The sequence below is a fragment of the Triticum urartu genome, chromosome 5A (assembly GCF_056163025.1).
Source record: "Triticum urartu cultivar PI428250 chromosome 5A, HENAU_Tu73, whole genome shotgun sequence".
Lineage (NCBI taxonomy): Eukaryota > Viridiplantae > Streptophyta > Magnoliopsida > Poales > Poaceae > Triticum > Triticum urartu.
In genome coordinates, this window is record NC_141877.1 from 470,356,521 (window position 1) to 470,428,609 (window position 72,089).

Below are 72,089 nucleotides of genomic sequence, written 5' to 3' on the forward strand. Positions count from 1 at the left end.
GTGATGTAATATCACTTTAGTTGGTTGACCAACTTTGATTGTAATAAGGGTGAAAACCCAAATCTGAAATTCTTGTATAACTCCATCATGTACTGATGGCGTATAATAAGTCACACCGGGTGATGATAAACACCAGATGATCAAAACTGGCGACAAGTAGTCAAAGCTAGGCCGGGTTAACGAACTCCGGTTTGATAATAAGGTCTGTCAATGTGTAGTTGAAAACCAAGCCGGTTTAAGGAACATCGGGCTAATAAGATGACTGATAAGTCATACCAGGTCAAAGAAACCGGTTTAACATAAAATTTATCAAAAAGAAAAGTGACAAACGCAAATAAAACCGTGTAGTCGAGGCTTTTCAAGGGCTGCCAGGCCCAAATTCGAGGCTTTTCATTGGCTGCCAGGCCGCTGAGTTGAACCATTTAGCAAAGCCTTTTAAGATGGACCTCGAGCTAATCAATCACCGTTTTAACTTTGACAAGTTTAGGGTCTCAATGAGAGTAATAGTCAAACGTTCGAAGGGTCATGCCAGGATTACCTGGATAGGAGTGTCTTACTTGATGAAGGCAGGTTAACCCGGGGTTTTAGGTAAATATACCAGGCTTCCAAGCCGTGGGTCGATACCCAGCTACAAGGGTCCTTTCAAACTCCTTGGTATTTGACACAAGGAGCCCCCAAGTAACGTGATGAGCTGTGCTCATTGGGTGCCTATGTTTGAGCTGTGCATAGCATCCAGACTCTCTTTGGCCCCTTGGGTGTGAAGCTCCCAAGCTATGTTGTGGCGTGATAGCCGGTTTAATAGGCAGTACTCCGCTTTGTCAGCTGAAGCCCCCATGTAACTCAAAGGATATATGCGAAAAAACAGCAGAGGCCCTGCTTAGAGCAAGGATGCTGGTTTATTTATTGATCATAATATATACATTGTCGAAATATGTACATAAGAAGAGCCTATGGCTCAAGTGTAGTAAGGCCGGAGGAGAGCTATGTTCCACGGCCGCCGGGTCTCCTCCTCAGAGTTGCGTGAGTTGTCTCGAATGTCAATGAGGTAGTATGATCCGTTGTGCAAATTTTTGCTGACCACAAAGGGCCCTTCCCAAGGTGGGGATAACTTGTGCATGTCGGTCTGATCCTGGATGAGCCGGAGCACCAAGTCGCCTTCTTGAAAGGTTATTGTCCTAACCCAGCGGCTGTGATACCGCCGCAGGTCTTGCTGATAAACCGCCGATCGAGCCAGAGCCATGTCCCGTTTCTCATCTAACAGGTCCAGCGCCTCTTGGCATGCTTGCTCGTTGTCCACTTCAACATAATTAGCAACCCGGGGCGAGTCATGACGAATATCACTTGGTAGGACTGCCTCTGCCCCGTATACCATAAAGAAAGGTGTGTAACATGTTGATCGATTGGGAGTGGTGTTAATGCTCCATAACACAGAAGGTAATTCTTCCACCCAACAACCCGGCGTCCGCTTTAAGGGAATCATGAGCCGGGGTTTAAGACCCTTCAAAATTTCTTGATTGGCTCGCTCCGCTTGACCGTTGGATTGAGGGTGCGCCACAGATGCTAAGTCAAGCCGGATGTGCTCTTTGTGACAGAAATCCTCCATATCACCTTTGGAAAGGTTTGTACCATTATCCGTGATAATACTGTGTGGAAAGCCAAAGCGTAAGATAATCTTTTTGAGAAATTGAACCGCCGTAGCTGCATCACACTTGCTGACAGGCTCCGCTTCAACCCACTTGGTGAATTTATCAACTGCCACCAACAGGTGGGTCTTCTTATCCTGGGAACGCTTAAAGGGCCCCACCATATCAAGTCCCCAAGTAGCAAAAGGCCAAGTGATAGGAATCATCCGTAGTTCTTGAGCCGGAACATGAGCTCTGCGTGAATTTTTTTGACAAGCATCACATCGCTTTACCAAATCCTCCGCATCAGCATGAGCTGTCAACCAGTAGAACCCATGACGAAAAGCTTTGGCAACCAATGACTTTGAACCGGCATGATGACCACAATCCCCTTCATGAATTTCTCGTAGGATCTCTTAGCCTTCTTCCGGAGAAACACAACGCTGAAATACCCCTGAAACGCTACAGCAGTGTAACTCGCCATTGTGAATAACCATGGACTTGGATCGCCGGACTATCTGTCGAGCCAGGACTTCATCATCTGGTAACTCGCCCCGGTTCATATACGCCAGATATGGAACCGTCCAATCCGGTACAATATGCAAAGCGGCCACCAATTGAGCCTCCGGATCAGGAACAGCCAAATCCTCTTCTGTAGGCAACTTAACAGACGGGTTATGCAAGATATCTAAAAAGGTATTAGGAGGTACCGGTTTACGCTGAGATCTGAGCCGACTCAAAGAGTCTGCTGCTTTGTTTTTGCGCCGATCGATATGCTCAACCTGATACCCTTTGAAGTGACCCGCCACAATATCCACCTCACGTCTGTAAGCCGCCATGAGTGGATCCTTAGAATCCCAAGTGCCAGAAACTTGCTGAGCCACCAGATCAGAATCTCCAAAACAACGAAATCGACTTAAGTTCATCTCTTTAGCCACACGGAGACCATGGAGTAACGCTTTCGTACTCAGCTGCATTGTTAGTACAGGGAAACATCAAACGGAGAACATAGCAAATTTTATCACCTCGAGGGGAAGTAAGGACAACTCCAGCCCCCAAGCCCTCCAACTGCCTGGATCCATCAAAATGAATAGTCTAGTATGTATTATCCGGTTTGTCTTCTGGTGCTTGCGACTCGGTCCAATCATTGATAAAGTCCACAAGGGCCTGAGATTTGATGGCTGTCCGAGGCACATACTTCAAACCGTGTGGACCAAGCTCAATTGCCCACTTTGCAACCCGGCCAGTCGCTTCCCTATTTTGAATTATATCACCCAAAGGAGCAGAACTAACCACTATGATGGATGGCCTTGAAAGTATTGCTTGAGTTTTCGACTTGCCATAAAAACCCCATACACCAACTTCTGCCAATGTGGATAGCGTTGTTTTGACTCGATCAGGACTTCACTGATGTAGTATACAGGTCGTTGAACCGGATATTCCTTCCCAGCTTCCTTACGCTCGACCACAATTGCCACACTGACCGCTCAGGCATTGGCAGCCACGTATAACAGCAAAGGCTCATTATCAACCGGAGCTGCAAGAACTGGCGGTTCAACCAACTGCCGCTTTAACTCCTCAAAAGCCGCATTGGCTGCGTCACTCCAGACGAAATCGTCTGTCTTTTTCAACATCTGATACAAAGGAATTGCCTTCTCCTCCAAACGGCTGATAAACCGGCTAAGGGCTGCAATCCGACCCGCCAGACGTTGAACATCATTGATACACTTCGGTTTAGCCAGGGATGTAACGCCTTGTTTTTTTCCGGATTAGCCTCAATGCCCCTGTTGGATACCAGAAAACCTAAGAGCTTGCCTGCCGGAACACCAAAAACACATTTATCCGGATTAAGCATCATTTTGTAAACCTGAAGATTGTCAAACGTTTCCTTGAGGTCATCTATCAGTGTTTCCTTCTTCCTGGATTTTACCACAATGTCATCCACATAGGCATGAACATTACGCCCAATCTGCGTGTGAAGACAATTCTGCACACAACGCTGATAAGTTGCCTGGGCACTCTTGAGCCCAAAGGGCATAGAAACATAGCAGAAGGCTCCAAAGGGAGTGATGAAGGCTGTCTTCTCCTGGTCCTTAACTGCCATCTTGATCTGATGATAACCTGAATAAGCATCCAAAAACTCAGGCGCTCACAACCCGTCGTTGCATCAATGATCTGATCAATACGCGGGAGAGCAAAGGGATCGGCCGGGCAAGCTTTATTCAAATCCGTGTAGTCCACACACATACGCCAAGTGCCGTTTTTCTTAAGAACAAGCACCGGATTGGCCAGCCATTCAGGATGAAACACTTCAACGATAAAACCAGCAGCCAACAGCCGGGCTACCTCTTCACCAATTGCTTTGCGTCTTTCCTCATTAAAACGACGAAGAAATTGCTTGACCGGTTTAAACTTGGGATCAATATTAAGAGTATGCTCAGCGAGTTCCCTCGGTACACCTGGCATGTCAGAAGGCTTCCATGCAAAAATGTCCCGGTTCTCACGGATGAACTCGATGAGCGCGCTTTTCTATTTCGGATCCAGATTTGTGTTGATGCTGAACTGCTTGGACGAATCGCCAGGCACGAAGTCAACGAGCTTAGTGTCAGCCGGTTTGAAATGCAGGTTTGGGTCATGCTCAGTGGTGGGCTTCTTCACAGGGGTCATATCTGCCAGATCAACATTTTCCTTATAGAACTTTAGCTCCTCTGTAGCACAAACCGACTCAGCATAGGCCGCATCACCTTCCTCGCAGTCCAAAGCAATTTTAAGACTTCCGTGAACCGTAATAGTCGCTTTATGACCCGGCATCTTGAGCTGCAAGTAAATATAACAAGGCCTTGCCATGAATTTTGCATAAGCCAGTCGCCCAAACAGTGCGTGGTACGGGATCTGGATTCTCACCACTTCAAAGGTCAACGTTTCAGACCGGGAGTCATGTTCATCACCAAACACAACTTCCAAAGCGATATTACCTACAGGATATGCCGATTTACCTGGTACCACACCATGAAAAACAGTGTTGGACGGTCTAAGATTTTTGTCTGTCAACCCCATGCGACGGAAGGTCTCATAATACAGAATGTTGATACTGCTTCCTCCATCCATGAGTACCTTGGTGAACTTATAACCTCCCACCTGAGGCGCCACTACCAAAGCCAGGTGACCCGGATTGTCAACCCGGGGCGGATGATCCTCCCTACTCCACGCAATAGGTTGTTCGGACCACCGCAGATAACGTGGTACTGCCGGTTCAACAGCATTAACTGCCCTCTTGTGAAGCTTCTGATCACGCTTGCACAAACTAGTGGTGAACACATGATACTGTCCACCATTCAACTGCTTTGGTTGACTCTGGTAACCCGACTGTTGCTGATTTCCTTGATTACTCTGCTGGTTATTACCACCTTGGTTGTTCTGGTTGCCCTAATTATTCTGAAATCCAGAGTTTGAGCCGTCGCCACCATGAAAACCTGGACCTGAACCGCCTGATGGACCCTGATCATACCGGAAAAGATCAGAGTTTTTGAACTCCTTCATAATGTTACAATCCTTCCAGAGATGCGTTGCAGGAACCTCCTTGGTCCCATGTTTTGGGCAGGGCTGATTCAACAAATGCTCTAGATTCATTCCACTGCCGCGCTGGGGCGGTTTACCTTTACGACGTTGTACATTAGCGTTAGCCACAAAATTTGAATCCGCTTTACGCTTACTGTTATTCCCATGGCCTCCTTGGTTGTGTTGCTGTCCCTTTGCACCGCCGTTCTTCTTTCCCTTCTCCGGTTTCTCATCATCAGAATCGGGATCCTTGGTATTATCGGAATCGGCATACTTGAACAAGGCTGCCATGAGGGTTCCCATGTCGTTGCAGTGGCGCTTGATCCGTCCCAACTTCATCTTCAGTGACTTAAACCGGCAATTGCGCTCCAGTGTTATGATCGCTTGACCAACGTTAATCCAGTCAGACGAGTGCAAAACCTCTGAAACCCGGCGTACCCAATGAGTTGTTGACTCGTTCTCCCCTTGAACACAAGCATCCAGATCCACAATGGACATGGGCTGTTTGCACGTGTCTTTGAAATTGGCTATAAATCGGGCTTTCAACTGATCCCATGACTCGATGGAGTTAGCTGGTAGATTTTTCAACCAAGTACGGGTCGTTCCTTCCAACATTATCGTGAAGTACTTTGCACAGGCCGCTTCATCTACATCCAGCATCTCCATTGCCATCTCATAACTCTCGACCCACACCTCAGGTGGCTGACCCGCCGTGTAATTAGGCACTTTACGTGGACCCTTGAAATCTTTGGGCAGACGCACATTACGGAGAGCCGGAATAAGACACGGCACTCCCCAGAAACTGAAGGCAAGCCCGGTGCCTCGGTCGACTGACGCTGCTGGCTGAACCGGGGCGGGTTGATGACGACCCAAAGCGGCCTCCCTTCGTGCCCTGCCATGATCCACCACATCTTGAGCATTACGATGCTGCGCGCTGCTAGACACTTCCGGTTCATCCATACGCCTGCTATAGATTGGGCTCGGACGAGGGGTTGAATGAATTCTATCCCGGCTATAAGAATAAGCCTGCTGCTGTACCACGGCGGTTTGAAGAAGGTCCCTAGCCCGCCGCGTTTCAATTGTTGCTATTGAATCGCCCTCCATCGAAATGGCTGCCAGGCGCGATGCTGCGGCAATCATGTTATCCAGAGGACTCGAGAAGTGACCCGGCGGTGTAGACATGTATTGCAGCGGGTTATCTGTTCGCCATGGTGGTTCTGTTATCCATAGTTGATCCGGAGCTGTCCTAGGCGCATCAGTCCGGTTTGCAGCTGCCGGATTGCTCGGCCCAGCGCCTGGTGTTTGAAAGAGATTCAATCCTTCGTAGACTGGCGACAGACGAGACCGGTACTTCCTTCGCATCACGTCCTCTGATGCAGTCCGATCCAGCATGAGTCGATAATTCTGCGCCTGTATCTGCTGTGACTGGGCATCCAAAGCGGCCCGTTCTTCAGCCATCCTAGCATCCTCAGTTGCCAGGTCCTCCTTAGCCTGTGTTATCTGGTCCTTCAGCTTCGCAATGTCCGCATTGTGCTGATCCCGCGTCTCCGGAGTGACTGCCGTGGTTAACAAAGTCGCCCAGGCATCCATCAAACCGGAGAGGACTTGAGCCGATCGGCGCGCCAGGACTCCTGCCGCGGCTGCTGATCCGGTATTCATTGCCGCTGTTGATGAAGACTGCAAAGTGGGCTTTGTTCCGGCCATGTAAACAGCAACCCGACTTTGTAGGAATAAACATGACATGTAGTGGTGTATCCTAGTCAGACTCTGATTAGGCACCTATAGTAGTAGTAGGATTAGGACTCCTAACCGAGTAGGTTAGATTGCTAGTCCTAGATGCTATATATACCCACCTATACCCCCTGTAATCTACACCAAAGAGAAAAGCAATGTGAAAAGAAGAGCCAGGAGCGACAAGCCCCTATAGCTATCACCAAATCAGTCTCGATCTGTTTCCTGTCGCTACGTTCACGACGAGAGTTCCGCCGACGCCGAAGAGACGATCAGATCGATCTAGCTAGCTGGTACAGGCTCGTACATACGTACGTGAGTCCCAGCTAGACACGCACGTACGTTGTTCCAAGGGAAGATCAATCAAGCTGTCAGCTTGCTAGCTTGCTTGCTTCCACACACGTACGTGTATTTGTCCTGGGTGAATTGATCTAGCGATCTAAAGCCAACAATTGGTATCTAGAGCCTCCACGATTTACGATGACGGACAGCGACGCTGAGTCGGTCAAGTCCGGCAACGGCGGTTCCAAGACGAACAAGAAAGGCGACAATGTGAAGAAGGGCGGCAAGTCAGCAACAAGTGGTGGCGGAACGGGCGGCGCCAACGTACAGGCGCATCGCAACATCCCCATCCAGTACCCGATGCTCACCGACGCCAACTACAGCGTGTGGGCGGTGAAGATGAAGATTATTCTCCGAACCCTTCGAGTGTGGCAGGCCATCACGGACGACGACGTCGACGAGGAGTGCGACGAAGGTGCCATGGCCGCCATAGCCCAGTCTGTGCCAGATTCTGTGCTGATGACTTTGACGGAGTTCGAGACAGCAAGAGAGGCGTGGAACGCACTCAAAGAGATGAGGATCGGAGAAGATCGCGTCACCAAGGCTCGGGCACAAGTGCTGAAGCGCCAATTTCACAAGTTGCAGATGGAGGAAACTGAATCGGTGAACGACTATGCCATGCGTCTGACTACATTGCTGGGAGAGATCCGCGCGCTTGGTGCAAAGCTCGAGGAGACCGAGATTGTGGAGAAGTTTTTCAGTTCGGTGACTGATAAATTCACGTACATCATTGGCACGCTCGAGCAGCTTTACGACATCGACGACATGACCATAACGGAGGCGATCGGACGCTTGCGGACATGGGAAGAGAATGCTCGTGGTTGTCGGAAAGGCAAAGGAGGAGGTGGTGACCAACTCATGTACTCGCGCGCAGATTGGGAGTCCCCAAGTAGCAAAGGAAGGCGCAACGTTGGCGAAGGCTCAAGCAACGCGAAGTGCGGCGGACAAGCCGGAAAAGGCAAAGGAAAAGGCAAGCCACAAGGTCGTGGTAAGGCGGACCGATCTAAAGAGCGGAAGCCACGGAACTTGGATATGTCCGAAGTCAAGTGCTATAACTGCAACGAGATGGGTCACTTTGCGAAGGATTGTCCGGAGCCTAACAAGCGAGAGATCAAGGCAAATTTGGCGAAGCAGGAAGATGAACGTCCAGGTCTTCTGATGGCCGAAGTTTGTGATCTCGCCCAAACAGCGGTTGTGAAACCAAACCGGAAGGTGCTACTTCATGAGAAAAAGGTAACACCAAAGTTATCCGGGAGCCAGAACGTGTCGTGGTATCTCGACACGGGTGCCAGTAACCATATGACGGGGTGCAAGGAGAAGTTCCTCGAGCTGGAATATGATGTTCAAGGCTCGGTCAAGTTCAGTGATGGTTCAAATGTGGAGATTTGCGGGCAAGGCTCTGTCCTCTTCGAGGGTCTCATAGGAGAACATCGCATACTCACCGGAGTGTACTACATCCCAAGGCTTCGCAACAACATCATCTCTGTCGGGAAACTTGATGAGAATGGATGCAAGGTGAATATCGAGAACGGAGTGATGACGATCTTCGACAACCTTCGAAACGTGTTAGCGCGTGTGAATCACACGCGGAACAGGCTCTATATTCTCAACCTTGATCAATCTCAACCGGAGTGTTGGCTCGCCAAGAGTGATGATGATTCGTGGTTATGGCATGCTAGATTTGGACACGTTAACTTCTACGCCTTGAAGAAGATGTCGAAGATGGAGATGGTATCTGGGATGCCGTTTATTGACCATGTTGATCGAGTATGTGACGGGTGCTTGGTTGGAAAACAGCACCGCAGGCCGTTCCCTGCTCAGTCTACCTATCGTGCAAGTGATGCACTCGAGCTGCTCCATGGTGATCTATGTGGCCCTATCACCCCAGCAACTCACGGAGGAAAGAAGTACTTCTTTCTTGTGGTAGATGACTACTCGAGATACATGTGGGTCGTTCTCCTACGATCTAAAGATGAGGCATTTGAAGCGTTCAAGAAGCTAAAGGCTGCAACGGAGATGGAACACAAGTTGAAGGTTCGCGCTCTACGGACAGATCGTGGCGGAGAGTTTACGTCAAACGAGTTCAACGACTACTGTGAGAAGATTGGCATAAAGAGGTTCCTGACGGCACCTTATACGCCACAGCAGAACGGTGTTGTTGAAAGGCGCAATCGAACCATCGTTGACATGGCGAGAAGTTTACTCAAGAGCAAGAACTTGCCGGGGACTTTTTGGGGAGAAGCTGTCTCGACGGCGGTCTATCTTCTCAACCGGGCTCCAACGAAGGCGGTAATCGGCAAGACTCCGTATGAAGCAATTTACGGACGTAAGCCGAATGTGTCTCATCTACGGACGTTCAGGTGCGTGGCACATGTGAAGACGGCGGAGCCGCATCTCTCAAAGCTTGGCGATCGTAGCACCAAGATGGTGTTCATCGGATACGAGAGGAGTTCCGGCACCAAGGCATACCGCTTCTATGATCCACAAACCAAGCGTCTACGGATTTCACGCGATGTCGTGTTTGCAGAAAACCAAGCGTGGAATTGGAGCACAACAGCCAACGATGCTCCAAATGGTAACATATTCATAGTTGAATTTCCAACTGATGATGATGCAAGGGAAGACGTCCAGGTGGTTGGCAAGACACCCAACCAAGGTGACCGCAATGGCAGTGATCATCATGGTGCCGACACCGACGACGACGCACGTGGGTCGCAAGGTGATAGCGACAACGATGCGCACGACACGGGCGGAGATCTCGGCAACGACATCGACAATGACGCGCATAGTGACGACGACAGTCAAGATGATGGTCACGGTCACGACGACTACGCCAACGACGTGGATGTCAACGATGCGGATGCCAACGACCCGGCATCTACCACGCCCGAGACTCGGCCATCTTCCTCAAGTGCATCGACACCGACACAATTTGTGTCGCCCCCTTCGCAAGCCACGACGGATTCTTCCGGGCCTCGTCGCTACAAGCCCCTCAAGAAAGTCTACAAGTACGCAAAGCCAGTTACACTCGAGTACTCCGATTTGTGTTTACTCGGAGTTGAGGAGCCAGGGAACTTTGTAGAGGCGAGTAAAAGTTCAAGTTGGATGCACGCCATGGATGAGGAGATGAAGGCGATCGAGAGCAATGGCACGTGGACTTTGGTAACCCGACCTCCGAACCAAAAGGCCATAGGTTTGAAGTGGGTTTACAAGTTGAAGAAGGACACGAAGGGTGCCATTGTGAAGTACAAGGCAAAGCTCGTTGCAAAGGGCTACGTACAACGTCAAGGAGTTGACTATGAGGAGGTGTTTGCACCGGTTGCTCGAATCGAGACGGTGAGAGTGCTCCTAGCTTTGGCAGCACAAGAGGAGTGGAAGGTTCATCATATGGATGTGAAATTCGCTTTCCTCACCGGCGACCTCAAAGAAGAAGTGTACGTGGAACAACCCTTCGGCTACGAAAAGAAAGGCAAAGAAGGGAAAGTTTACAAGCTCAAGAAGGCACTTTACGGGTTGAAGCAAGCGCCAAGAGCATGGAACTCAAAGTTAGATCGAAGTTCGGTCACACTCGAGTTCAAAAGATGTCTCCTCAAGGATCCAAAAGACAGTCTACCAAGCACAGGTAAAGGTTGAAGACGCGATCAAGGAGGAGCACTGGCGTCAAGTTACGGACGAGCCGACAGTAGCAAAGACGGTCCCTAAGATGCTACGAAAAATGGCAAAAGCAATGCCAAGAATAATGCCAGTGAATAGTAGTAGTCACATTTTGGACCCAGGTCGGCATTAACAACCACGTCATGTTTAGGGGGTGAATGTAGGAATAAACATGACATGTAGTGGTGTATCCTAGTCAGACTCTGATTAGGCACCTATAGTAGTAGTAGGATTAGGACTCCTAACCGAGTAGGTTAGATTGCTAGTCCTAGATGCTATATATACCCACGTATACCCCCTGTAATCTGCACCAAAGAGAAAAGCAATGTGAAAAGAAGAGCCAGGAGCGACAAGCCCCTATAGCTATCACCAAATCAGTTTCGATCTGTTTCCTGTCGCTACGTGCACGACGAGAGTTCCGCCGACGCCGAAGAGACGATCAGATCGATCTAGCTAGCTGGTACAGGCTCGTACATACGTACGTGAGTCCCAGCTAGACACACACGTACGTTGTTCCAAGGGAAGATCAATCAAGCTGTCAGCTTGCTAGCTTGCTTGCTTCCACACACGTACGTGTATTTGTCCTGGGTGAATTGATCTAGCGATCTAAAGCCAACAGACTTGGCGGTTCAAGGAGGTCCGGAATACTGTTGCCATCGGAATATCCTTCGAACACACCGTTATGAATCTGGTATAAGGACTCGGTTTCGCCAGTGGATGACTCGCCGTCGGAATATACGGCCGTCTCGCCTTCAGACACCGGTTCATATCCGATCCCATGGACACATCCTACGAACGCACGCTTCATGGCGGGCTTAACCCGGGCTGGACTCGCACGCTGAGCCGTCTCGACGAGGTCGGTGCAGATGTCCGGCTCAGGCCCCGGTTCGCCGATCTTGCCGATGAAGACATGAATTCCGCCAAAGGGGACCCGATACCCGTACTCGATTGAGCCGGCCTCGGGGCCCCATCCTTCGTCCTCGATGTAGAGCTTGCCGTGACGACTCTTGGTCATCCGGCCGACCACGTACCCCTTGAGTCCTTCAAAGCTGCCCTTCAAGAACTCGAAACCATCGTGCGATAGCCCCACGGTGGGCGCCAACTGTCGTGGAATTAACACGTCAGATGTCCTCATGAAAGGACTTAGTCGTGGAGCCATCGCAACAGGTTAGCTTGAAGGGGTTAAACCGAACAAGGGACACGGGAGTTTTATACTAGTTCGGCCCCTTCGATGAAGGTAAAAGCCTACGTCTAGTTGTGATGGGATTGATTGGGTTTCGATGACCAGGGAGCAAATACGCTTGCCTGAGTCTCGAGTTGTTGTTTGTTGTCCTTGAACCGCCGCCGGGTCGTTCCTTTATATACACAGGTTGACGCTCGACCGGTCTACAGAACCCCGAAGCCGACTCATACAAAGTGTCCGGCTCGGTCTCTCCTTTCCTAACTTATATTACAAGTTACATAGTCATGGCGGTTTACCACTATGGGCCCTAATCCGCCTTTGGACTTCGGGCTTCTAAGCTTTATTAGTAAAGCGCCATCTTCCGGGTCTTCATGGGCTTCTGCATAGTTGAGGGTGAACCGGGCCCTCCTGGCCGGTTTACACTCAGTAGCTATATCTCCAACAGGTAGTACAAAACATCAACTCAGGCTTTGGCGGAAGAAATGGAAGCATAATTCGAGAGATAGTTGCAACGGCCCGGGAGTTTGCTTCGTGTTTCCTTATCTTTGAAGAAAGAGAGTCGAATATAGAGGCTCATAGTCGGAAGAGGATTTGTAGCACTTGGGGTGCTCCACACCCCTATATAAACATTATGTTTAAAAGAATACCGAAAAATTTCAAAAAAAAAATCTGGGGTTTTGGGACATGAAACCTGGGTATTCAATTTACTTTCGTGTGAAATTTTGTGATTCAGGAAACGTGTTTACGGCAAAAGGACAAAAAAATCCCTATGTATAAAGAAAAGTGTTTGGATGGATTTTTGTTCGGACAATATTTCCTTCACCACAGATATGTTTCGTGGTATTTTTTCATGAAACTTCACACGAGAGTATATTTAGAACCAGGTAAGATATCCCCAAATTTTCAGAATTTTGGGATATTTTTTAATTTAATTTTCATGTAGGGGATGAAGCACTCAAGAGCTCCTGTGTATTTCTCCTTATAGTCTCGCTAAACATGCTCTAGGACTTAGTGGAGGGCGCCGTCTTTGGCTTCTTCAACCAATGTATTCCCATGAACATTCTGATTTCGTTGAGGTTACTTGTCAAAAAAGTGGAGGTCATTTCAGTGAAAGACCCAAAGAAGAAGAACAAATTAAGTCTGAAACCTTCTTCTTCCTCCTCTGAACCCCTCGCTGTGGTCTGATGTAATCTGAAGTTCCGAACCCCTTCGTAGCTGCCAAATCAAACTCGGTCCCTTAACCATATAGGCGGGCCAGTGCTTCCCCCCTCCCGCCGTCGTCTTCTTCCCTCGCCGTCCGCTGCCATCGGGATCTGCCGACGGAATGGAGGCTGTACAAGACACCACTTCTCTGCAGCTGCAGGCGGCGATTCGATGGCTGCTTCAGACCATCCTTCCGAGCCTCGGCAAGCTCGACGGGTGGATTCGCCAAGCTGGGCTCGGCAGCGAGATAGAGGGGCTCAGAGACGAGATCGAGCAAGCCGACGGGGTCGTCTCCGCCGTCAACGCCAGGGCGACCCGAAACAGGTCGGTTGCCAGATCCCTCGCAGCCCTCAAGGAGCTGCTCTACGCCGCCGAGGACGTGGTCGACGAGCTCCACTGCTCCAGGCTACAGCACCAGCTCCACGCCCACGGAGGTAAATGCCTGCATGTACATCCGTCCTCCAAGCACGCCACCTGTTTGTGTTAATTACCACTTGCATTTTTTTTGTTCGGCTAATTTCGAGACCATGTTTTCTTCTGGTGCAGGCCAATGGCACCATCCCAACCAAATTTCTCGATTTGTGCGTGATGGACCAAGTAACCAGCTGCCAACTTCTTCAAGGTAACTAAATGCTTTATAAGACTCTAAATACCCAATGTGACTCTGTTTTAATACACCTGAGTAACAGCCCAATGTTATTCTAATAGCCAGTTCACTACATATTTTTGTCGCAGCACCGATGACTCTACTCAAAATGTAACTGCTGATGATTCATCAAGAAGAAAAAGGAGAAGGGGCGACGATTCAACAGACTTCACCGCAACCAACACAGGCCCTTGGAGCAAGGACCAAATTTCGATAAAAATACAAGACATACTTGTCAGTTACGAGATACCCGAGGGAACGTGCGACGTGTTCTCAAGATGCTTGGGCCAACGACTCGTGCAGGTCCAAATCGTTGCCAGAGTACAACCATGTCAAACCCGTGCCGGGGCACATCAAGTCTTGTTCAAGGGAAAGTGTACGGGAGAGCTCAAGAGAAGAGTCACATCATAGAGTTGATAAAAGAACGCAAATCAGATGCTGAGCTAACTGTTCTGCCAATTGTAGGCGTTGCAGGAGTTGGGAAGACGACTCTAGCTCAACTTTTATACAATGATTCAGATTTGGAGAGTCAATTTGACCTCCGGATATGGATCTGGGTCTCTAGCAGCTTTGATGAAACCAGAGTCACAAGAGAAATGTTAGATTTTGTCTCCCTGGGAGCACATGAAGGCAAATGCAGGTTTCCCAAGCTCCCTGAAGTCTTGAAGGATCATGTTAAATCAAAGAGGGTTCTACTTATTTTGGATGATATTTGGGATGACATAACTGATTGCCAATGGAGCAATCTATTAGCACCATTTAAGGCTAACAATGCAAAGGGCAGCATGATACTTGTGACTACTAGAATACTATCTGTTGCCAAAAACAGAGGTACAACTGGACTGATTAACTTAGATGGTTTGAAAAATGATGATTTCTGGCTAATGTTCAAAGCGTGTGCATTTGGTGATGAGAACTATGAAGAGCAAGCTAGTCTAGGCGAGCTTGGACGGCAGATAGCAAAAGGGTTACACGGAAACCCATTAGCAGCACAAACTGCAGGGACACTGTTAAGAGAGCATCTTACCATTGATCATTGGAGTAATATTCTGAAGAACGAAGATTGGAAATCTCTACAACTCAGTAGTGGCATCATGTCTGCTTTGAAGCTTTGCTATGATCAGCTGCCCTACAATTTACAGCAATGCTTCTCTTATTGCTCCATATTCCCCTACAGTTATCATTTTCTTGCTGAGGAGCTGGTATGTATGTGGATTTCACAGGGATTTGTGAAGTGTAACCATTCAAATATGATACAGGAAGAAGGGCGGCGCTATCTGTGTGACTTGGTAAACCTTGGTTTCTTTGAGCAAGTTGAAAGAAAAGAACTCCCTTCTGGCCATACTCAAACTTACTTTGCTATGTCTGTTCTTATGCATGATTTGGCTAGGGCAGTTTCAAAAACAGAGTGTGCTGCTATGGATGGTCTGCAGTACAATGAAATATTGCCAACCATACATCATTTGTCTATAGTAATGGATGGTCAGACTGGGAACATACCTGGTAGTGAAAAGTTTGAAGAAAAAATACAGAGCATATTTACATCAGTGGCAAAACTAAGGACATTTGTGTTGATTGGGCAGTATGAACCTTCCTTCTTCGAAGAAGTTTTCCGAAAGGCATATAATTTGCGTGTATTGCAAATTTCTGCAACATCTGCTGATTTCCATTCATTCCGGTATAGTTTGGTGAATCTTATACATCTTAGATATCTAAACTCGATGGTCATGGTGAGCAGGGGAGCTGCTCGCCTCAAGTTCACTTGTATGATAATTCTGCTGTTCGGGATAATGCTACTTTCATTGCCTTGCAGAATGTGTGTCTAGAGAATTGCAGAGAAAAGCAAGCAGTTCTATCTCTGGAAAATCTTCCATTCCTCACAACATTGAAGTTAACCAACATGTGGGGAGTAAGAGAAGTACTGATTCCGTCAGTGGAGGAGCTAGTTTTAGTTAACATGTCCGGGTTGGAGAGATGTTCCTGCACTTCCTTGGGGGGTCTGGTGTCTAGTTTAAGGGTACTGGAGATCCGGAAGTGCAGCGCACTCAGGGTGTTTGATCTGTTCGAGAAAGCTCACAACTCGGAAACTCAGCTTAAGCCATTGGATTCTCTACAGCTGCATTCCTGCACGTCTTTGGAAGATTTGAGAATTGAAGACTGTGGAGGGATCATCGCAATAGAGGGCCTTCACCTCGTGAAACTCAGGCATTTGAATGTATGCAAAAAATCAATTTTTCGTGGTATATCAGGGAAGGGCTATCACATAGGATCTCAACTGGATCTATTTATAATTAGTGACTTGTCCCTCCTTACCACATCAATCTGCAAGGGGCTCACCCTGTCTCCAGAGCCTAATAATTCAGAATTTGAAGTGCAAGGCCAGGAGACTAACCGATGATCAAGAGAGCACGCTTCTGCTCCACAAGTCCCTGCAAGAGCTAGTGTTTGACGATTGTGGGTACCTCGTGCATCTTCCTGCAGGACTGCATGGTCTTCCTGCCCTCAAGAAATTGAAGATCATAAGATGTAGCAGCATATTAAGGCTTCTGAAGGAGGAACTCCCACCTTCACTGGTGGACTGGAAATCGACTATTGCAGCGTTGAGTTGGCAAAACAATGTAGATTCCTATCAACAAGCAAGCTAGAGGTCATAATTTATGATGACTATGACCAAGAAGAAACCGATACTTCCAGCAACTAGTGTATCTGTATCGGATACCGTATCTGATACTGATTCTTCCCGGATACGTCCCCGATACCTCTCAGGCTTTAGTAGTGCCGGTGGTGGGCTCCTTTTTCCGGTGCTCCCGCTCCCCTTCTCCCCACTATCCTGTAGAATTCTATCTAATGGAAGGCTGCTGATTTCCTTCTCCTCCTCCTCCTCCCTTTCTCTCTAACTTCACTTTTATGTTTGGTAAGTTGCTGCTACCCTTTGGCTGTTGGTTCTTCCTTTTGTTGGAATCATGGATTAGAAGATACTCCCTCTGTACCATAATATTCGTCGTTTTAGCAGCTCAATTGAGCTGCTAAAACGACGAATATTATGGTACTTTGGTAGTAGAAGATAATGGACTGCAATGACTAAATGTATGCTAAATGGCTTGATGCTTAATTGATAACATATTTTTTATTTAAAAGAATAGTCAAACGTATACTGATACGTGTATCCGTATCGGTGCAATCTAGACTATGACTGGAACTGGGTGGTTTGCTAGGAACACGTTACTACCTGCACAACATATACCGGTGTGTTGCTTTGTAAGGTATTCTTTAGGCCATCTGTGTTTCAAGAAAAGAAAAGAGAAGCTAAATGTATGTTCCTTCTGTTATGATATATAACACTTGGCTCTAGACTATGCACAGATTTGATTTCACTTCAAAATCACATCATCATGCTGTCAAGTTGGTGATTACGGTGTCTTTTAATCTTAATTTTTGTCTCAACCTGTTTGGATTTCAGAAAGCAAAACCAGGAGTCATGCTGCCATGTTGTAGAAGTTACTATCTCTCTGCCATATCAACCAAAGCAGTGGATGGTAAACCTGCTTGTTTCATTGTTTCTTATTTATTTATTTATTTATATGATGTTGTGAGCTTAGAAAGATGATTATTTTCCATTCCCATAGATGTGTTCTGCTGATCGTTCACAAGTTAACCCGAAGAAGACAGTCCAAAAATTCCCTTGCGACGACGCCATGCACAAATGATAGGCCGACCAGATCCATAGGCCCGGATAGATGGAATTCACATTTTGCTTCTTCAGAAATCAGGATGGGCTTGCCTGTAAACAGAAACTCTTACCTCAATGTGTCATAGATTTGGGATGACCTCCTTGTTCCATCTCTGGTTGTAGTTTTCTTCTGAAATTGATATCTTCTGGCCAAAGTTAAACCTATGGCTGTTGACTGCCTTCCTAGCGGAAGTTTGTTTCTTCTATAAAAAAATAAAAAAATATATCAAAGGTTTGCTGCTCATTCTATAAAATGAACTGCTTTATTTTGTAAAACAGAAAACAATTCATTTTCAGAAGTCAGAATCTGAACATGAACCATGGAAAAAAGAAGCACCATGATGAAATGCAACAACATTTACCATTAAATATATAGACCACAAAATTATTAATTATTCCAGTGAAATCAAGCAATGTATATATACACCATCTAAGCAGTATTCATCGTTTTCTGTTGTATGCTAATGACATCAAGAGAACAAATGATCCCTGCAAAAAAAAGAAAGAGAACAAACGACCTTCTATGCAAAAAAGAAGAACAAATAAGTACTACTATTGATATATGACTGAAAGGAACAAACACCTGCAAAAAAGAAGAACAAATAAGTACTACTATCAATCTGCAAGGGGCTCACCTGTCTCCAACACCTAAAAATTCAGTTATTGAAGGGCGAGGCCAGGAAACTAACAGATGATCAAGAGAGTGTGCTTCTGCTCCACAAGTCCCTGCAAGAGCTAGTGTTTGAGGGTTGTGAGAATCTCGTGCATCTTCCCGTAGGACTGCACAGCCTTCCTGCCCTCAAGATATTGAAGATCAAAATCTGTTGCAGCATATTAAGGCTTCCGAAGGAGGGATTGCCACCTTCGCTGGTGGAACTGGAAATCGACGATTGCAGCATTGAGTTGTCAGAACAATGCATATTGCTAGCAACAAGCAAGCTAAAAGTCAAAATTGATGATGACTATGTGAACTGAAACTGGATGGCTTGCTAGGCACACGTTACTACCATGCACAAAGTATTACCGGCGTGTTGCTTTCTATGGTATTCTTCTGCCATGTATCAGGTTACAATTATAAGCAATTGGATGGAATGCTCATGCCATCTCTGGTTCAAGAAAAGAGAAAAGAGACATGTATATTACTTCTGTTATGATATAATACACTTGGCTTTCGTTTGTCAGATTATGCACAAGTTTGATTTCACTTCAGGATCCCATCATCGTGTAGTTGGTGGTTATGGTGTCTCGTAATCTTAATTTTGGCGTCAACCTGTTGGGATTTTAGAAAACAAACCTAGAATTTTGGTCTCACCCCACTGTCTTCCTAGCTGAAGTTTGCTTCTTCTTTTTCTGAATATCAAAGCTGTGTTGCTCATTCTAGAACATGAACTCCTTTATTTTGTTACAAACGCACAATAATTCATTTTCAGAGATCGGAATCTAAGCATAAAACAGTGAAAAGAGCGCGACGATAAAATTCAACAAGCATTAACCATTTATGCAACAGAAAGACTATTAATTGTTTCAGCAAAAACGGTTGCTGTTGTATGCCGATGACATCAAAAGACCTTCTACTCAATGTTATACTGAAGGTCTTTTGCCTGTAAATTTTTCTTGCACTTACAGGGCTACGTGTTCTTGTAACTAACATTGCTGCTGTAAAGATACAATCCAAAAATAATTGCATGTTTAATCTTTTTTTTACATGGCACAGAATACAACTTTCTTCAGAGGAGAAGGAAAGCACATAGCAGGGCTTTGTGGTGGTCCAGATCATAGCTCTGTAGAGAGTCACATGGGAATGCCAGGCACTCGGATCGGGTTCGGATTGCCCAGTTCGGGTGCTGCGATGGATTTGGGAGGAAAGATGCTTTGGCAAAAGTAGCGGCCATCAGTAAGTATGTTTTATCATTTGTTTATAGCTCCATTCGGGTTCGGTTCGGTTCGGGTTGGTGCACCATTAAGCAGGGGAATTGGCATTAACCAGATGGGTCACTATCCTTTGCCTTTGGCTCCACAACAACTAAACTGTTCGGGTTCGGTTCGGATCGACATAGTAGATAGATAAATTCAGTTGTTTGCGTGTGTGCGGATGGCAACAGATTTGGTTTGTCGATGTAAGGCGACTGCATCGCTTGGGTTCCATTCGGGTCGGGTTGCTGCGTCATGAAGCAGGGACCCTGCATTGACCTGTCGGGCTCGTGCCTTCCCAGCACTGCTAATGTCCCTTCAGATCGACCATGTGTATATAATATAAATAGCCCTTGAAGCTGCTGCAAAGGTGCAGGCTTCTTGCACCATTCTCCAAGCCCAAAATCTCAAAACTGCTATTATGTCCATTCTTCAGGGCTTTGTCGTCCTGAGTTAGTTGTATCAATTTTGCATTCTTTTGCTAGAGTATCAGACTTGGCAGGCAGTAGTGTTGTGTGAGATATATATTTGACCGCATTTGTATTATGCTGTGTATGTGAACTTTGAGTTACCACCAATCGCTAAAATAATCAACAAAGAAAGAACTATTATGTTACACGCCACGTATATTCAAACAGCTAGACATACATGAGTCAAGAATACAATCAGTTCTTTGGACTCATGTATTTTCAATTTCATTGAGCTGTTTGAAAACAGAGCAAACAACTGACAATCAAAGGCAACCAACCAACAAGTAGTGATTCAATGGTGAAAGCACTACGGAGACTGGTTTTGCTAACTACAAAAGCACAATCGAAGGATAGAAGTATTTCAGGCAATAAGAGCAAAACATGAAAACCATTCACAAGAAATAGCACAAAGAATGATTCTGCCATCACAAACATCATCATGATTCAAGAATAATAAAAGCAAAACAGGAAAACCATTCACAAACCATCACAGAACTTGGAACCCGAGCAGAAACCGATCGGGTTCGCTCTTAGATCCCCGAGGTAATTAGTTAAGTATCATGGATGCACGGCTTGACCTGGTTGGTGGCTTTGTCACACATGGCGTGGGGACACAGCTTGTCCTTTTCGTCAATGCACCTTTCCTCCATCTGTGATGCTCCACCACTTGAATCCGTACCAAACCCGGAGACTATTATGCAGGCCTATCTGCTGGATAGAGACATATTAATTAATTGTCCGTAGAATGCTAAGCATACTTAGCGCTGCAGACATCAATCCTTGTCAGTTTGTCCTTTAGTAGAGAACATTTTCCTGAAGGACATACTAATTATACTGTTATTTCATTCGAACTACATTTTCGTAGAGAACATTTTCCTGAAGGACATACTAATCTAGTGATGGATACTCGGTTGCCTTGTTTTTTGGTAGCTCACTCCGTGTGTAAGGGGAACCTAAACAATTCTGGGATTACTATTAGGAAACTGAACGTGCATTTGATGGCTACTGTTGTTTGTGCATTAATCCCAAAAATGCTGAAACAAGTTCACTGATGCTTCATAAGGACCTAACCGGACAGAAGAGTGGCAAACACGAACCGAACCCGAAAGGAAACCCCGCGTGGTCAATCCCTGCTCTAATTGCCCATTTTGCCATTTAGATTAAGACAGTGATGTGGCACATTGACTTAACCCATGAATCCAACCAGAAACCGACCCGAACATCTCATTTCGTAAATTAAGTTATTTGTGGAGTGCTAAGCAGGGGTGTGGGAAAAATAGTTTCTAGAATGGGAGAGTCCAAAATACCGTTTACCATATATAATTGATAAACAGGGTCAAATGTGATAGAAGTACATTTTAGAGAACAGAGTGTTGCATTTTGGAATGCAAATATTTGAACTATGTTTGCTTAACCATACTAACTGGATGGTAGCAGAGATGTTGGGGGTTCAAAGACCAAGTAAGCAGCAGGTAGCTGGGCAGTTCTCAGCACAGCAGAGGGTGATAGCGACGGCGACTACGCCAATTGGGTTCATTCGGTTCGGGTTGCTTCTCTGCCAACGAAATTTTCCAAAAAGCGGATTAAAAACAAAGAGCACATACATCTCAAAAAGATTCGACCTAGACTCGAATCAATATTTAGACACTCCCTTTATTTTAAAAGGGGAGTAAACAGCAAGCCTGAAAACATCACATTTTTCAGGCATCGGTCCATTTTTCAAACTCCTCCACATATATGCTTTTCAGAATTTACACCTTCACATTTTTTTTGTCCATTTCTCAAACTCCTGGGAGCTGAAAACTGAAATGCAATGTTTTGGTCGGGTTCGCCCGAAGATGGACTGCACTTCAGCTTCCTTCTCTGTTGGGATTGGGTGAGTATGACTACGCAGGCCACCGTTGACCCAACTGCCAAAGTTCGGGTTCGGACCGGGTTCTATGATCGGTTTGGAAGGAAAATATGTGTTCAGCAAGAGATGCATCCATTTGTATGCATGCGTGTGCCCAAGGTCGCTGTCATGAGGAGTTGTGGGTTAGCATCGATGGAAATGGTTGACTCGACACCGACGACACGTCTTCGTCCTTGCCTTTTCCTTCACAGGCCTGTCACCTTTCGGGTTTTCGGTTCGGTTTGCAACTTCGGATCGGATCGGGTTGCTGCAACATTGACCATCTTGCTGGGCTCTCTGTCTCTCTCAGACTTCACAACACTGCCAACGTCCATTCAGACCAGCCAAGTGTAGTGTATAAATAGCTCCTCAACCTGCTGCAAAAGCAAGCCTTCTTGCACCTTTCTCTTCTCCAAGCACTCAAAGCTCCTCAACCTGCCGCCTCACCACGCGCATCTCTACAGAAAGGCCAGCCATGGACATCATCTTTACCATTCTGGCCTCCATTGCTGCCGCGTGCTCCGATAGGAAGAACCTGCCCAAGGCGCTCATCTCCGGCGGGATCTTCAAGGCTGCTGCGGCGCTGTGCCTCGTCTTCTTCCAGGGCCCGGGAGGCGTGTTCCTCCACCACGGGAAGGGCACCTACTACCTCTACTACAGCATCCTCGTCACCATTGCCGTCTTTGGGCTCGTGGAGGCGTCCGTTGGATGTTGGGTTTCTGGGAGGCTGGATGACCGGCACGCCGCCGGGAAGGCGGTCCTCTGCGTGTCCATCCTTCCTCTTGTCTGTGTGGCGGCGTTCGGGGGCTTCGTCGTCCTGAGGAAGGTGAACTAGCTAGCTAGCTGAGCCGGCTGTGGCATCGGAGTACATCCTGTATATGAATGTCACATGTGTTATTTTTGCAAAGTTGGCGCAAGAATAATCAGTGCAGTGGTGTTGTGTGACATCTATCATTTGATCAACAGAGAAATTGACTTCTCTGATATCTTTTGATCGATAATTCTAAGTAGCTAGACAAGTCCACTTCTCTGATATCAAGAATTACACAATAGATTCAAGGACTAGAGAAAATCTTGTTAATTTATTCAGATTCTGTAGAATAGAATAGATTATGAGTCAAGAATACAATCATCAGTTCTCTGGACTCATGTAATTTCAATTTTCATTAAGATGTTTGAAAACAGAGCAAATAACTGAGAATCAGAGGCAACCAACCAATGAGTAATGATTCTATGGCGAAAGCACTACTGAGACTGGTTTTGCAAAATACTTAACGATTTACTGGCATAGCTAATTCGCGTAATCCACACACATCTTCCTTGCACAATCGAAGGATGTCAGTATATCAGGCAATAAGATCAAAACATGAAAACCGTTCACAAGAAATAGCACAAAGCTGATTCAGACATCACAAACATCATCTTGATTCAAGAATAATAAGAGCAAAACATAAAAACCAATCACAAACCATCACAGAGTTTCGAACCTGAATGGAACCTGATCGGGTTCACTCCTAGACCTTTGGCTTTGTCACACATGGCATGGGGACACAGCTTGTACTTTTCGTTGATGCACCTTTTATCTATCTGCGATGCCCCACCACTTGAATCTGAACCGAACCCGAAGGACACCACGCAGGCCTATTGGATGGACAGACTGATTATTTATAGAATGCTAAGCATACTTAGTGCTGCAATTAATTATCACTCCTCATCAGACTCAGAAATGTCCTTTCAATAGTAATATCATCATAGTGTTATTTCATTTAAACTGAACCCATTTTTTTGTCTTGTACAATAGACAATCGATTGCCTAGTTTTTTATTAGCTCACTCATGTAAGAGAAACTTAAAAATTCTGAAATTACTATTAGCAAACTGAATGTGCATTTGACGGTTACTATTGTTTGTGCATTAAGCCCAAACCGAACCCAAAAGGAATCCCCGCATGGTCAATCCCCTGCTTAGCTGCTCTAATTTCCCACTTTGCCGTTTAGATTAAGACATAGATGTGACGCATTGACCTAACCCATGAATCCAACCCAAACATGTCATTTCTTGACTTAGTTATTTTGGGATGCTAAGCAGGGGTCGGGGCAAATTAGTATCTAGAATGGAAAATTCCAAATCCTGTTTACCAAAGTGTAGGCAGGTTTAAATGTGATATCAGTACATTTTAGAGAACAGAGTACAGACCCTTGTTGCATTTTGGAATGCTAATATTTGACCTAAGCTTTGCTTGAAAAGACTGGCTGGCCGGTAACAGAGATGTTGGGAGCTCAAGGACTATGGAATCTTAGGTTCTCAGCGCAGCAGAGGGCGATGGTGACGGAAACTGCACCGATCGGGTTCGTTCGGTTCGGGTTGCTTCAGTTGCCAACGAAATTCTGCAGTAGCTTCCCTTCCAGCGTGGAACCGAACCCGAAATGAAACCCCGCGTGGTCAATCCCGATTCTAATTGCCCATTTTTTCCATTTATATCAAGACAGTGACGTGACGCATTGATTTAACCCATGAATCCGATCCGAAACCGACCCAAACATCTTGTTTCTTCACTTGGTTATTTCTGGAATGCTAAGCAGGGGTGTGGGCAAATAAGTCTCTAGAATGGGGGAAATCCAAATCCTGTTTACCAGTGTGATAAACAGGCAGGGTTAAATGTGATATGCATATGCAACACAAAAATGTGGTACATTTTAGATTGTTGCATTTTGGAATTCTAATATTTGGAATATGCTTGCTTAAAGAAACTGGAAGGCCGGTAACAGGGGTGCTGGGGTGCATGGACCAAATAAGCAGCAGGTAGCAGGGCAGAGACGACTCCGCCGACCGGGTTCGGTTCGGGACTTCGGGTTGTGGAAATTCTGCGGCAGCTTCCGGCATCAAAGCAGGGGACTGATGGCTCGCTGACTAGGCGCCATCCTCTGCCTTTTCCACAGCGCTTCCAGCAGCCGTTCGTTCTCTTCGGGTTGCCACTGCTAGCTCTGGACGAGCGGCCGTTGTCTATAAATAGACAGACCCTGAAGGCCGAACTTTGTACCATTCCGCAAGACCAAGAAGCTCGAGCGAAACCACAACACTTCTCCACCACCATGGCCATCCTAAGCGACATTGTGACCCTGATCTCCGGCACTTTCTCCGACCGGAAGAACCTCCCGCGGGCGCTCATCTCTTGCGGCGTCCTCAAGGCCGCGGCGGCGCTCTGGCTCCTCCTGTTCAAGGCTCCCGGGGGCATCTTCCTCCATCACGGCAAGGGGCCTCTCTACCTGTACTTCGCCGTCCTCATCGCTGTGGTGGTATTTGGAATCGTCGAGGCGCTGGTCGGCGTCTGGGTGTCCAGCGAGCTGGAGGAGCGGCATGCCATCGGGAAGACGGTCCTCTGGATGTCTATCCTCCCTATGGTTTTTGTGGCCGCGCTCGGGGGCTTCGGCGTCCTGTATAGATTGTGAACTGTGTCCGCAAGGTTTGCTTATTTGTTATCGACTTATGATTAGTATGACACTGGTTCATATGTGGCTTTCGATCGATGTGAAATAAATTTTAACGGAGAGTAATGAAGTACTGCATCCGAAAATACTTGTCGAGGAAATGAATGCATGTAGACGTATTTTAGTTCTATACACATCCATTTTTATTCATTTCTGCGACAAGTAATTCAAGACGGAGGGAATAGTTAATATGATTGATTTGCCATGCATATCTCTATTTTTTGTGCTCACATATGCCAAGATGAAAGTTAGAAAGGGAATTATTCGAAAAATAGGAAAGAAACTAGCTGTAGTTTTACCTACTTTTCACCATATAGCACCAAAAGCTTTTATTTTTAGGAATATCTATACAAGATTTTAATTATGATTTTATTTTCCTAATTTATGTTTATAAAAGAAAATATTGATATAAAATTTAATTGTTTTAAAATAGAATGCTCATTTATACAAACAAAATTCATATGTGTGAAAAATAATTAAGTGAGTTATCATTTTTCATGTATTAGGAAGTACTTGTGCATTAAAACAATGTTCTTATGTTAGGCATGTATTTGAAACATATTCATACACTTTAAAAAAATCTTGATGTCTTATGTGAAGATATTGTGTATTTTAGAAGAAAAATGTTCCATGTGTTAGGAAAAATAAAATAATACAAGGAAAAAGCATGAAAAGGTAAAAGGTCGAGGAAAATAAAAGTGGGGTACAGACCGGTGAAAAAACAGGCAGACATACTTCAAAAACATAAGGGAAAAACTGCGAGAAATGAACCGGCTCATGTCCCAAAGTGTGTGTGTCACATAACGTTTGGTAAACACGAAAATGAAAGGATTATACCAACTTTTCGTCTTCGATGCTCAAGTGAAATCATTTGCAAAGGTAAAGGAACGCCTTTTGATGTTCTTGAGATTAAAAGCAGAGGAGCATCGTACTAGAATAGGAGATTTGATGGGCCAGTGTGTGTGCTCGTTGGGAAGATGGCTCATGTAAGAAGCTACATTTATGATTTATGGGATTACTAATCTGAACTGAACGTTTCTAAAGTCAACCACCTTCCTTCCTCTTCCTCTGAACCCCTTCCTCTCCCTGCCGTCAATCCATCTCCCATGCCATAGCGCTCTGCTCCCGCTGCTGCCGCTCTTCATCACCTGCTTTCGCGGTTCCGTCGGATCTGATCATGGAGGCGGTGGAAGACACCAATCTGGAAGCCGCAATCGGTTGGCTCGCAGACACCATCCTCGCGAATCTCCCAGCTGGCGGCAACCTGGAGTCCTGGATCCGCCAAGCTGGCCTCGGTAACGACGTCGAGAAGCTCAGGTCCGAGGTCGAGGAGGTGGAGATGGTGGTTTCTGCTGTGCAGAGGAGGGCGTCCGGCAACAAGCCGCTGACCCGATCTCTGGCAGCCTTGAAGGAGCTGCTCTACGACGCCGATGATGTGGTCGACGAGCTGGATGGCTACAGGCTCCAGCAGGAGCTCCAACCTGTTAGATAATAACGAGAAATAAACGAGACAGAGAAACACGGATTGGAAATCCTTGCGGGAGAAAACCACGGACGCACGAAGGCGCAATCACTATGAGGAGGAGTATTACAAGCATGAGACGACAGGCTGTCTGAGGTGCGACTACATGGGGTATATAAGAGGGCAACACATGAGAGTCCTTGGAGGACAAGTAAACGAGTTGTACTCGTACGCGTCGACGTCAACGCAACGCCCACACCGGTTTTACTACGTCTAGTCCAATACGGTACTAGAATTTAGATCATAATTTAACAATCTCCATCTTGATCCAAATTCCCTCCAGTAGTCGAAGAAAGTGAATAACTCCATCCAAATCAGCATAAACACCTTGTGCGTCAAAGTCCATAGGACTAGTGAGAAATACCAACTAAGCCTGAGCAAAGCTCAAACTTATTGGTAGGAACTGGCTTTGTCATCATATCAGCAGGATTATCATGAGTACTTATCTTGCATACCTTCAAATTGCCTTCAGCAACAACATCTCGGATATAATGAAATCTGACGTCAATGTGCTTTGTCCTCTCATGATACATTGGATTCTTGGTAAGATATATAGCACTTTGACTGTCACTAAACACGGTAGGGCAAGATGAATGTCCACAAAGCTCAGTATATAAACCTTTCAACCAGATAGCTTCTTTGCATGCCTCAGAAATAGCCATATACTCGGCATCAGTAGTGGAACAAGCCACGATAGACTGCAAAGTTGCTCTCCAACTCACAGCACAACCACCAATGGTGAAAACATAACCTGTGAGTGATCTTCTCTTATCCAAATCACCAGCAAAATTAGAATCAACAAAACCAACAAGTCCATCTCCAGTTTTCCCAAACTGTAAATAAACATTAGAAGTACCACGCAGGTATCTGAAAATCCACTGAACTGCTTTCCAATGCTCTTTTCCAGGATTAGTCATGTATCTACTGACAACACTCAACGCATATGATAAATCAGGACGAGAACAAACCATGGCATACATAAGTGAACCAACTGGACTTGAATAGGGAACTCTAGACATGTACTCAATATCTGCATCTGACTTAGGACATAAAGCTAATGACAATTTGAAGTGTGCAGCTAACGGTGTACTCACCGGGTTGGCATTATGCATATTAAAACGACGAAGAACTTTATCAATATATCCTCTCTGACTTAGATATACTTTTCCAGACAGTCTATCTCTGGATATTTCCATGCCAAGTATTTTCTTTGCTGCACCCAAATACTTCATCTCAAATTCATTACTCAATTGCTTCTTTAGTTCATCAATATCTGATATACTCTTTGCAGCAATTAGCATATCATCAACATAAAGGAGCAAATAAATAGTTGAACCTTTGACATTTTTCAAATAAACACAACTATCATAATTAGACCTTTTGAAACCTTGAGAGAGCATAAAGGTGTCAAATCTTTTGTACCACTGTCTAGGGGATTGCTTCAATCCATAAAGAGATTTGTTTAACTTACAGACAAGCTTTTCTTTTCCAGGAATAATAAAACCTTCAGGTTGTTCCATATAAATATCCTCTTCTAATTCTCCATGTAAAATGCAGTTTTAACATCCAATTGTTCAAGCTCAAGATCATGCATGGCAACAATACTGAGTAAAGTGCGAACAGAGCTATGCTTCACAACAGGAGAAAAGACTTCGTTATAGTCAATACCTGGAATCTGGCTATAACCTTTAGCAACTAACCTTGCTTTATATCTTGTCTCATCATTAGGAGAAACACCTTCTTTCCTCTTGAAAACCCACTTGCAACGAATAGGTTTCTTCTCTCTAGGCAATTTTACTAAATCCCAAGTGCCATTCTTTTCAAGTGATTCCATCTCATCATGCATAGCGGTCATCCACTTATTACTATCACCAGAAATAATAGCCTCGGAATATGAAGAAGGCTCAGCATTACCTTCAATTTTTTCTGCAACAGATAAAGCAAAAGAAACAATATTGCACTCTTCAATTAACCTGTCAGGTTTATTAATACCCCGTCTAACTCTGTCACGTGCGAGATTCCAACTGGATGGAACAATATGCTGATTTGGAGTAGGAGTGACATGTTCATCATCAACGACGGGTTCATCATGTGCATCAACATTTTCATTACCAGATGTATCACCTGAATCAATAACATGCTCCACCTGAACAGTAGGCTGCTGAATAGTAGGCTGCTGTTCATTCTCAACAGGAACATTAGTAGATGAAACATCATGTAACATAGCAGATTCATTAAAGATAACATTTCTGCTAATAACAACCTTCTGGGTTTCAGGATTCCATAATTTAAAACCTTTAACACCAGACTTATAACCAAGAAAGATGCACTTAACAGCGCCAGGCTCCAACTTTCCATTATCAACATGAGCATAAGCAGTGCAACCAAAAACTCTCAACTGTGAATAATCAGCAGGTGAACCAGACCATACCTCAATTGGAGTTTTCTTATTAAGAGCAATAGATGGTGAACGGTTAATGAGATAACAAGCAGTGGAAGCGGCCTCAGCCCAAAAACGCCTATGCAAACCTGCATTGGACAACATGCAACGGGCTTTGGAAATAATGGTCCTGTTCATACGCTCAGCAACACCGTTTTGTTGAGGAGTATAAGGAACGGTGTAATGTCTGACAATGCCTTCAGACTTGCAATAATTCTTAAATTGCTTAGAACAGAATTCCATACCATTATCAGTGCGAAGTATTTTTACCTTCCTTTCAGTTTGTCTTTCAACCATAATCTTCCACTCCTTAAAAGCTGAGAATGCTTCATATTTATGCTTCAAGAAATAAGGCCAAACTTTTCTCGAATAATCATCAATAATAGTCAGCATGTAACTAGCACCACCTAGTGACTTCTTGCGAGATGGTCCCCATAAATCAGAATGCACATAATCAAGAATACCTTTGGTTGTATGAGTAGAAGTGTTGAACTTCACCCTCTTGTGCTTGCCGAAGATACAATGCTCACAAAATTTCAATTTACCAGGTTCATATCCATCAAGAAGACCTCTCTTATTTAACTCTGCTAAACCAAGTTCACTCATATGTCCAAGACGCATATGCCAAAGGTTAGCAGCATCACAATCAGAATTCTTTGAAACAACTGGAGTAGCGTTACCTGAAACTGTAGAACCTCGAAGGTAATAAAGACCATTGGTCGAACTTAAGTCACCTTTCATCACAATAAGGGAACCTTTGGTGACTTTTAAAACACTATCTCCACCTAAATACTTGTATCCCTTTGCATCAAGGGCACTCATAGAAATAAGATTTCTCTTCATATTCGGAATATACCGAACATCTGTCAAAGTTTTGATTATGCCATCAAACATCTTGATTTGAATAGAACCTATGCCTTCAATCTTGCATGGTGAATTATCAAAACCCAAAACGGAACCAGCAGAAGTAGTGGAATCAAAAGTATTAAACCAATCTCTATATGGACACATATGAAACGTGCATGCAGTGTCAAGTACCCACTCGTCGTTGGTCTCAGCACATCCAGCAATAACGACAAGAGCATCATCGGAACTATCATCACGAGCAACGTTAGCAGAATGTTCACCTTGTTTGTTACCTTTCCTCCTTTCCTTATTCTGCAAATTGAAACACTCTGAGATGTCATGCCCGTCTCTCTTGCAATATCTGCAATACTTCTTGTCTCTAGATTGCGACCGGCCCCTGTGGCCGTTCTTACTTTTGCCTCTGTTTCCATTATTGGAGTTCTTCTCCTTTGTCCTGCCACGAACAGATAATCCCTCTGCTTGTGATGAACTTGAACCATCATGAGGCACCATTAGTTTCATCTTCTCCTTAGAGTTCAAAGCTTCATAAACTTTATTAAGTGTGAGAGTATCACGACTGTATAATATGGTGTCTCGAAAATTGGTATAAGAACTCGGCAGTGAACAAAGTAACATTAAAGCAGTATCCTCCTCTACATACTTAACCTCCATTGCAGCTAGATCAGATATGATCTCCTTAAATTCTGAAATATGATTCAAAACATTACCTCCCTCGGGTAACCTGTGCAGGAATAATTTTTGCTTCAGATGCATCTTGCTGGTGAGATCTTTAGTCATGCAAATCCCTTCCAGTTTTAATCATAGAGCGGCGGCAGTTTTCTCGCTCAAAACTTCCTGCAAAATATTATTATGCAAATGAAGTTGAATTTTTGACAAAGCCTTACGATCAATTCTTTTCTCCTCATCAGTCCAATCTTGAATGCGGTTCTTCCCAAAACTATCCAGTGCTTCATCATAGTCGGTCTGTGCCAACAACGCCCGCATCTTGACTTGCCATAGGGTAAACCTTGTGTCACGGTCCAGCAGCGGAAGATCGTACTTCATGAATGCCATGAGTCGAACAAATCTGTGCACAAAGTAGTACAAGTCGGAGTAGAAAAATTCTTGACAGAATTTAATAATGCGGATCAAACGGATAGTAGGATAAATAGGACCTGGTAGCTTCGGGTGGATGTAGCAACCGAAGAGCAAAAGTAGTTGACGTGATGGCTTCACGTGAAAAGTAGCTAGGCTACTAGCAGATCAACCAGGCCTTGATTCTCGTGCGTGTGTACTAGTACAAGAAGTAGTACTAGTGATGGACGGCGACTCGGCGGATTAATGCGTGCGTTTGCAGCAACGCGTGGCTCGGCCGATCGAACGAGCGGCTCCAACAGCGCATGGCTTTGTAGGCGGGACAGCAGCGTAGATCGATTTCCTGTCGGTCTCGGTTTCAACGGGGGCTGCTGCAGCGATCTGTCTTCAAATTCGACGGATCGTAGAGACGCCTGTCGGCGGCGCACCAACCCTAATCTCCTGATCTCAAAACTCGTATTTAAACCATAGCTCTGTATACCACTTGTTAGATAATAACGAGAAATAAACGAGACAGAGAGACACGAATTTTTAAGTGGAAACCCTTGCGGAAGAAAACCACGGACGCACGAAGGCGCAATCACTATGAGGAGGAGTATTACAAGCACGAGACGACAGACCGTCTGAGGTGCGACTACATGGGGTATATAAGAGGGCAATACATGAGAGTCCTTGGAGGACAAGTAAACGAGTTGTACTCGTACGCGTCGACATCAACGCAACGCCCACACCGGTTGTACTACGTCTAGTCCAATACGGTACTAGAATTTAGATCATAATTTAACACAACCAGGTAATTTTGATGATTCTTTTAGATCCAAGTATCTGCTGAATTGCTTGCTATTTAAGAAAAACATTGTGATAATTTAGATTGTAATAACAACGAATTTCGTGCTAATTGGCAGTTTCAATTTCATTTTGTTCTGTCTTAGAGACACTGCTGGAAACCGATGGACATGTGATGCAGCAAGTTGACAGATCTAGTGAAAATGTCGATGTACAGAGTAGCGCTAATAGCAGGTTACGGTTCGAGGGATGGATTCACTTTGAAATCACCGAGTTTGAACAAAACGGAGGGCCTGCCAAAGCAATATGCAAGCACTGTCAAACAGTGCTCAAGTGCAAAACCAATAAGGGGACATCAGTTCTGCACAATCATCTCAAGAGCAAAGGTTGTACCAAGAAACGTGGAGCAAGTGACCCTTCTTCAAGGTACCAAAATTATTTAAGGCCTTGCTGTTGGAAATATGCCCTAGAGGCAATAATAAATTAGTTATTATTATATTTCCTTGTTCATGATAATTGTCTTTATTCATGCTATAACTGTATTATCCGGAAATCGTAATACACATGTGAATACATAGACCATAATATGTCCCTAGTAAGCCTCTAGTTGACTAGCTCGTTGATCAATAAATGGTTACGGTTTCCTAACCATGGACATTGGATGTCATTGATAACGGGATCACATCATTAGGAGAATGATGTGATGGACAAGACCCAATCCTAAGCCTAGCACAAAGATCGTACAGTTCGTATGCTAAAGCTTTTCTAATGTCAAGTATCATTTCCTTAGACCATGAGATTGTGCAACTCCCGGATACCATAGGAATGCTTTGGGTGTATCAAACGTCACAACGTAACTGGGTGACTATAAAGGTGCATTACGGGTATCTCCGAAAGTGTTTGTTGGGTTGGCACGAATCGAGACTGGGATTTGTCACTCCGTGTAAGCGGAGAGGTATCTCTGGGCCCACTCGGTAGGACATCATCATATGCGCAATGTGACCAAGGAGTTGATCACAGGATGATGTGTTACGGAACGAGTAAAGAGACTTGCCGGTAACGAGATTGAACTAGGTATTGGATACCAACGATCGAATCTCGGGCAAGTAACATACCGCTAGACAAAGGGAATTGTATACGGGATTGATTAAGTCCTTGACATCGTGGTTCATCTGATGAGATCATCGTGGAACATGTGGGAGCCATCATGGGTATCCAGATCCCGCTGTTGGTTATTGACCGGAGAACGTCTCGGTCATGTCTGCATGTCTCCCGAACCCGTAGGGTCTACACACTTAAGGTTCGGTGACGCTAGGGTTATGAAGATATGTGTATGCAGTAACCCGAATATTGTTCGGAGTCTCGGATGAGATCCCGGACGTCACGAGGAGTTCCGGAATGGTACGGAGGTAAAGAATTATATATAGGAAGTGCTGTTTCGGCCATCGGGACAAGTTTCGGGGTTATCGGTATTGTACCGGGACCACCGGAAGGGTCCCGGGGGCCCACCGGGTGGGGCCACCTGTCCCGGGGGGGGCCACATGGGCTGTAAGGGGTGCGCCTTGGCCTATATGGGCCAAGGGCACCAGCCCCTATAGGCCCATGCGCCTAGGGTTTCCATATGGGAGGAGTCCCACTAGTGGAAGGCACCTCTAGGTGCCTTGGGGGGGAGGGAAACCTCCCTTGGGCAGCCGCACCTAGGAGATTGGATCTCCTAGGCTGGCACACCACCCCCCCTTGGACCTCCTATATATAGTGGGGGAGAGGAGGAACTTGACATACCAGCCCCTGGCGCCTCCCTCTCTCCCCGTTACGTCTCTCCCTCGTAGTATAGGCGAAGCCCTGCTACTGTGACGCCCTGCATCCACCACCACGCCGGCGTGTTGCTGGATCTTCATCAACCTCTCCCTCTCCCCTTGCTGGATCAAGGCATGGGAGACGTCTCCGGGCTGTACGTGTGTTGAACGCGGAGGTGCCGTCCGTTCGGCACTAGGATCATCGGTAATTTGAATCACGACGAGTACGACTCCATCAACCCCGTTCACTTGAACGCTTCCGCTTAGCGATCTACAAAGGTATGTAGATGCACTCTCCTTCCCCTCGTTGCTAGTCTCTCCATAGATAGATCTTGGTGACACGTAGGAAAATTTTGAATTTCTGCTACGTTCCCCAACAGTGGCATCATGAGCTAGGTCTATTGCGTAGATTCTATGCACGAGTAGAACACAAAGAAGTTGTGGGCGTTGATTTTGTTCAATATGCTTGCCGTTACTAGTCTTATCTTGATTCGGCGGCATCGTGGGATGAAGCGGCCCGGACCGACCTTACACGTACTCTTACGTGAGACAGGTTCCACCGACTGACATGCACTAGTTGCATAAGGTGGCTAGCGGGTGTCTGTCTCTCCTACTTTAGTCGGATCGGATTCGATGAAAAGGGTCCTTATGAAGGGTAAATAGCAATTGGCATATCACGTTGTGGTTTTGCGTAGGTAAGAAACGTTCTTGCTAGAAACCCATAGCAGCCACGTAAAACATGCAAACAACAATTAGAGGACGTCTAACTTGTTTTTGCAGGGTATGCTATGTGATGTGATATGGCCAAAAGGATGTGATGAATGATATATGTGATGTATGAGATTGATCATGTTCTTGTCAAAGGAATCACAAATTACATGTCGATGAGTATGCCGGTGACAAGATGATCATGGAGCCCCAAGATGAAGATCAAAGGAGCTATATGATATTGGCCATATCATGTCACTATTTGATTGCATATGATGTTTATCATGTTTATACATCTTATTTGCTTAGATCGACGGTAGTAAATAAGATAATCCCTCATTAAAATTTCAAGAAGTGTTCTCCCCTAACTGTGCACCGTTGCTACAGTTCGTCGTTTCGAAGCACCACGTGATGATCGGGTGTGATAGATCCTTACGTTCACATACAACGGGTGTAAGACAGTTTTACACAGCAAATACACTTGGGGTTAACTTGACGAGCCTAGCATGTGCATAGACATGGCCTCGGAACACAGAAGACCGAAAGGTCGAGCATGAGTCGTATGGTAGATACGATCAACATGATGATGTTCACCGACGTTGACTAGTCCGTCTCACGTGATGATCGGACACGACCTAGTTCACTCGGATCATGTAATCACTTAGATGACTAGAGGGATGTCTATCTAAGTGGGAGTTCATAAGACGAACTTAATTATCCTGAACATATTCAAAAGGATTTTGCAAATTATGTCGTAGCTCACGCTATAGTTCTACTGTTTAGATATGATCCTAGAGAAAAAAAATTAGTTGAAAGTTGATAGTAGCAATTATGCGGACTAGGTCCGTAAACTGAGGATTGTCCTCATTGCTTCTTAGAAGGCTTATGTCCTTAATGCACCGCTCAGTGTGCTAAACCTCGAACGTTGTGTGTGGATGTTGCGAACATCTGACATACACGTTTTGATAACTACATGATAGTTCAGTTAAACGGTTTAGAGTTGAGGCACCAAAGACGTTTTTGAAACGTCACGAAACATATGAGATGTTTTGAGGGCTGAAATTGGAATTTCAGGCTCGTGCCCACGTCAAGAGGTATAAGACCTCCGACGATTTTCTTAACCTGCAAACTAAGGAGAAAAGCTCAATTTTTGAGCTTGTGCTCAGATTGTCTGAGTACAACAATCATTTGAATCAAGTGGGAGTTGATCTTCCAGATGAGATAGTGATGGTTCTCCGAAGTCATTACCACCAAGCTGCTAGAGCTTCGTGATGAACTATAATATATCAAGGACATATATGATGATCCTTGAGATATTCGCGATGTTTGACACTGCAAAAGTAGAAATCAAGAAGGAGCATCAATTGTTGATGGTTGGTGAAACCACTAGTTTCAAGAAGGGCAAGGGCAAGAAGGGATACTTCATGAAACGGCAATTCAGCTGCTGCTCTAGTGAAGAAACCCAAGGTTGAACCCAAACCCGAGACTAAGTGCTTCTGTAATAAGGGGAACAACCACTGGAGCATAATTACCCTAGATACTTGGTAGATAAGAAGGCTGGCAAGGTCGATAGAAGTATATTGGATATACATTGTGTTGATGTGTACTTTACTAGTACTCCTAGTAGCACCAGGGTATTAGATACCGGTTCGGTTGCTAAGTGTTAGTAACTCGAAATAAAAGCTATGAAATAAACGGAGACTAGCTAAAGGTGAGCTGACGATATGTGTTGGAAGTGTTTCCAATGTTGATATGATCAAGCATCGCACACTCCCTCTACCATCGAGTTTGGTGTTTGCGTTGAGCATAGACATGATTGGATTATGTCTATCGCAATACGATTATTCATTTAAGGAGAATAATGGTTACTCTGTTTATTTGAATAATACCTTCAATGGTCTTACACCTAAAATGAATGGTTTATTGAATCTCGATCGTAGTGATACACATGTTCATGCCAAAAGATAGTAATGATAGTACCACCTACTTGTGGCACAACCACTTAAGTCATATCGGTATAAAACGCATGAAGAAGCTCCATGTAGATGGATCTTTGGACTCACTCGTTTTTGAAAAGTTTGAGACATGCGAACCATGTCTATTGATGTATATGCATGAAGAAACTCCATGCAAATGGACCGTTTTGTACTCGCTTGATTTTGAATCACTTGAGACATGCAAATCATACCACATGGGCAAGATGACTGAAAGCCTCGTTTTCAGTAAAATGGAACCAGAAAGCTACTTGCTGGAAGTAATACATTTTGATGTGTGCAATCCAATGAGTGCTGAGGCATGTAGTGGATATCGTTATGTTTTTACTTCACAGATGATTTGAGTAGATGTTGAGTATATTTACTTGATGAATCACGAGTCTGAATTATTGAAAGGTTCAAGTAATTTCAGGGTGAAGTTGAAAGATCGTCGTGACAAGAGGATAAAAGATCTATGATATGATCATAGAGATGAATATCTGAATTACGAGTTTGGCACAGAATTAAGACATTGTGGAAATTGTTTCACAATTAATACAGCCTGGAACACCATAGTGTGATGGTGTGTCCGAACATCATAACTGCACCCTATTAGATATGATGCATACCATGATGTCTCTTATCGAATTACCACGATAGTTTATGGGTTAGGCATTAGAGACAACCACATTCACTTTAAAGAGGGCACCACGTAATTCCGATGAGATGACACCGTATGAACTATGCTTTAGAGAAACCTAAGCTGTCATTTCTTGAAAAGTTTGGGGCTGCGACGCTTATGTGAAAAAGTTTCAGGATGATAAGCTCGAACCCAAAGCAGATAAATGCATCTTCATAGGACACCCAAAACAGTTGGGTATACCTCCTGTCTCAGATCCTAAAGCAATAAGGGATTGTTTCTAGAATCGGGTCCTTTCTCGAGGAAAAGTTTCTCTCGAAAGAATTGAGTGGGAGGATGGTGGAGACTTGATGAGGTTATTGAACCATTACTTCAACTAGTGTATAGCAGGGCACAAAGAGTTGTTCCTGTGGCACCTACACCAATTGAAGTGGAAGCTTATGATATTGATCATGAGACTTCGGATCAAGTCACTCCCAAACCTCGTAGGATAACAAGGATGCGTACTACTTCAGAGTGGTACGTAACCCTGTCTTGGAAGTCATGTTGCTAGGCAACAATGAACCTACGAGCTATGGAGAAGCGATGGTGGGCCCAGATTCCGATAAATGGCTCGAGGCCATATAATCCAAGAGAGGATCCATATATGAAAACAAAGTGTAGACTTTGGAAGAACTACTTGATGGTCGTAAGGCTGTTGAGTGTAGATGGATTTTAAAAGGAAGACGGACAATGATGGTAAATGTCACCATTAAGAAAGCTCGACTTGTCGTCAAGATGTTTTCTGACAAGTTCAAGGAGTTGACTACGGTGAGATTTTCTCACTCGTAGCGATGCTAAGAGTCTGTTAGAATTATGTTAGCGATCACTGCATTATTTATGAAATCTTGCAGATAGAATGTCAAAACATTGTTTCCTCGACGTTTTTTTTGAGGAAAGGTTGTATGTGATACAACCGGAAGGTTTTGTCAATCCTGAAAGATGCTAATAAGTATGCAAAGCTCCAGCAATCCTTCTAAGGACTGGAGTAAGCATCTCGGAGTTGGAATGTATGCTTTGATGAGATGATCAAAGATTTTGGGTTTATACAAAGTTTGTGAGAAACTTGTATTTCCAAAGAAGTGAGTGGGAGCACTATAGAATTTCTGATAAGTATATGTTTTTACATATTGTTGATCAGAAATGATGTAGAATTTCTGGAAAGCATATAGGGTTATTTGGAAAGTGTTTTCAATGGAAAACCTGGATTAAGCTACTTGAGCATTGAGCATCAATATCTATAAGGATAGATCAAAACGCTTGATAGAACTTTCAAATGAGCACATGCCTTGACGTGATCTTGAAGGTGTTCAAGATGGATCAGTCAAAGAAGGAGTTCTTGCCTGAGTTGTAAGGTATGAAGTTAAGACTTAAAGCTCGACCACAGCAGAATAGAGAGAAAAGACGAAGGTCGTCTCCTATGCTTAAGACATAGGCTCTACAGTATGCTATGCTGTGTACCGCACCTGAAGTGTGCCTTGCCATGAGTCAGTCAAGGGGTACCAGAGTGATTCAAGAATGGATCACAGGACAGCGGTCAAAGTTATCCTTAGTAACTAGTGGACTAAGGAATTTTCTCGGTTATGGAGGTGGTAAAAAGAGTTCGTCGTAAAGGGTTACGTCGATGCAAGCTTAACACCTATCCGGATAGCTCTGAGTAGAGATACCGTATGCATATAATGGAGCAACAATTTAGAATAGCTCCAAGTAGAACAGTTATTTGGAATAGCTCCAAATAGAGCGTGGTAGCTACAACTAGGAGATGACATAGAGATTTGTAAAGCACACACGGATCTGAAAGGTTCGGACCCGTTGACTAAAACCTCTCTCACAAGCAACATGATTAAACCTAAAACTCATTGAGTGTTAATCACATAGTGATGTGAACTAGACTACTGACTCTAGTAAACTCTTGGGTGTTAGTCACATGGCGATGTGACCTGTGAATGTTAATCACATTGCGATGTGAACTAGATTATTGACTCTAGTGCAAGTGGGAGACTGTTGGAAATATGCCCTAGAGGCAATAATAAATTAGTTATTATTATATTTCCTTGTTCATGATAATTGTCTTTATTCATGCTATAACTGTATTATCTGGAAATCGTAATACACGTGTGAATACATAGACCATAGTATGTCCCTAGTAAGCCTCTAGTTGACTAGCTCGTTGATCAATAGATGGTTATGGTTTCCTAACCATGGACATTGGATGTCATTGATAACGGGATCACATCATTAGGAGAATGATGTGATGGACAAGACCCAATCCTAAGCCTAGCACAAAGATCGTACAGTTCGTATGCTAAAGCTTTTCTAATGTCAAGTATCATTTCCTTAGACCATGAGATTGTGCAACTCCCGGATACCGTAGGAATGCTTTGGGTGTATCAAACGTCACAACGTAACTGGGTGACTATAAAGGTGCATTACGGGTATCTCCGAAAGTGTTTGTTGGGTTGGCACGAATCGAGACTGGGATTTGTCACTCCGTGTAAGCGGAGAGGTATCTCTGGGCCCACTCGGTAGGACATCATCATATGCGCAATGTGACCAAGGAGTTGATCACGGGATGATGTGTTACGGAACGAGTAAAGAGACTTGCCGGTAACGAGATTGAACTAGGTATTGGATACCAACGATCGAATCTCGGGCAAGTAACATACCGCTAGACAAAGGGAATTGTATACGGGATTGATTAAGTCCTTGACATCGTGGTTCATCCGATGAGATCATCGTGGAACATGTGGGAGCCATCATGGGTATCCAGATTCCGCTGTTGGTTATTGACTGGAGAACGTCTCGGTCATGTCTGCATGTCTCCCGAACCCGTAGGGTCTACACACTTAAGGTTCGGTGACGCTAGGGTTATGAAGATATGTGTATGCAGTAACCCGAATATTGTTCGGAGTCTCGGATGAGATCCCGGACGTCAGGAGGAGTTCCGGAATGGTCCGGAGGTAAAGAATTATATATAGGAAGTGCTGTTTCGGCCATCGGGACAAGTTTCGGGGTTATCGGTATTGTACCGGGACCACCGGAAGGGTCCCGGGGGCCCACCGGGTGGGGCCACCTGTCCCGGGAGGGCCACATGGGCTGTAAGGGGTGCGCCTTGGCCTATATGGGCCAAGGGCACCAGCCCCTATAGGCCCATGCGCCTAGGGTTTCCATATGGGAGGAGTCCCACTAGTGGAAGGCACCTCTAGGTGCCTTGGGGGGAGGGAAACCTCCCTTGGGCAGCCGCACCTAGGAGATTGGATCTCCTAGGCTGGCGCACCACCCCCCCTTGGCCCTCCTATATATAGTGGGGGAGAGGAGGAACTTGACATACCAGCCCCTGGCGCCTCCCTCTCTCCCCGTTACGTCTCTCCCTCGTAGTATAGGCGAAGCCCTGCTACTGTGACGCCCTGCATCCACCACCACGCCGTCGTGTTGCTGGTTCTTCATCAACCTCTCCCTCTCCCCTTGCTGGATCAAGGCATGGGAGACGTCTCCGGGCTGTACGTGTGTTGAACGCAGAGGTGCCGTCCGTTCGGCACTAGGATCATCGGTGATTTGAATCACGACGAGTACGACTCCATCAACCCCGTTCACTTGAACGCTTCCGCTTAGCGATCTACAAAGGTATGTAGATGCACTCTCCTTCCCCTCGTTGCTAGTCTCTCCATAGATAGATCTTGGTGACACGTAGGAAAATTTTGAATTTCTGCTACGTTCCCCAACACTTGCACCAAAACATTTGTGAGGGTCTTCATTTATACATCTGGTTAAGAGCGTATTATTAAGGTTCTCACTGCTAATACATGATTTATTACTTACAGCAGCACCGCCGATGCTATTACAATTCCTACCCCTGTTGTAACTGTCAGCAAAAAAAGGATGAGAACCGGTCAGGAGTCAACACACATCACTACAGCTAGCCCAAACAGATGGAACAAGGACGCATTTTCCGAAAGGATACAAGACATCACTAGTCAGCTGCAAGGGAAACACGGGGCTATCACAAGGCTTCTCAAGATACTTGCGTCAGACTCTGTTGGTGCAAGTTCAAGCCACTGTCAGACTACAATCTCAGATCCATGCCGAAGAACATCAGGTGTTTTTCATGGGAAAGTGTACGGGAGAGCTCAAGAGAGGAGATCCATCAAAAAGTTGATAAAAGAACACAAATCAACAACCGGTGTAACTGTTCTGCCTATTGTCGGCATTGGGGGAGTTGGGAAGACAGCTCTCGCTCAGCTTGTATACAATGATCCAGCTTTGGAAAGTCAATTTGATCACAAGATATGGATCTGGGTGTCTAAAGACTTTGATGAAATGAGACTAACAAGAGAGATGTTGGATTGCGCCTCCCAAGAAACACATAATGACATATGCAGTTTTACCAAGCTTCAGGAGGTCTTGAAGGGTCATATTAAATCAAAGAGGGTTCTACTTATTTTAGATGATGTCTGGGAAGTCATGGATGACTGCCGGTGGAACAAATTGTTGGCTCCTTTCAAGTCTGATGATGGTGCAAATGGCAATACGATAATTCTTACAACTAGAAAACCGTCTGTTGCCAAAAAGAGAGGTACAATTGGACCAATTAACTTAAATGGTCTGAAAAAGGATGATTTCTGGCTATTTTTTAAGGCATGTGCATTTGGTGATGAGAATTACGAAGCCCAAGCTAGTCTAAGTGACATAGGACAGAGAATAGCACAAAAGCTAAAAGGAAACCCATTAGCAGCACAAACTGTTGGGGTACTATTAAAAGATCGTCTTACTGTGGATCATTGGAGTAGCATTCTAATGACCGAAGATTGGAAATCCCTACAACACACTGGTGGCATCATGTCTTCTTTGAAGCTTTCCTATGATGAGATGCCCTACCTTGTACACCAATGTTGCTCATATTGTTCTATATTCCCCTATGGTTATGAATTTCATGATCAGGAGCTAGTTCGTCTTTGGATTTCACAGGGATTTGTGAAGCCTGATCATTCAAGTAAGAGTTTGGAGGTGGTTGGACGGTATTATCTGACTGACTTGGTGAACTTGGGCCTGTTTGAGGAGGTTGAAAGAAAAAGATCCTCTCTTGGTAGTCAAACTCAAACTTGCTATGCTATGTGTGGCTTGATGCATGATTTTGCAATGCTAGTTTCAAGAACTGAGTGTGCAACTTTGGATGGTTTGCAATGCAATGAAGTTTTGCCAACTGTACACCACTTGTCCATAGTGACCAATTCTGTATATCAGAGGGATGATCAGACTGAGAACATACCTCGTAATGAGAAGTTTGAATTTTTCTTGCAAAATATAGTTGCATCAGTGAGAAAGTTGAGAACATTGGTGTTAATTGGGGAGTATGACCCCTTTTTCTTCAAAGGACTTCAAGATGTGTTTGAAAAAGCACATAATCTGCGTCTGCTACAAATGTCTGCAACATCTGCTGATTTTAATTCCTTCCTGTGTAGCTTGGTAAATCCTACTCGTCTTAGGTATCTAAAACTTGAAGATGGTCACACTGAGCAGAAGGCTTTGCCTCATGTTTTGAGCAAGTTTTTCCATCTTCAAGTGTTGGATCTTGCTTTTTTTATGTCATTGCATACAGTTCATCTGGAGGACCGTGGAGAACGGATAATACTTCCATCTCTGGAAATGCTTCGGTTTCTTAAAAGGTTGAAGTTGCGCAACATGCAGAGAGTAAGAGAAGTATCAGTTCCGTCATTGGAAGAGCTGGTTTTAGATGGAATGAAAAATCTACAGAGATGTTCATGTACTTCCATGGAGGATATGAAGGCTAATTTAAGGGAGATGGAAATCCAGCGTTGCCCTGCACTTGAGGTGTTTGATCTGTTTCAGAAAGGTCATAACTACGAAATTAACAATAAGCCATGGTTGCCCAGTCTGAGGGAACTCATTATGTTGGATTGTCCTCATTTGCAAGTACAAATTCCCCTTCCGCCTTCAGCCATATTTTCTGAACTATCAATCTGTAGAGTTTCAACAATTATGTCAATGGAGGGATCTTCCATGGGAAAATTCAAAATTACTGGAGATATTTTGCCTCATACAATCGATGATGAATTTTTGGCATTCCATAATCTTAAGGATATCAAATACTTAAAGATATCATCATGCAGAAACCTAACATCTATTTCATTCAAAGGTTTAAGTCAGCTCATGTCTTTAAAGAGTTTAGAAATAGTGTGTTGCAAAAAACTTTTCTCTTCAGATGTTGTGCCAGAGCAGACCCACAAAGACATGATAACTGCAAATGATGTTGTTCTTCTGTCTCTTGAAAGTCTCTATATTGAAAAATGTGGAATAACATGGAAGTGGCTATCTCTGATGCTGCGGCATTCACCGGCCCCGCAGTTGAAGATAGAAGAGGAAGGAAATGTTCCATCAAAACTTATCTCAGCTCCTGAGGCTTCGTCATCAGGGTATCTAGATGATGCATTGCGAAGCTCAGTTCGAGCATTATCAGGATATGTAGCCGATGCATGGCCAATCTCAGTTGTAGATGGAGTCGGGAACATTCCGTTGAATCTCAAGAAGATAACAATTCGTGGATGCCCTCATATAATATTTGACGGGGGTAGGGAAGGCTTTGCTGGATTTACCTCCCTTGAGGAGGAGGTTGAGGAAGACGGCCAATATAGTGGAAGGTGTCTCCTCCCGCAATCACTTGAACAACTTGATTGGTCTGATTATCCCCGAGAAACTCTATGGCCCTGCTTTGTGGGTAATCTCACCCGCCTCAAAAAATTAGAAGTAAACAGCAAAACTTTGGAATATCTACAGCTGGATTCCTGTACGGCCTTGAAAGAATTGACAATTGTGAGCTGTGAATGTCTGGAATCACTACAGCTGCATTCCTGCACAACGCTGGAACGTTTGCAAATTTGTTACTGTAGATCACTCGTCACACTAGAGGGCTTGCAATCCCTGGTGAACCTCAAGCATTTGGAAATACTCAGGTCCACTGCCATGGATTACCTTACCGCACTGGAGAGTTATGAGCCAGCTAAGGGGATTTCAAGTCATGGCTATGAGTTATTCCTTGCACTGGAAAGTCTCCACATCGATGAGTTATCTCCCCTTAACACGTCATTCTGCAAGAGCCTCACCTGCCTCCGAAGTCTAAACCTTGTTTTTTTGGATGCAACGAGACTAACAGATGAGCAAGAGAGAGCGCTTCTGCTCCTCAGGTCCCTGCAAGAGCTCAGCTTTTGTGCTTGTGAGGATCTTGTAGATCTTCCCGCAGGGCTGGGCGGCCTCCCTTCCCTCAAGAAGTTGGAGATCAGGTGGTGTAAACACATCTCAGGGCTTCCCAATGCGGGCCTCCCACCTTGGCTGGAAAAACTGTTAATCTACAAGTGCAGCGACGAGTTATCAGAACAATGCAGATTGCTAGCAACAAGCAAGCTGGAGGTCAAAATTGATGGGGACTATGTGAACTGATTACTAAGTAGTAAGTACGTATCTTTCTAAGGTATACTTCTACCATATACCCAGTTATTTTTTCACTAAACACCAAAATCGTACAACTATATGCTATTGGAGGGGTTGCCTATTTACTTACATTTGAAGTCGGGGAAAATGCTTCACGTATTTTTCTTGTGATTTGAATAAGTTTGGTTTCACTTCAGGACCTCATCCTCAACCTCATGTGGTCATGATAATGGTGTCTTCTCCAATTGGCCAAAAGACAAAACTGGATTCCCCAATAACGGGCTGTAGTCAGAAACCCGTGAGTGTGACTGTATAAGTAAATTATTGTACAATGATGTTGAATTTTCAAGAACCAATACAGATTTGCTTGAGCACTTCCTATTTTTTCGAGGCCAGCCGTGTTGTCCGGGGTGTACAGCAAGAACATATGAAAATGCATGCTTCTAACCCTGTTTGTCCTGCAAATTTAACACTCTGTTCATGGGTGATCTACGCTTGATTTTTTGGAAAGCTCTTGAAAACGATTCTGAGCACCTTGAAATTTTTGGAGTCCAATATAATGTTTGGGGTGTACAATCACAACAGATGGATTTTTCTAGCTCTGTTTGCATCCACACTGAAGGTGCTTCCTTGGGGTTTTTTTTCAGGAATTGTTTCAGATTTTTTAGAGTCATGTGGTGTGTAGAAGTACGGCAACTTGCTCGGTTGTCCTTAGAAATCATGATCAGTCCACACAGGGCAATATTCTTTATTAACCGGGAATTCCTTCAGAGAAAATCGAGCACTCTGTATTTTTGCAGTCTGGAGGTGTTTCCATGGTGTGCAGCAAACAGAGTATTCATCGTTCCAGCTCTGTTTGTGCTGAAGTTTTAACAGTGCTTTCACTGGAATGTTAGGTTTTGTCGAGATTTTTGTTGGATTATTTTGAGCACTTTGATATATTTTTCTCAAGTCCGGCTGTGCGTTTCGAGGTGTACACCAATACACACTTGATGCAATTGTTGGGTTACCATTTTTCTGTAGCACTTGGCAGTTTACCTGACAAGGCATGTTTTTCGATAGTTCTTTGTGAAGTTGCCCCACTACAACATTTGTTTGATGATACTGTTGATTTGACACATTTAGAGATGCTATTAATTTAGCACTAAAAACTTCAGTATCGTACTATTCCCTCCGTTCCAAAATATAATGCGCCCATGCTTCCCAGGGTTCAACTTTGACCATAAATTTATTTAACCAACGAGACCGATTGCGGCGGGAGCAAAAAAATTATATAATTGAAAACTTCTTTTGAATACGAACTCATTGGTATAATTTTTGCTCCCGCCGCAGTCGGTCCCGTTGGTTAAATTTATGATCAAAGTTAAAACGCGAAAACCAAGGACGCACTATATTTTGGAACGGAGGGAGTACTACTGAAACAACATCTATCTGAAAGTCTGTTTAGCTGCTTATATGCATAGTACATGAGGACGCACTAGTTTAATTTTTTTTGACATATATTAAAAATGTTCACCATGTATTTAGAAAAGGTTCACTGCTTATTAAAAAAAGTTCACGACATAATAAAAAATGTTCGCCGTGTTTAACACAATTTTTTTTCATGTATTAAAATAATGTTCATGAAGTTTAAACAAATCAATCAGCGTGCATTACAAAATCTTGAAAATTCATAAATGTACGTAATTTGAAAAAGTTCAAGAATTCAGAACAGTTCATGAATTTGAAAAAGTACAAGTTTGTAAAAATGTTCGCAAATTTGAAAAACAATCATGAAACAGAAAAGGCTCACAAATATGAAAAAAAATGTGCACGAATTTGAAAAATATTATGAGTTTGATAAAAAAAGGAAAATAAAAGCCGTCCTGGAAAACCAAACGAAAAACCTTCGAAATCAGCTCGGAGAAAAGACCTACCTGGTCTGGCCCATATTTAAATAGTGTGGGGGGTGCGTGAGCGCTATCTATTTGTCAACACGTGTCAAATAGGGTTCCCGGGACGGGCTTTGTCTTGCTCGCAGCGAACAAGAGCTCCTAGATAACGCCTATTTGCACCAAATAGACAGGCTACGCTTGAGGTAAGGCTCAAAGGCCGAGCGAGTAACGTGCAAATCTATGTTTATGTAGTCAAGCAGCACCCTGTAGTGGTTATTTTATATTTATCCTTTTTATTTGTACTTTCTATTTATTCTGCTTTTCCTCAATAAAAGAATTATAAAAATACACAAAAATGAATGTTTATTTTGAAACTATTCGGCATGGAGTATTTTTTAATGTATTTAAAAGTGTCCAATAGTTATTTAAAAAAATGTTTGTTGTATACTAACAAAACTACACCGTGTATTTAGGAAATGTTCATTATATATTTAAAAAGTTTACCATGTAATAAAAAATAGTAGACATGTATTAAAATAATGTTCACCATGTTTCAAAAGAAATACACCATGTATTAAAAATGTAAGTATAAAATAAAAAACTGGAAGGAAAAAACAAAAAATGGAAACAAAATCCACAACAGAGGAGCATGGGAAAAAAAACACCGGACTGGTGCTGCAAACTAAGCACCATGTGAAAGCCAAACCAAAAGCCACAATAGAAAAACCAAAAAACACATTGCAGCAGTGCACCGAACGAAATAGCAAGAAAAAAATCAAAACAAAAAAGACTGCAATGGGAAACCGAAAAAGAACGCTTGAGCAGCAAACAAGCGGACAACCCCAAAATGGGTCAGCCCATTTTTCCTCGCACGTGGGTGTCGCCCTATCCATTTGACGACACGAGCTTTCACGCGGGGTCTACGATCTGAATGGGCCGGCCCATTCAATCACGTCAATGCGAGCTGCTATTAATCCCCCAAAAAAATGATGGGGCTAAGAGGAATCGAACTCGACACCCCCATGATGGTCAGTAGATGTCCAATAACACTTGAGCTGCTCAATCTTTGCTAAATGTAGGCCGCGCGAGCTTATAAGAACTAAACGCAGCGGAAGATTTTTTTTTTAAACTTTCGACCATTAAAATTTTTTGTGATATACGCTGAACAATTCTTAAATACACATTGAATATTTTTTAAGTACACAATGAACATTGTTATAAATACGTTGAAAATTTTCTTAGAATATGGTGAACATTTTGTTAAATTTCTGATTAATATTTTTGTAATACACTATGAACATTTTTTTATCAATGCATGGTGAACTTTTTATAATATACAGAGAACATTTTCTTAATATACGGTGAACATTTTTGTAATACATAGTGCACTTTTTATATAACACCAAAAAATGAGAAGAAAAAAAGGAAAAAAGGAAAAGGGAAAACGAAATGTAAAAGAAAAAACATAAAAAATTGAAAACCGGAAGCAAAAACAGCACAAAAGAAAAATGAAAACAAAGCACGAAACAGCGAAGGAAAGCAGCAGCGAACAAAAAAACAGCACATTCTGCACGTGGAAGGTACGACATTTCGACGCTAACGAGCGTCATATAGGATCCACCGCATTTGACGTTTTAGGGTGTCAAATAGGATTTGCCAGTGTGAACCCCTCGACTCAAGCATCCCAGGCCCAGTAGCGCGTTGGTTCATTTGTTTGGTAGTTGGTTTGTGTCTTCTTCTTTTTTTAGAATATTCCAAATAAATATATATTTCAAACATTTTATTGACTAAGTTTTTCAAATGTTCATCATGAATTTAAAACATATTAATGCATAGTAAAAAAAATGTTGACACTACTTTTTAAAAACTAGATGATACCATGTGCATTGCTGCGAGAACTGTTACAAAATAATTTGATGTTTTAAAACATGTGAAAAAAATGAATATAGTATAATTTGATGATAATTTTTTTGAACGAAATGTTGTATGTAGTAAAATTTTAATTTTTTGATGGAAAAATCCAAAAATGGGTGTGATTTTTGTTCTGTTAATTTATTATATTGACAATATATCGGTGAGGCAATATGTGATAAAAACAGCGTTGAGTAGAGACACTGGACACATCTCTACCCTTGGCTAAACCTAAAATTATGCTAGCAACTATAGATGTGCATTCATAAAAAATTGGTCGCACAGAGAAATAAAATGCGAGTTAACTCATACTTTGAACTTTTAATTTCTATATAAAAAAGTCTCTTCGAATTCATGAGGGCATTGTTCAGTACATCATGCTTCTCACCGTAATATACCCAGGTAGCTCTAATTCTTTTTATTTGTCTTGTCTGGTGTGCAACCATGGATGCTTCATCATTAGCTGAAGCTTAGTTCCATCATTAAAAAGGTTTCTTGTAACACCGGGTTTCAATGGAATGAAGACATCTAGCGCAATTCTATGGCTTGTAGGAGAAAAAAACATGGACATGTAGCACAAGAGAATGGTAATGAGAAAATATGGATGTTTGGGATTTCGGAATCAGACAATCACATTAAAAACACTTGAATTCTAACCAAATGGTTAAACGGGGACTCATGTTGGACATTTGAAGTGGATCGTATGATGTCAAGACACATATATAGATAGCAAAAGAAACCTAGAATGTCATGGATGCTTGAGAGGGCACAAAAAATAGTTAATGGTTAATTGTGATATGTTGCATGTGCATGAAGAGCTAGTGGGAACATGGGCATGAAGAGTTAGTGGGAAAATGTTTTTACATGGTGGACCTACTTGATGATGTGGATAGGTTGCATGTTAAGATAACTAAGATAGTGGAGATGGATCTCTTAGGTATATAGGATTTCATGTAGTCATATTGGGAGGGGTTTAACCCATTATCTTTGCGGTGGGAATGGGATGCCTTGGTATATATGTTTTGCATGATCCACATTCTAATGTAATCAGCTCAACACCGGTTTATAGTGTGGTTGCCCTATGACTCAAAAGAAAACAATAAAACCTTTTTAGTCTTCGAGAAAACTTAAATAATTTTTCTTTTTGAAGTGGGTGTGAACCAAGTCCATATATATAAACTCATTAAGAGACCAATACCCCGAGATAAACTTAATAAAAGATATTATCCTCCCTGACCACATTATCATCAACACAAAAATATCATTAGGAACTAAATGCACTTTCAGTTTTATACGTGGTTTGCATAAAAGTTAGTCTCATTTCAATATCAAGCTCAATTTAGACACAATTTTCCCAACATATTATTAAACCAACATGAACATGTAAAACCACATTTGAACACAATTAAAGCATCATGCCGGATATTATGTGATAATCTCCTCATGGAAACATTATATACTATATTCTATTTGTGTGCAACTATTACACTAGAAACCACTTTTGGGATATTTCTATTTTATGTATTTGTCTCGCGGTATTCAAGAATATTAAAATATGCATCACAGTATACATACATACACTTTCATTTTACACAAGTTTCATATAATAATTGGTGGCGATATGACATTCCATTCTTTTTATTTTTTTAATGTTTAAGGGGTTCCAACATATTTTTTAAGAGAAATTGAACAAAAAAACTCTATGGCTACACGATACGGGTTTTGCATTAAGTATATTGTGCGTGGTGTATCTTTTAGTGATAGCTGTTAGAAATTTATATCAAATAATGTTATTATTAATTATGGATACATAAAAAGTCCAATAATAAGATTATAATTTTATAAAATAAATATAGTAAGTGTGAAAGTTTAGTACAAATGTTATATGTTTTACTCGCTTCGAGCTTAATGCTTAGATACCCATCTGCAACTGCGCTTGGCCATGCATAATCTACATATCTCGATGACGCTCCCCGCAACATCCTGATATCCTAATGAAGCCTCGGAAGCTAAAATAAGATCTGAATGAATCTTTCCTTGAATCAACTATGGGCATTGATATAAATACAATTCCTTCAAGGTCGGCGAATGTCGCAACATAGAGATATCCACTTCCCCGTTATTCCTCATTCTAGAATATACAGTGTTGGAAATATGCCCTAGAGGCAATAATAAATTGGTTATTATTATATTTCCTTGTTCATGATAATCGTTTATTATCCATGCTAGAATTGTATTGATAGGAAACTCAGATACATGTGTGGATACATAGACAACACCATGTCCCTAGTAAGCCTCTAGTTGACTAGCTCGTTGATCAATAGATGGTTACGGTTTCCTGACGATGGACATTGGATGTCGTTGATAACGGGATCACATCATTAGGAGAATGATGTGATGGACAAGACCCAATCCTAAGCCTAGCACAAGATCATGTAGTTCGTATGCTAAAGCTTTTCTAATGTCAAGTATCATTTCCTTAGACCATGAGATTGTGCAACTCCCGGATACCGTAGGAATACTTTGGGTGTGCCAAACGTCACAACGTAACTGGGTGACTATAAAGGTGCACTACGGGTATCTCCGAAAGTGTCTGTTGGGTTGGCACGAATCGAGACTGGGATTTGTCACTCCGTGTAAACGGAGAGGTATCTCTGGGCCCACTCGGTAGGACATCATTATAATGTGCACAATGTGACCAAGGAGTTGATCATGGGATGATGTGTTACGGAACGAGTAAAGAGACTTGCCGGTAACGAGATTGAACAAGGTATCGGGATACCGACGATCGAATCTCGGGCAAGTATCGTACCGATGGACAAAGGGAATTGCATACGGGATTGATTAAGTCCTTGACATCGTGGTTCATCCGATGAGATCATCGTGGATCATGTGGGAGCCAACATGGGTATCCAGATCCCGCTGTTGGTTATTGACCGAAGAACGTCTCGGTCATGTCTGCATGATTCCCGAACCCGTAGGGTCTACACACTTAAGGTTCGATGACGCTAGGGTTATAAAGGAAGTTTGTATGTGGTTACCGAATGTTGTTCGGAGTCCCGGATGAGATCCCGGACGTCACGAGGAGTTCCGGAATGGTCCGGGGGTAAAGATTTATATATGGGAAGTCCTGTTTTGGTCACCGGAAAAGTTTCGGGTTTTATCGGTAACGTACCGGGACCACCGGGAGGGTCCCGGGGGTCCACCAAGTGGGGCCACAAGCCCCGGAGGGCTGCATGGGCCAAGTGTGGGACGGGACCAGCCCCAGGTGGGCTGGTTCGCCCCCCACCAAGGCCCAAGGTGCAAGGAAGAGGGGAAGGGGGCAAACCCTAGGGCAGATGGGCCCTAAGGCCCACCCTGGTGCGCCTCCCCCTCTCCCCTCCCCTTGGCCGCCCCTAGATGGGGTCTAGGGGGCTGCCGCCACCCCTAGGGAGGGAACCCTAGGTGGGGGCGCAGCCCCTCCCCTCCCCCTATATATAGTTGAGTTTTGGGCTGCCCAATACACATGAGTTCCTCTCCTTCTTGGCGCAGCCCTACCCCTCTCCCTCCTCGCGGTGCTTGGCGAAGCCCTGCTGGAGTACCACGCTCCTCCACCACCACCACGCCGTTGTGCTGCTGCTGGATGGAGTCTTCCTCAACCTCTCCCTCTCTCCTTGCTGGATCAAGGCATGAGAGACGTCACCGGGCTGTACGTGTGTTGAACGCGGAGGTGCCGTCCGTTCGGCACTAGGATCTCCGGTGATTTGGATCACGACGAGTACGACTCCTTCAACCCCGTTCTCTTGAACGCTTCCGCATAGCGATCTACAAGGGTATGTAGATGCACTCTCCTTCCCCTCGTTGCTGGTTTCTCCATAGATAGATCTTGGTGACACGTAGGAAAATTTTGAATTTCTGCTACGTTCCCCAACAGTGGCATCATGAGCTAGGTCTATGCGTAGTTTCTATGCACGAGTAGAACACAAAGTAGTTGTGGGCGTTGATTTTGTTCAATATGCTTACCGTTACTAGTCCAATCTTGATTCGGTGGCATTGTGGGATGAAGCGGTCCGGACCGACCTTACACGTACTCTTACGTGAGACTGGTTCCACCGACTGACATGCACTAGTTGCATAAGGTGGCTAGCGGGTGTCTGTCTCTCCCACTTTAGTCGGATCGGATTCGATGAAAAGGGTCCTTATGAAGGGTAAATAGCAATTGGCATATCACGTTGTGGTTTTTGCGTAGGTAAGAAACGTTCTTGCTAGAAATCCGTAGCAGCCATGTAAAACATGCAAACAACAATTAGAGGACGTCTAACTTGTTTTTGCAGGGTATGCTATGTGATGTGATATGGCCAAGAAGAATGTGATGAATGATATGTGATGTATGAGATTGATCATGTTCTTGTAATAGGAATCATGACTTGCATGTCGATGAGTATGACAACCGGCAGGAGCCATAGGAGTTGTGTTTATTTATTTATGACCTACGTGTCAACATAAACGTCATGTAATTACTTTACTTTATCGCTAACCGTTAGCTGTAGTAGTAGAAGTAATAGTTGGCGAGACAACTTCATGAAGACACGATGATGGAGATCATGATGATGGAGATCATGGTGTCATGCCGGTGACGATAATGATCATGGAGCCCTGAAGATGGAGATCAAAAGGAGCAATATGATATTGGCCATATCATGTCACTATTTGATTGCATGTGATGTTTATCATGTTTTTGCATCTTGTTTACTTAGAACGACGGTAGTAAATAAGATGATCCCTCATAATAATTTCAAGAAAGTGTTCCCCCTAACTGTGCACCGTTGCGACAGTTCGTTGTTTCGAAGCACCACGTGATGATCGGGTGTTAGATTCTTACGTTCACATACAACGGGTGTAAGCCAGATTTACACATGCAAAACACTTAGGTTGACTTGACGAGCCTAGCATGTACAGACATGGCCTCGGAACACAAGAGACCGAAAGGTCGAGCATGAGTCCTATGGTAGATACGATCAACATGATGATGTTCACCGATGTTGACTAGTCCGTCTCACGTGATGATCGGACACGGCCTAGTTGACTCAGATCATGTAATCACTTAGATGACTAGAGGGATGTCTATCTGAGTGGGAGTTTAGAAGATGAACTTAATTATCCTGAACATAGTCAAAAGGTCTTCGCAAATTATGTCGTAGCTCGCGCTTCAGTTCTACTGTTTAGATATGTTCCTAGAGAAAATTTAGTTGAAAGTTGATAGTAGCAATTATGCGGACTAGGTCCGTAAACTGAGGATTGTCCTCATTGCTTCATAAAAGGCTTATGTCCTTAATACACCGCTCAGTGCGCTGAACCTCGAACGTCGTCTGTGGATGTTGCGAACATCTGACATACACATTTTGATAACTACGTGATAGTTCAGTTAAACAGTTTAGAGTTGAGGCACCGAAGACGTCTTAAAATGTCGCGAAACATATGAGATGTTTCGAGGGCTGAAATTGGGATTTCAGGCTCGTGCCCACGTCAAGAGGTATAAGACCTCCGACGATTTTCTTAGCCTGCAAACTAAGGGAGAAAAGCTAAATTGTTGAGCTTGTGCTCAGATTTTCTGAGTACAACAATCGCTTGAATCGAGTGGGAGTTGATCTTCCAGATGAAATAGTGATGGTTCTCCAAAGTCACTGCCACCAAGCTACTAGAGCTTCGTGATGAACTATAACATATCAGGGATAGATATGATCCTTGAGCTATTCGCGACACCGCGAAAGTAGAAATCAAAAGGGAGCATCAATTGTTGATGGTTAGTAAAACCACTAGTTTCAAGAAGGGCAAGGGCAAGAAAGGGATACTTCATGGAACAACAAATCAGTTGCTGTTCTAGTGAAGAAACCCAAAGTTGAACCCAAGCCCGAGACTAAGTGCTTCTGTGATAAAGAGGAACAGCCACTGGAGCAGAATTACCCTAGATACTTGGTAGATGAGAAGGCTGGCAAGGTCAATAGAAGTATATTGGATATACATTGTGTTAATGTGTACTTTACTAGTACTCCTAGTAGCACCATGGTATTAGATACCAGTTCGGTTGCTAAGTGTTAGTAAACTCGAAATAAAAGACTGCGGAGTAAACGGAGACTAGCTAAAGGTGAGCTGACGATATGTGTTGGAAGTGTTTCCGATGTTGATATGATCAAGCATCGCACGCTCCCTCTACCATAGAGATTGGTGTTAAACCTAAATAATTGTTATTTGGTGTTTGCGTTGAGCATAGACATGATTGAGTTATGACTATCGCAATGCGGTTATTCATTTAAAGAGAATAATAGTTACTCTGTTTATTTGAATAATACCTTCAATGGTCTTGCACCTAAAATGAATGGTTTATTGAATCTCGATCGTAGTGATACACATGTTCATGCCAAAAGATATAAGATAGTAATGATAGTACCACCTACTTGTGCCACTGCCACGTAAGTCATATCGGTATAAAACGCATGAAGAAGCTCCATGTTGATGGATCTTTGGGCTCACTTGTTTTGAAAAGTTTGAGACATGCAACCATGTCTATTGGTGTATATGCATGAAGAAACTCCATGCAAATGGACCGTTTGGACTCACTTGATTTTGAATCACTTGAGACATGCAAATCATACCACATGGGAAAGATGACTGAAAGCCTCGTTTTTCAGTAAAATGGAACTAGAAAGCAACTTGTTGGAAGTAATACATTTTGATGTGTGCAGTCCAATGAGTGCTGAGGCATGTAGTGGATATCGTTATGTTCTTGCTTCACAGATGATTTGAGTAGATGTTGAGTATATTTACTTGATGAATCATGAGTCTGAATTATTGAAAGGTTCAAGTAATTTCAGGGTGAAGTTGAAAGATCGTCGTGACAAGAGGATAAAATATCTATGATATGATCATAGAGATGAATATCTGAACTACGAGTTTGGCACAGAATTAAGACATTGTGGAAATTGTTTCACAACTAATACAGCCTGGAACACCATAGTGTGATGGTGTGTCCGAACATCATAACTGCACCCTATTGGATATGATGCATACCATGATGTCTCTTATCGAATTACCACGATAGTTTATGGGTTAGGCATTAGAGACAACCACATTCACTTTAAATAGGGCACCACGTAATTCCGATGAGATGACACCGTATGAACTATGGTTTAGAGAAACCTAACCTGTCATTTCTTAAAAGTTTGGGGCTGCGACGCTTATGTGAAAAAGTTTCAGGCTGATAAGCTCGAACAGAAAGCGGATAAATGCATCTTCATAGGACACCCAAAACAGTTGGGTATACCTCCTGTCTCAGATCCGAAAGCAATAAGGGATTGTTTCTAGAATCGGGTCCTTTCTCGAGGAAAAGTTTCTCTCGAAAGAATTGAGTGGGAGGATGGTGGAGACTTGATGAGGTTATTGAACCGTCTCTTCAACTAGTGTGTGGCAGGGCACAGGAAGTTGTTCCTGTGGCACCTACACCAATTGAAGTGGAAACTTATGATAGTGATCATGAAACTTCAGATCAAGTCACTACCAAACCTCGTGGGATGACAAGGATGCGTACTACTTCAGAGTGGTACGTAATCCTGTCTTGGAAGTCATGTTGCTAGATAACAATGAACCTACAAGCTATGGAGAAGCGTAGGTGGGCCCGGATTCCGATAAATGGCTCGAGGCCATAAAATCCGAGAGAGGATCCATGTATGAAAACAGAGTGTAGACTTTGGAAGAACTACTTGATGGTCGTAAGGCTGTTAGGTACATATGGATTTTAAAAGGAAGACGGACAATGATGGTAAGTATCACCATTAAGAAAGCTCGACTTGTCGTTAAGATGTTTCCCGACAAGTTCAAGGAGTTGACTGCGATGAGACTTTCTCACTCGTAGCGATGCTAAGAGTCTGTTGGAATTATACTAGCAATTACTACATTATTTATGAAATCTTGCAGATAGGATGCCAAAACATTGTTTCCTCGACGGTTTTTGAGGAAAAGGTTGTATGTGATACAACCGGAAGGTTTTGTCAATCCTGAAAGATGCTAACAAGTATGCAAAGCTCCAGCAATCCTTCTAAGAACTGGAGTAAGCATCTCGGAGTTGGAATGTATGCCTTGATGAGATGATCAAAGTTTTGGGTGTATACAAAGTTTATGAGAAACTTGTATTTCCAAAGAAGTGAGTGGGAGCACTATAGAATTTCTGATGAGTATATGTTGTTGACATATTGTGGATCAGAATTGACGTAGAATTTCTGGAAAGCATATAGGGTCATTTGAAAGGTGTTTTTCAATGGAAAACCTTGATTAAGCTACTTGAACATTAAGCATCAAGATCTATAAGGATAGATCAAAATGCTTAATGGTAATTTCAAATGAGCACATACCTTGACATGACCTTGAAGGTGTTCAAGATGGATCAGTCAAAGAAGGAGTTCTTGCCTGAGTTGTAAGGTATGAAGTTAAGACTTAAAGCTCGACCACGGCAGAAGAAAGAGGAAGGACGAAGGTCGTCCCCTATGCTTTTGTCATAGGCTCTCTACAGTATGCTATGTTGTGTGCCGCACCTGAAGTGTGCCTTGCCATGAGTCAGTCAAGGGGTACAAGAGTGATCCAAGAATGGATCACAGGACAGCGGTCAAAGTTATCCTTAGTAACCAGTGGACTAAGGAATTTTCTCGATTATGGAGGTGGTAAAAGAGTTCATCGTAAAGGGTTACGCCGATGCAAACTTTGACACTAATCCAGATTATTCTGAGTAGTAAACTGGATTCGTATAGTAGAACAGTTATTTGGAATAGCTCCAAATAGAACGTGGTAGCTGCATCTAGGAGATGACATAGAGATTTGTGAAGCACACACGGATCTGAAAGGTTCAGACCCGTTGACTATAACCTCTCTCACAAGCATAACATGATCAAACCCAGAACTCTTTGGGTGTTAGTCACATGGGGATGTGACCTTGAGTGTTAATCACATATCGATGTGGATTGGATTATTGACTCTAGTGCAAGTGGGAGACTGTTGGAAATATGCCCTAGAGGCAATAATAAATTGGTTATTATTATATTTCCTTGTTCATGATAATCGTTTATTATCCATGCTAGAATTGTATTGATAGGAAACTCAGATACATGTGTGGATACATAGACAACACCATGTCCCTAGTAAGCCTCTAGTTGACTAGCTCGTTGATCAATAGATGGTTACGGTTTCCTGACCATGGACATTGGATGTCGTTGATAACGGGATCACATCATTAGGAGAATGATGTGATGGACAAGACCCAATCCTAAGCCTAGCACAAGATCATGTAGTTCGTATGCTAAAGCTTTTCTAATGTCAAGTATCATTTCCTTAGACCATGAGATTGTGCAACTCCCGGATACCGTAGGAATACTTTGGGTGTGCCAAACGTCACAACGTAACTGGGTGACTATAAAGGTGCACTACGGGTATCTCCGAAAGTGTCTGTTGGGTTGGCACGAATCGAGACTGGGATTTGTCACTCCGTGTAAACGGAGAGGTATCTCTGGGCCCACTCGGTAGGACATCATTATAATGTGCACAATGTGACCAAGGAGTTGATCATGGGATGATGTGTTACGGAACGAGTAAAGAGACTTGCCGGTAACGAGATTGAACAAGGTATCGGGATACCGACGATCGAATCTCGGGCAAGTATCGTACCGATGGACAAAGGGAATTGCATACGGGATTGATTAAGTCCTTGACATCGTGGTTCATCCGATGAGATCATCGTGGATCATGTGGGAGCCAACATGGGTATCCAGATCCCGCTGTTGGTTATTGACCGAAGAACGTCTCGGTCATGTCTGCATGATTCCCGAACCCGTAGGGTCTACACACTTAAGGTTCGATGACGCTAGGGTTATAAAGGAAGTTTGTATGTGGTTACCGAATGTTGTTCGGAGTCCCGGATGAGATCCCGGACGTCACGAGGAGTTCCGGAATGGTCCGGGGGTAAAGATTTATATATGGGAAGTCCTGTTTTGGTCACCGGAAAAGTTTCGGGTTTTATCGGTAACGTACCGGGACCACCGGGAGGGTCCCGGGGGTCCACCAAGTGGGGCCACAAGCCCCGGAGGGCTGCATGGGCCAAGTGTGGGACGGGACCAGCCCCAGGTGGGCTGGTTCGCCCCCCACCAAGGCCCAAGGTGCAAGGAAGAGGGGAAGGGGGCAAACCCTAGGGCAGATGGGCCCTAAGGCCCACCCTGGTGCGCCTCCCCCTCTCCCCTCCCCTTGGCCGCCCCTAGATGGGGTCTAGGGGGCTGCCGCCACCCCTAGGGAGGGAACCCTAGGTGGGGGCGCAGCCCCTCCCCTCCCCCTATATATAGTTGAGTTTTGGGCTGCCCAATACACATGAGTTCCTCTCCTTCTTGGCGCAGCCCTACCCCTCTCCCTCCTCGCGGTGCTTGGCGAAGCCCTGCTGGAGTACCACGCTCCTCCACCACCACCACGCCGTTGTGCTGCTGCTGGATGGAGTCTTCCTCAACCTCCCCCTCTCTCCTTGCTGGATCAAGGCATGAGAGACGTCACCGGGCTGTACGTGTGTTGAACGCGGAGGTGCCGTCCGTTCGGCACTAGGATCTCCGGTGATTTGGATCACGACGAGTACGACTCCTTCAACCCCGTTCTCTTGAACGCTTCCGCATAGCGATCTACAAGGGTATGTAGATGCACTCTCCTTCCCCTCGTTGCTGGTTTCTCCATAGATAGATCTTGGTGACACGTAGGAAAATTTTGAATTTCTGCTACGTTCCCCAACATACAGACTTTCAAGAGATGGGAGAGAGACATCATTTGCAGTTATCATGTCTTTATGGGTGTGCTCTAGCACAACATCTGAAGAGAAAAGTTTTCTCCAATTCTTTATTTTCAAACTCTTTAAAAAGACGAGTTGACTTAAACATTTGAATGAAACAGAAGTTAGGTTTTCACACTCCAATATCTATAAGTATTTGATATCCTTAAGATTATGGAGTGCCAAAATTTTATAATCGAAGCTAAGCTATCATCTCACCAAAAGGCTCACACAAAAGTCCATTTCCGCTAATTTTGATTGTTTCCATGGAAGATCCTTCCATTGTCATATTTTTTTGGAACTCTGCAGATTAATAGTTCAAAAATATGGTTGAAGGCGGAAGGGTGATCTACACTTGCAAATGAGGACAATCACACATAATGATTTTTCGCAGACAGGGCAACAAGGACTTATGCTCATTTTCATAGTTATAACCCTTTTGAAACGGATCAAACACCTCAAACTGCAGGGCAACTCTGGATGTCCATCACCCTTAAAATGGACATCAAATCTCCAACAGAAGTGTAAGAGCATATCTATAAATCTGGCATTCCATCTAAAACCAGCTCCTCCAATGACAGAACTGATACTTCTCTTACTCTTTGCATGTTGTGCAACTTCAACCTTTTAAGATAGCTCAAGAGCGGGGTTTGCTCCTCCGACGATGGAGAGATATTCTTAGGATCCTCTTGGCATGACGACATCCATCATTGCCTGGCTAGACTCAGGTGAGAAAAAAATAATGAAATTAAAAAAGTTTGCTTTTTCAATAAATCCTCATGAATTTCAAAAAATCTCAAGAATTCAGAAAATATTCAAAGATTTGACTTTTAACAAAATGTTTGTGAATTTTTCAAAAGTTCATGAGTTTGAAAAAATACCAGGAACCAAAAGAGATGGGACCGAGAGACGGTGCGTGTCAGCTCCCATCAGGCAGGCCCTGACTAACGGCCCATATACGCCCAAACCTGGCCACACGGCCCGGCCCGCCCTAGACAGGCCAGGTAAGGTACAGCCCACACAGACACTCCTAATGCACGGACCGTCCATACACGGCACAAAAAGGAAACGGGCCGGCCCATCGGCATGTTTAGCCCACCGACCCACACATGATTTGGGTTGTTTTGGGGGCTAATATATATTTAAAAATCTTTAAGAAATAATAATTTTTTTAGACAAAATAACAACAACAGCAATAATAATAACAATAACAACAACAAGAATAATAATAATAATAATAATAATAATAATAAATGAATGGGTCGTGTCATGCCGACACTTGTGCGCAGCCTCTGAGGCTAGGCACGGGCCTAGGTGGGCCATGTTCTAGCATGATCCAATTATAAAATGTGTCGGGCTAGGCCCACCATGGGCCGGACACGCGGGCTATCGGGCCAGCACACCAGGATCTGCCCATTTGGCCACCTTTGTATACATTCTGGCCTAATTCCTACAACCAAGCTTAATTAGGGTGCTAACGCAGCAATCATTAACGAAATCAAGCCCATGCAGAAAGAGACGAAGCATGTTAATTTCTACCATGAACGAAGGGACGTTAACATAGCTAAGAGAGGCCAATCAGGTGGCAGATGAATTAGTAAAGAACTCTTTTACTACTAGATCCTCTAGTTCTTGGGATGATGAGCGTTGGAATTATGTGTCCTGCAACTATATTCAAATTACCATGAGTTAATAATATTCGAAATACCTCATTATGGAATTATACATGTATTTGTGCATGGAATTACTTTACATGATTATCATGGAATTATCACTTGTTGGAATATACTTAAGTTATATGCTTAAGGAAGCTGGTCGATTATCAATGGAATAAATGTGCGATTTATATTGGAAAGACTACCCGGGTACGGTGATAATCGGAAGGAGCTAGATCATATAGTTAGATTACAGCCCTAATATTGATCTTCATGATTAGAGGAATTTACACTCTATTATGACGCGTTGCTCACAAGCGCGTGCTCCGCGGACATAACGGGTAGAATCCGTTAACAGACAAAGATGATCGTGGTTGGTAATTTGATCTGGACTCTATCCCGGAAACTAGTGAAAAAAACTAGGAATCTTATATTTGTATAAGAAATTGACTCTTTGGAAAGACAGTATAAGAAGGTCCCTATCCCCTAGCCTCAGATATGCGAATTGTGAGCGGCACCACAGATAAGCGCAGAGGAATTAGGGGGTAGACCGCAAACCCTAAATTTTTAACATTGGCATGCGAGCTAGGTTATGCGGTCTCCACCGTCATCCAATCCGCTGCCGTGTACTCTGTCATAGTATGGTCGCTTGATCTTAATCCGCGGTTCACCGCTTGTCTCTCGCATCGATTTGTCATCGCCCGCTTTTTTGCTCTGCGTTGATTTTGTCCGCCCGTGAGATGGGATGCATCAGGAAAGGAATCAAGCACGCCACAACTTGGCACGTGGATCAAGGAAGGGAAAGAACTCTAGCATATTCACTCAGATCAAGGAATACTAATACAGCTTGCATGCCTCGATTTGGAGATAGACGGGATCTACAAGACAGAATTTTTCCGGCGACACTCTATACGCTGGCTCCATCACGCCATACTCCGCCGCCCCAGTCGAGCACGACAACCCCGCTGCGTCTGAGTTACCTATCAACTCTGTATCGAGGCCAGGTACGTACAACTCCGTCTGCTGAAGCATCCGGTTGCTGCAGATCGGTGGAAATCAAGACCAACCGAGGAAGGCTAGTGTTTCTTTTTGCTACTACTACTTTGATTCATTAGCCAACACGGGAATCTGCTAAGGATTTCATTGATGTTTTGATTCTTCACTCACGTGGACTGGGGAAACATGCATGTCATTGTTGCCATGCTGTGATCAAGTCTAAAAGTAATCTCCTCCAAGACCTCGTGCGGTGGATTGATGGACACCGGATGTTGTACTATTCTGTGTATGCATGTGCATATTAATATGCAATCTCTAGATACATGAACCATTTGGACAGCAGGCTAACAATATCATCTACAATTTCAATTCAAGCCGATGGAATAATAGGAAAGAGAATTTTGTCAGAACGTTTTTGTCAAGTTCGAGCTCTACTTACGCCCCGCTGGCCGCTCTATATTCCGGAATTTGTTGGCATACTGGGATGTCATCCGAATACTCGGGAACCCATCGGAGTAGTCCGCCGTCACACTGACACTCTGCCCCGATGTTGCTCCGCTGAGCTATGCTTGTTGTCACGGGCCACTGCTTCCGGCTTGTCAGTGGAACTGGGGAAGGAATATTCTATCTTGCAATTCTCATTGATTTACTTTATTGGATTACCGGTTAAAAATCTCCTAATTTGTTTGGTTGCTAATCCACTGCTTGTAAGTCACAAGGAAAAGACATCTACCCCTTGGAAGAAATTCAGCAGGAACTCCGGACTAAATTTGTGGATGGACTGCACGGAGCAAATGATTGCATATTGAAAATTGCCATGATGAAAAATTCTGCAGAAAATCATGCGTACTTTGGAAAGGGATATCATGCAATTGTTATTATTGAGCATCACTTGTTTATATGGAGGAATGTAGGAGTTACTCCAAGGAAAAGGAAATTTGCTCTTCATTTGTAAGTGTGTCTAATGATAATATTTGCACTATATATTTATCTTTGGATTATGGTGTTTGTTTTTATACATCATATATTGTTGGAATACAATGGAAACTTTAATGGTATATAACAGTTCCAAAGGAAATTATATTATATATATTTATGTGCTTTGTCATTGCTACTAAATCTTATACACTTTGGAATTGAAAATTTTGCCATGAAACTCCTTTGTGGAGGAAAAATATTACTATTATAGGACACTCTATGAAACTTCAATGTGAAGGGATTTAATTTATTTTTATATCTTGGAACCCATTGATTATGAAATACTATTTGGAAAAGGTAGAGTGGAACTATAGCTCAATGATAAAATTAGTGCAGTACGGACTTTCACACGATGGTCTATTCTTTCTTGATGGTCCATTGGAAGTTAGGAACCCAAATTCTTATTTGGGGAAGATAACTCTATAGAGAGGAATACCGACAATGGGAACACATGCTTGGAATCTTATTATCTACATCATCAATGACTTGCTCACATATCTTGGAACTAAATGAATTGGCTTATTGATTCTGGAATTCTAGACTTCAGTGGGAGGACTATGGTATCTTGTGAAGCATATATGATGGTATTTTCGGTTTATATACACTTTTTCTGAAGGTGGGAAAAGAAAAAAGCTTCACATCATTATTTACTTTGGTAACCTTATGGTATTTTCTTTGCACTCCCACTAGAGGTCAGGTTATCTATTTTTATCTCATCACTGATGATTGCACTTGATATGGTTATGTTTATACTATTTCAAAATACAAGTCAGAATGTTATACTGTGCTTGCCACATGTTATACTGAAGTGGAAAATCAGTTGATTAAATAATATCATAGTTTTAACAACTAATTGGTGGGGGAATTACACTTCGGGAATATATCATTTGTATGTAAAGAACATGGAACTATTCACCATTGTAATATACGGTACACTCCACAATTGAATGGAGGAATTAATTGTCTTGTGTACTCCCTTGTTTCTTTGGAAATAAGCATTGCATGCTATCATTTGTTGATATCATTCTCCATCTAGTACAGTCACTTGACTGGAAGGAAATCTTCTATTTTGGCATGAAATTCTCAGTTATTACAAAGCGCACACCAGGAATTTTTTCTGGTTATTCTAGTAGACCAAAGGGTGTTTCCTTAGTTATTTTGAAAAAGAATATTGGTGGAAAATAGGAACACAATCATTTTTATGATCAGGGTGGAATTATTGACATTCATACTAAAATATAATCTTGACCCTAAGGAAACTACAGTGACAATCCCCACATGACATGCTTAGGATAAGTGGGAGGAATAAGTTTGGAATATCATGTCTGGATAATTGTTATGTGTTGTTGGCGGATGTCACTCTAAATTTTAGAGGAATCACTAAATTCTCTTAAGTTTTTTTTGAGTGTCAACTATGAGTGGAAGAATTGCGGGAATGAATAAACTCAAATCAGGAAGAGCATAATTTGGGAACTTAATATCATACCAAATAACCGCAAGCCTATTGTCTGGAAGTATTTTTTGTAAGGATAATTGGCTCACTGGAATATTATAATGTCACTTTTCTTATTCAATTATTCACACAAAGGGAAATAAACTTTGTGGAAACTCTCTCTCCCGGAATTTTGGGAAAGGGGAACTAAAGACATGGTTTGCTAATTGAGTATATTAATGTATGGTCTTATAACAAGCTTCACATCAATGGAGTAGCAGGTCATATGGTTTTGTAAATGAAGCAAGGCGATCATCTACAAATGTAAGTGTAAAGTATTTTGCATTATTATTATATATGATAACATTGTTTTGTCATTTGCAATAATAAAGTCACATTGATGGAAGTGAAAGCTTGGTCGTGTTTTAACTTTCATACGAAAGGAATGTTTGAAGCTTCCTGTATTTTGGGAGTGGAACTACATACGATATGTTTTTTATACGTTTTCTATGGAAAATTGCAAACTTATTAAAGTACCTGGAACCAAACTCGGTGAGGAATTATGTTTGAATTCCTGAAGAAAAATGATAATAAATGGTATTGAAATTTACTTTATCTATGTTATACAAGCATACCTTAGTTTTCGGAATTTATGTTGTATTCAAGCAGTGGAAGGAAAGATGAGCAGCTAAGGGAATCTCACATATCATATAACATTGTGGAAAGTGCATCGCAATCTGTCACTTGTTTCTGTAATTTATATTGAAGTTAAACACATTGAGGAAATTTTACTCTATCTACAAGATGAGAAATAAGTCCAGGTACGCATATTCAATTTTTTTGTAGTACTAATATGGTGCAGGTTCACTAACCCAAGTCAGGAATTTCTTTCAACACATGATTAATTGTGGAACTTCATTAACTAATTGGATTCGATATTTATGTGGTTTTGAAAGTTTATTGAACATGGTTATCTTATACTTGACTCAATGTGGAATTAATCATATTATCAGATATGTGATGGAAAATAATTGATGCGGAATTTCACTTAAGGAAACAAAATACTCAAGGTGCCTATAAAGGTGGAATTACGCTCGAGAAAATAATACTCGAGGCGCCGAGGATAGCTATGCTGGAATAATTAGGCGGAAACTAAGGTCTCTAGTGATCTTAAGTGTCACAGCAAGGAAACATCACTAGTAGAAAAACACCTATTAGACCCGGTTCGTAAGGGCCTTTAGTCCCGGTTCATGAACCGGGACTAATGGGTCGTTACTAATACCTCCACCCATTAGTCCCGGTTCAAACACGAACCGGGACCAATGTTCCTCCACGTGGCCCTGTGCGCCGAGCCCAGTCAGGGGGCCTTTGGTCCCGGTTGGTGGCTCCAACCGGGACCAAAAGGCATCCACGCGTCTGCATTCCAGTGGCTGGGGTTTTTGTTTTTTTTTGAAAGGAGGGGGGTTGGGGGTTTTGGGGGGTTAATTTAGGTGTTTCGTATATTGTGTTAGCTAGCTAATTAATAGAGAGAAGTGTCCTCTCTTATGTCCGTGCTTGGTCGACGCTACGTAGTATATATACATAAGTGATCGAGAGAACCATTCAGTACAGAAGTTCGTCATGCATACCGAGAGAAGTGATCGATCGACCTCTCCTTCTCCGAGAGGTTGGTCGAACAACAAGTTTTTTACTGGCTACATACATGTATAAGATCTCTTAATTACAAACCCCTAGCATTTGAAATCAATTTTCACATGGTATTCTCCGGCTTTACTGATGACGTGTTCAAGAAAGAATCCCGCCAATTCCTCTTGAATTGCTTTCATGCGATCTGGTTCTAGGAGTTCATCCCGCATCTGCCACGTCTAATTTGAAGAAGGGGGTTAATTAATACATATATATGAATGAAACTCAACAGAAATGATGGTGTAATAAAATGAAATTGTGAATATTATTGCTTACGCACTTCATATTGTCTTCTAGAGTAGCCCCGCTTGTTTTTCAAAGTCGCGTTGTGGATGAACTCGCACACGTAGTATCCATAGAAATCATTCCCTTCCTCCTGCCACAAGCACTTTACGAGAAATAGAGGTCAATCAAACTGATAATCAAGCATTATAAATGGCATTGATGAAAGTATAGCTATAGAATCAACGGGAGATGCGCGCAACTAGCTAGCCAGTAGTACTTACTTTCGGGTATGTATATCGCAGCTCCTTTGGCAGTCCCGGAGCTTGTGCGGTGAACTTATTCCAAACCCTGCAAGACAAAGTTACTTGAGATATCAGGAAATGAACAAAAAGTTGCCGATATGGTGCGATAATGATCGATTGAACTTACTTGCTGAGCATTTCAGTGATGTCCGCATAGGTTTCGGGATCTTTCCGTCTCGAGTCTAAGACGGTTACTAGTCCACGCTCAAGCTTAATCTCCATAAGAATATAGTGGTACCTGCGCACGCATGCATAACTCATCAATTACATTACTATAACCTCGCTCGAGTAATAAGGGAAACCGAATATGCACACGACAGTAACACTCACGGGCCGTTGTAAGGAAAGAGTATGGTATCTTTGTTTTGATTTTTGATCAAAGATTGTAGCAAGTTGTCCTCGGCCTCTTCGACGTGCTTTTTAACCAGAAATACATCTATGATATTTGTGTTAATGAACCCAATATCATAAATTTCTTGTTTTTTGCACTCGACGATCTTCAATCTGCATAATATATTGAGGATAATTAATTATAAATACATGCAATGAAAGAGCCGAGCTATATATAGAGACTTAATGACAGAAATAGTACTTACAGGCAGTAGCAAAAGACCATTAATTTATCGAGGGCCTTTTGATTGAAGAACTCGAAGAACTTCTCAAATGGAACACACAACAGATCATTTGAAACGAGGTCGTGCTCCTCTTTAATGTTCAGATACAAACTGTTCTTCCCCTCAGACTCTCTGCAGGTTTTCATGTACCAACTATGGAATCTTCGCATCATTGTTGTCAGAGATTTTTCATCTTTGACGAGAGGCTTCCCGTACTCGTATCTGAATTCATCCACCTCCATGAAATCAGGAAGTGCATCGTCAGGCAGGTAATCTTCAAGATTGCCATAACCGGCCACCATCCCCGGAGGATTAGACACATTGAGCGGGGGGCACGATTGCTGTGCTTGTTCGCCGAGCTGGGCAATTTTTTTCCCCTTTGCTCGTTCTTTTAACCTTTTATCACTGACAGTAGTTCCCGACCGCTTGGCTTGGAGATATGTCTGTTCAGTAATGCGCTCATAGTTGGTTCTCGGCGGAGACTTTGGTGGTTTCCTCAGGGCATCGAGAGTGCGCTTTGCTTTCACCGGATCTACCTTCTCCTCCGGAGGTGGATGTCTCTTTGCTTTCACCCCTTCAAAGAACTCCTTCACGTGGGTCTGCACGATCATATTGTTTTCCTCCTTGGTCCTCTCGTATGGTAACTTCTTTAGAGGCTTTAGAGGTGGACCGTATCTGTATTGCCTCTCTCCTCTTCTTGTGCTGCTAGACGCCGGAGCAGACGGAGCGGCTGCGGCGTCTGTCTTCTTTCGTGCTTGCTTACGAGGCGGAGGAGAAGGACTACGACGCGCCGGAGCAGCCGGGGCGGCGGCGGGTCTCTTCCGCCCTTGCTGGCGAGGCGGAGAAGGAGGAGGCGGAGTGCCGCCACGCGCCGGAGAAGGAGGCGGAGTGCCGCCACGTGTGCCCTGATCGTCACTCGCCGGAGGAGGAGGCGGTGGAGGAGGCGGAGTGCCGCCACGCGTGCCCTGATCGTCACTCGCCGGAGGAGGAGGCAGAGTGCCCTGACTCGCCGGAGGAGGCGGAGGCGTCCAGTTCAGAAGGTTGATGAGCTCCTTCCGCCATAGGCATGGAGTCTTCAGAGCAGAACCCAGCCTAGTCTCCCCTTCACCGGTAGGGTGCTCAAGCACGAGGTCCTCAAATCCCTCCGTTATTTCATCCACAATCACCTTAGCAAATCCTTCTGGAATCGGCTGGCAGTGATAAGTTGTGCCGGGTCCACTAGGATAAACTTGGCCAACAGCCGCCTTGACCTTCAAATTCATCCATCACGCCATAATGTGGCAATTTTGAGACTCCGTGAAACCATCCACGGGATAGCTGGCAGGAGCCGTCAAGACATGCTCCGGCTGAAGCAGCTCGGTGGAAGCCACGCTGCTTCTCCGCTGAGATGGCGGGGTAGCTTCGGGGGAGGCTTCGGCAGGTCGTTTGTTGCGATCTGCTGCTTCTCGTACCTCTTCTCGTTCCTCTAGCCCCATTACCCTTTCGTGCAACGCCTGCATTTGGTCCTGCTCCAGTTTCTTCCTCCTCTCATGGGTTTTGTAACCCCCTGCGTCCGGAAAACCAACCTTCCACGGAATGGAGCCTGGCGTGCCTCGTGTCCGTCCAGGGTGCTCGGGATTCCCAAGGGCCATTGTGAGCTCGTCCTTCTCCCTGTTTGGAAGGAACGTCCCTCGCTGCGCTGCATCGATATAGTGTCGAAGGTTCTTGACTGGTGTTTGCAGTTGCTCGTCCGTCCACTGACACTTCCCTGTTACAGGGTCCAAGGTTCCGCCAGCCCCGAAGAACCAAGTCCGGCAACATCTGGCCAGCGCTTTGTCTCTGGTTCGATCCCTTTTTCAAGCAGATCATGCTCAGCCTTGGACCACTTAGGCCGGGCTTTGAGGTAGCCACCTGACCCCGTGCGATGGTGAAGCTTCTTCTTCGCAACATTTTGCTTGTTTGTCGCCGACATCTTCTTACTCTTTTCCGATGTCTTGTGGGCCACAAATGCGGGCCAGTGATCTTTGATCTTCTCATATTTGCCGATGAATTGTGGTGTCTTTTTTTCTCGACAAACTGGTTTAACTCTTTCCTCCACCTCCTCATTAGGGTTGCCATCTTCTTAAGAGCACAAGACTTGATTAATTGCTCTTTAACTGGCTTCTCCGGATCCTCCTCTGGCGGTAGGGTGAAATTTGCCTTCAGCTCAGTCCAAAGATCTTCTTTCTACATATCATTGACATAAGACACCTCAGGGTCTTTATCCTTAGCAGGCTTATACCATTGCTGGATGCTGATCGGGATCTTGTCCCTAACAAGAACCCCGCACTGAGCAGAAAATGCCTTCCTTGTCCGGATGGGTTCAATCGGTTCGCCGTCGGGCGCGATTTCTATGATCTCAAACTTTTCATCCGAGCTCAACTTTTTCTTCGGGCCTCGTCTCCTTACCGAAGTTGTGCTCGATCCGGAGGGCTAGAAATTATAAGGAAGAAAGACGAGAGTAATTAATATGTGTACATATACCAAAACAATGGATGCATCAATTAACTAGTCAGCACGGGCTTAACTAATATATATATACCTGGCCGGACTCGGTTCGGTGACCGGAGCAGTCAGCACGGTCTCCTTCTTGTACCTCCATTGTGTCACCGGAGCCATCATGAACATAGTCCTCTTCTTGTACCGGCATTAATGGGTCGAAGCCATCATGAACATAGCCCTCTTCTTCATCCAGTCCTTCCTGACCATCGGTCTCATTGAGAAATGACGCAACTTCATCACTTCCTTGTGCGATTATTTCCCCCAACATCGCTTCTGTTTCTTCGTCTCGGGAGTGCTCCATAGTTTCTGCAAATATTTACAACATGTCAATTATTATTCAAACATGGTACAGATATATATATATATATATATATATATATTAGTGGCAAACGTAGAACTAGCTAGCTAATCACAATAAGGAATCATGTTAGTGGCCTCGACGCTGCTTCTCTAGGGTTTGGGGTCGCCTCGACACAACGCTTCAAGGGTTTGGGGTGGCCTCGACGACAACGCTCTTTTAACTTGATAAATTTGGGTGGCCTCGAGAGAGTTAATTTGTCGGGTAGGGGCGCGGCGGGAGGGGGTAGGAGACCAACATCGTTTTCTCTCTAGGGTTTGGGTGTCCTCGAGAGTTTTGGTCGAGCGAGAGGGCCGAGGGGGGGTGCTGCAGTTGTATAAGTTATCACGGTCGAGATGGGGTATATATATCGACCGCCCCTCATGTCGAAGTTATCTAGAGGGGGTTATATCGACAACGACGCGACATACATATACATGGGAAAATAATGTTATAGGGGAGGGGGTATCGGTACCACCCCCTAGCTCGTGTTGAAGTTTCTTATTTCTCCTCTATTCCTTTCTTTCTTCTTCTCCTCTTCTTTTTCTTCTTCTCCCTCGAGAAAGGAAAATAATTAAGGAAAAGGAAGAAAAGAGAAAGAAGGAAGAAGGAAGAAGAAGAAGAAAAAAAAGAAGAAAAAAAAGAGGAGAAGAAGAAAGGAATAGAGGAGAAGAAGAAAAAATAGAATTTTTTTCTTCTATTTTTTCTTCTTTCTCCTCTATTCCTTTCTTCTTCTTCTCCTCTTCTTTTTCTTCTTTTTTCCTCTTCTTATTTATTTCTCCTCTTCTTCCTCTCCTCTTTTTCTCCTTTCTTCCTCTTCTTATTTTCCTTTTTCCTCTCATTCTTTTAGTATTGCTTGTTTAAAAAAAATGTTCAAATAGAAAATTTCGAAAAAACAAAGGTTTTGCCTAATGCATTGTTCATATGAATATACAAACATTTGCATATTCTACAATAATTAATATCACCAAAAAAATCTATGAACAGAAAAAAAACCCTAACTTTTCTAAAAATCTATCTTTTGCATATATGAAAACATTAATACACATATGAACAAAAAATACATATATGAACAAAAACATGCTCTGAACAATTTTTGAACATCTACATACACATAGCCACATACATACACATATACATTATATATATATGAACAAAAAAATAAACTAATAAAAATGAAAAAAAAAACAGAGCCGCATATATATATAGCCACATACATACACATATACATCGAACAAAAAAATTAAACTAATAAAAATGAAAAAAAAACAGAGCTGGTGCGGCGCGGCGGCTCACAGCGATGGCGGCGCGCGGGGGCGGGCGACGGCGACGGGGCAGGGGCTCGGGGCGCGGCGCGCGGGGGCGGGCGACGGGGACGGGGCAGCCTGGCGGCGATGACGGCGGGTGCGGGCTCGGGAGGCCGGCGCGGGCTCGGGGAGGCCGGCGACGACGACAGGCGACGGCGACGGCTGGGGCGGCGGGCGGCGTCGGGGCAGCCTGGCGGCGACGATGTGCTCGGCGTCGTCGGGGGGCAACTGGTGGCGATGAACTCTGCAAAACTGCGAAGTGCTATTTATATACAAGGAGCATTGGTCCCGGTTCATGGCACCAACCGGGACCAATGCCCCCTTTAGTCCCGGTTGGTTCCACCAACCGGGACCAAATGCCTCTTTTTCGGCAGCCCAAAGGGCGGGAAGCCGCGACCTTTGGTACCGGTTGGTGCCACCAACCGGGACCAATGCCCCCCCTTTAGTCCCGGTTGGTGCCACCAACCGGGACCAAAGGTCCCTGTGCTGCCCGCGTCGGGGCCAAAGTTTAGTCCCACCTCGCTAGTTGAGAGGGGCGCGGAGTGGTTTATAAGCCCCACTGCCGCACCCCTCTCGAACTCCTCTCGACCGCAGGCTTTCGGGCCTACTTGCTAAACTTTGCCTGGTGGGCCTACTGGGCCTACCGCGGGCCTGAATCCTGGCCCATAGTAGGGTTTCATGTCGTATTTAGGCCATGGGGGCCCAGTAGGAGGC

General features: G+C 43.9%; 2 protein-coding genes and 1 pseudogene across 7 annotated transcripts; 2 read left to right on the forward strand and 1 right to left on the reverse strand.

Moving 5' to 3' along the window:
• The first annotated feature begins 13,188 nt into the window (after positions 1 to 13,188).
• Positions 13,189 to 17,913, forward strand: LOC125509863 (uncharacterized; annotated as a pseudogene). The gene is made up of 7 exons (XR_015602383.1): positions 13,189 to 13,727; positions 13,840 to 13,915; positions 14,029 to 14,906; positions 15,064 to 15,141; positions 15,330 to 16,154; positions 16,269 to 17,475; positions 17,566 to 17,913. The product of XR_015602383.1 is annotated as an uncharacterized LOC125509863 (transcript).
• Positions 17,914 to 26,391: 8,478 nt separating this feature from the next.
• Positions 26,392 to 44,725, forward strand: LOC125556295 (uncharacterized). 5 transcript variants are annotated; one of them, XM_087521236.1, is made up of 4 exons: positions 26,392 to 26,911; positions 28,461 to 28,463; positions 32,266 to 32,543; positions 41,098 to 44,725. In XM_087521236.1, exons 1-4 carry the CDS (start codon positions 26,606 to 26,608, stop codon positions 44,723 to 44,725), a joined length of 4,215 nt encoding a protein of 1,404 aa, XP_087377362.1. In that variant the 5' UTR covers positions 26,392 to 26,605. The 5 variants fall into 5 exon arrangements, with proteins under 5 accessions (XP_087377362.1, XP_087377360.1, XP_087377358.1 ...); XM_087521234.1 differs by lacking the exon at positions 28,461 to 28,463 and adding an exon at positions 30,141 to 30,150 and having other exon boundaries at positions 32,264 to 32,543; XM_087521232.1 differs by lacking the exon at positions 28,461 to 28,463 and adding an exon at position 31,257 and having other exon boundaries at positions 32,237 to 32,543.
• Positions 44,726 to 53,792: 9,067 nt separating this feature from the next.
• On the reverse strand, positions 53,793 to 67,822 carry LOC147972025 (uncharacterized). The gene is made up of 7 exons (XM_087524208.1): positions 67,194 to 67,822; positions 66,928 to 67,101; positions 66,725 to 66,835; positions 66,577 to 66,643; positions 66,351 to 66,458; positions 66,139 to 66,249; positions 53,793 to 53,849 (listed from the first exon to the last, which is right to left on the reverse strand). The coding sequence occupies exons 1-7, from the start codon at positions 67,820 to 67,822 to the stop codon at positions 53,793 to 53,795; spliced, it is 1,257 nt and encodes a 418-aa protein (XP_087380334.1).
• Between the last annotated feature and the right edge of the window lie 4,267 nt (positions 67,823 to 72,089).

Coding starts and splice junctions, on each gene's coding strand:
- LOC125556295 (XM_087521232.1), top strand. CDS start 26,606: ATGGAGGCGGTGGAAGACACCAATCTGGAAGCCGCAATCGGTTGGCTC. Junction 32,544..41,097: donor GCAAGTGACCCTTCTTCAAG/GTACCAAAATTA, acceptor TACTTACAGCAG/CACCGCCGATGCTATTACAA.
- LOC147972025 (XM_087524208.1), bottom strand. CDS start 67,822: ATGATCGTGCAGACCCACGTGAAGGAGTTCTTTGAAGGGGTGAAAGCA. Junction 67,102..67,193: donor ATGGTCTTTTGCTACTGCCT/GTAAGTACTATT, acceptor TATATTATGCAG/ATTGAAGATCGTCGAGTGCA. Junction 66,836..66,927: donor CTCTTTCCTTACAACGGCCC/GTGAGTGTTACT, acceptor ATGCGTGCGCAG/GTACCACTATATTCTTATGG.